Source organism: Canis aureus, chromosome 18 (genome assembly GCF_053574225.1).
Source record: "Canis aureus isolate CA01 chromosome 18, VMU_Caureus_v.1.0, whole genome shotgun sequence".
Lineage (NCBI taxonomy): Eukaryota > Metazoa > Chordata > Mammalia > Carnivora > Canidae > Canis > Canis aureus.
Window position 1 is genome coordinate 45,065,347 of NC_135628.1, and position 60,948 is coordinate 45,126,294.

The 60,948-nt window shown below is 37.3% G+C and overlaps 1 long non-coding RNA gene across 1 annotated transcript; it reads left to right on the forward strand.

Annotated features, from left to right (window-relative positions):
* The first annotated feature begins 11,828 nt into the window (after positions 1–11,828).
* LOC144288358 (uncharacterized) lies at positions 11,829–60,688 on the forward strand. The gene is made up of 4 exons (XR_013356304.1): positions 11,829–12,002; positions 37,313–37,379; positions 51,688–51,779; positions 60,167–60,688. It is a non-coding gene; the product is annotated as an uncharacterized LOC144288358 (long non-coding RNA).
* Positions 60,689–60,948: the final 260 nt, after the last annotated feature.

The following is a 60,948-nucleotide window of genomic DNA, read 5'->3' on the forward strand; positions in this document are numbered from 1 at the left end:
CATGGTCCTTCTGCTAGTTAGACCTATAATGCAGCTCCAGCTTCGCCAAGTAGCTTGAACAGGAATTTGATCATTTTAAATCCAATGCAGTGCCAAGTAGTTCTCAGAACTCCTGACTTTTAAGGAAGGATAAGATACTATCTAGGTTCAGAGATTATGGAAGTTGAGGTGTTGCTTTTAGAAGAGCTTTTATATTAACATTGACATTCAAAGTTTTGCTTTTTTAGTTGCATTTTGGATATATAGAACCATTGTGAATCAAAATTTGTAATGTGTGATACTATATAATGCATGTTAGTTTGATCTTATAATATGTCAAGTAATCTTTGATATGTAATTATGAAGTGTCGGCAGACTTAGGATAACTTCTTGGTTTCTTTCATGTCTGGATCATGCTCTCCATTTGGAGTGCGGAGACTGGTAGGCAGAGACATCTTTGGTGGGTAGTTCTTCATAATATTTCTTTTCTCTGTGTTTGCTTTTTATGTTGCCTATATTACTTATGTTTTGAGTTGATTCTCAAGTATAGAGATGTATACTCTGTTGATTTGAACATTGGGCAAGAACAGAACTAATGGCCATAGATAAATAGAACTTTACAATTCGTTTTTATGGCTATCAAATAGCACCTATCCCCCACCCCCTAGTTTTACAAAGATTAGTAGTCCCAGAGAGACATAAAGTGGCCTGCTCAGAAGCAGCTAGTGTGATTGTTAATTTTATGCGTCACCTGACTGGGTCAAGGGGTGCACAGATATTAGGTTAAACATTATTTCTGGGCATGTCCATGAGGGTGTTTCCAGATGAGATTGGCATTTGAACAAGTAGGCTGAGTGCAAGGAGACTGCTCTCCCAAATGTAGGTGAATATTGTCTGCTGCATTGAAGGCCTGAATAGAATGAAGGCCAGCGGAAGGGATAATTGGCTCTCTTTGCCTGGCTATTGAGCTGGGACATTGGTCTTGTCTTGCCCTTAAACTGGGACTTACGTTATCAGTACCTGTGGTTCTCAGGCTTTCAGACTTGGACTGGAACCATCAGCCTCCTTGGGTCTCCATCTTGCAAATAGCAGATCATAGAACTTCTTAGTCTCTGTAATTGTGTAAGCTGATACCTAATAATAAAAATCTACTTATGTGTATCCTACTGGTTGTGTTTGTCTGAAGGATGCTGATTAATACAACTAGTTAGTGTAGAAATAGGACTAGAACACAGATGTGAGTCAACTGCCATTTATGACAGCATGCCTCTCAAAATGCCTAGCATGGTGCCTAATATGAAATAAATGTTTTTGGATGATGAATAAATAATAGTTTCAGAAAACATTATAACTTTATTTTGCACAAAATAGACAGGACCTGATTGTAGATGCAAATTTTTATTGTCCCATTACTCTGTAAAGAAAGAAAGCTCTTTCCTCCCATTAAAAAAAAAAAAAAACCAAAAAACCAAAAAACCAAAAAACCAAAGGATAACTAAAAGCCAGCATTATCATATGCCTTTCTTTTGCCTTAGGTGTTAATTTACTTATTATCACAGAGATTGTAGGCTCTGATGAGTTTTTTATAGGAACCCGCTGTAGTTATGCTCCTATACGGCCAGTTCTTTGCATAAGTGGTTAGAAAATTTGACAAAGTGGTTAGAAAATTTGACAAACTGACCAAGTTAGTTTTAATGACCACATCCCGACGCAGCCTTTAGGCACAGAGAGTTTATTGACCACATCTGCTAGATCTTTAGGAGTAATAGTTTCAATCTATCTAAGCAACATCTTGTCATGAGTACAAGGAATAGAGCAATGCTTCTAAACTATACTGTGCATACGAATCACCTGGGAATCATGTTAAAATGCAGATATTATGAGTCATAGGTCTGGAGTGGGCTCTGGGACTCTGAATTTCTAACAAGCTCACAGCTGCTGCTGAAGCTTCTGGTTTGGGAAGGAGGAAGAAGCTAGCAACTGGAGAGTCTGATGATGTGACTCTTGTGTCTGCTTCTCTACTTTTATCTCTGGCCTTCCTGGTATTTTGTGGACAATTTTATATGCTAATGATGGAGCTTCACAACTGCAGCATTTAAATAAGGCTAAAGACTTTTTACTACTCTTGAATTACCATTTTCTCCCTTAAGTTATGTAAATATCAGCCTCAGTCTTATTTTGTCTTTGCATATAGAGATCCAGAGTCATGTTCCATCTCATGCTATGAGTAATATTATATTTTAAGGAAACCTTTTAAAAATATAGATAAGCAAGTCTGTTAGGAAGTATCTTTCACTTAAAGATTCATGGTTTAATTTAGAAATAAAAAAGTGTTATTTGATTTAAAATGTTAATTATTGGGAGTATGGGCGGTATCATTGAAAGTTTTTCTGGAGCAGAAGTTTACATTTCTATTGAAATGACATTCACATATACACACACACCTTTGTAGAGACAAAAAGGAAAAACATTTTAGCCACAAGGTGGCAGTAAGATATATGTGAAAAAGAAAGGGATTTCAAATAAATAATGATTTCAGACTATTTCTGAGGAAATGATTGTCAAAATAAACAGCATTTGCTAATGCAGTGGTATGCAGAAATGCCTTATCGAAGCTTCTTATTTATGGCATTCTTGGATAATCATACTCTAAATTGTGAGCTGTGCTAACTGGGCATCCTCTTGGGTCCTCTGTGAACATTGCAGAGGACAATTTCCAGTTAAAAAAACAATTGCATTGTAATATTTTTTTATTTATTTCAGTTTCGTTTCACTTAACCAATAGTTAGTGTCATAAATTACATATAAATATCCCCAGGATGTGAATTCTAGAAGCTCTGACAAGCTATCAATTTCACATGACATACTTAACTTAAACTGCTTCTTTGGTACAAGGAATACATTTATTAAAAGTTTTGAAAATGTTTTACTGTTCCACTCTTTGTGAAATTATATCACTTTTTAAAAATCTTAAATATATGACTCATTTTTTTAAAAAAGACTTTTTGTCTTGTATTGTAACTGTATTGTATACTAGGAATTAAACTGATTGTATTTTGAGTATCCCATCAACAGTTCATTCGAAAGCCAAGATTAAGTTTACATAAGCAGTTCTAATAGAAAGGTGAGATAAATATTACAAAAGCTTCAAAGGTATCCAGATGAATGGGGTACTCTTTTCCCTTTGGAAAAGGATTGCAAGGGTCATGGTAGAGGATGTTAAGAAGGGCTTTGCGAAGGACAAAGAGACAGATTGAATTATTCAATACCTGTTCCAGTTCTTTAAATAACTTTTCATAAGGTGAAGCTTTGCTCACCATATATTTAGAACTTGAAAATCTCCTCAAATACCAGCTACAGGCCAAAACTTGTAGCTGTTTTGGCAGTCAACTGGGAAAAGGAAGAATGTTCTGGCTGGAGTAATGGGTGGAATTTCTTCTACTTCCCTGCCTTTGGCAGGATGCCTGAATGTCAGTTGTGTTGAAGCTGGAAAACATCCAGAGTGAAGCCGGGGCCAAAAAGCCATGGAGTGACACCTGTGCTGGTGTGTCTCTGGCTCTTACTCAGATATCTCTTTTTTTAAAAAATATTTTTTCTTCATTTATTTATGATAATCACACACAGAGAGAGAGAGGCAGAGACACAGGCAGAGGGAGAAGCAGGCTCCATGCACTGGGAGCCCGACGTGGGATTCGATCCCAGGTCTCCAGGATCACACCCTGGGCCAAAGGCAGGCACCAAACCACTGCGCCACCCAGGGATCCCTTACTCAGATATCTCTTATGCAAGGCAATAGGGACTGTACTTTTGTTTGCTTTAGACTCTGCTGAAGGGTTGAGCAGCATTATACAAATCATATATCTAAATATGAGTGAGATTCTATTAAAATCAGTGCTCAGAAATGAAGGAATTGTCTTTTTGGAATTTATGAACACTAAAGACTTCAGGTTTATGAAGTCTGCCATACTAGAGTGCTCTTTCAATTACTCTATTTTGAATAAAAAACCCACTGTTGTTTGCAATAACTCCACAATATCTATCAGTGCTATATTATGGTATTTACAGCCTTTAACTGACAATTAAAAAATAATGAGAGAAAAACAATTTAACAATGACTTTATAAACATTCCAGGGGTTGTAGTATCATACTCAGAAATGATGGTGGAACTTTCTGTTGATGTGAGCTTGAAACCACAGGCAAGGAGGGAGAAGAGCTAAAACCATGGAGTGTTATTGTACAGTGATGCAGTGGTTGATGAGGCAATGAAACCATCATAAGTGAAGCAGCATTTACATACAAATCATAAAGATGTAAGTACAAAACTGAATTTAATATATGAAGGATCATACTTCTGAGTAAAACTATCATTATCATTTCATTTACTATTATTGCTGCAATCAAAAAGGTGAATCTTCTCTGGAAAACAAAAATCTAGCAACAAAATTTTTTTTTTTTTAAAGATTTTATTTATTTATTCATGACAGTCACAGAGAGAGAGAGAGAGGCAGAGACACAGGCAGAGGGAGAAGCAGGCTCCATGCACCGGGAGCCCGATGTGGGATTCGATCCCGGGTCTCCAGCATCGCGCCCTGGGCCAAAGGCAGGCGCCAAACCGCTGCGCCACCCAGGGATCCCCAAAATTTGTTTTGTTATCTTTATGTTAGGTTATAAAATAGTACAAATTTTACTATTTTGTTTTCTTAATTTAGCTGATGAACTTAAACTATTAATTTAAAAAATATGCTTGATTAAGAATCGAAATCATTGTGGCAACAGCCTATATGCCTACTAGGCCATCATCTTTTATGATACCAATGGGGAACACATGCAGCACACAATTGACAAGTGGACTATGTTGGATCTTTACCTCGTAGCCTGAGTAAATCATATATCCTGATCACAATGAACACTAACTTATGATTTGGAGTGATAGCAGATACCACTATTGTTCCTAACCAATCACAAATGCATACTCCACCATCATAACCAGTGACAAAGGGGACTCATGTCATGGCCAAAGACATCCAGGACTGGGCAACAAGACATAGTATCTCCTAGATTTTCCATCCATCTTATAATATTCAGAAAATAGATATCATTTAAATGGTAAATGAAATGTTGAAAGTTCAACTAAAAATTCATATGCCATCGTTATAAAAGCAGGACTATATTTCCAGCTGAAGCCATCATAGAAGTCAACAAATTCAGAGATTTCCAGCAGGGGGATACAGTGGACATAGCAACATGAAACTCCAAGAGAGTGTTTTCTTAATAGTGACTGACACAGTGGGGACATCAATTAGATGTAGCTGTCCTAGATGTGGGCCCAATTCATTCCAATGCTAATTCAGATATAATTTGGTTACCTCCAAAGTTTAAAATGTATTTTTCTCCAGAATTGCTAAGATAGGCTTTGGATTGGCTAAACAGAGCTTGATGATGGTGAGAGTGGTTATTAACCTTGCTTACATGAGGAAGCTACTTCATTACTGCATATATAAGGGGTGAATATCATTAGATTGGAAGTAGATAATTGTTTTGTCCAGCCAATGCTATCACCCAGATTGTGAATTAGGCAAAGCATGGGAAATTCCGTGCTGTGGGTTTAGGGTGAGGGGATCCAGGTCATACTGGTGCCAACATGCAATTGTCTCCCTGATGGGAGCTTGAGAAAGAGGAAGGTTACAGCTGTAAGCCCTGGCAGCAAAGAGTGAATGAAAAAATAGAAGGGAGGCACTTATTGACAATTTGTTGTCAAGAGACAGTGGGAGAATAAGCTTGTTTCCTAGGTCAGGTGGAAAGGAAGAGCCTGCCAGGATTGTCAGTTTCCTTCTAGTAAGCCTCATGCTTCTCTGCCTTTTTTGGGGGCATCATATACATGCTTTATTCCTCAACTTGACAATACTTCCACATTTGGTGCAGAAATGAGGGGCATTCTCATCCTCCCCTATATTCTACACTAATTATGAGCACTCTTATCATCATAATTGTTTTAGTCAGGTAAGCCTCAATTGTATCAAATATGATACCCAATCCTAAAATCTGAGTTTCCCCCAAGCACATATAGCTTATTGCCACAAAAGGAACTCTGTAATGGAGCTAATTTTCAGTACTTAAGGTGTCCGTATATCCAGAGAATTGGCTCTGTCAGATGGGTGTTCTATCTTAGGGCACCATGAATAGTCTCCTGTCAGATTTTCTTTGGGGCTGGACTACTGTAGATCATGCACCCCCAAACCCTGCTAGATAGTCTCTGGAATGGTGCCCATTGGCCTCGTCTCTGACTCTTGCCTATACTTATTTAGGAAAGTAGGAAAGCAAATTGTCTCAATTCTGCTTATTATTTGGCCAGAGAGGCACATTTTGAGCAGTTCTGTTATAAGAAGTTATCCTCTGGTCAACAGAGATCCTGGATACTTTGCCATTGTCCATTTGTTTTTAAGATTATAGGCATACTCCTATTGAGTGCTTGATACAATCTTGAACAAAAAGTGTGTATTGGTTTAGAGAATATTTACTTCCAAATTGGGAAGAAGAAGCATTAGCTGAGATGACTCCCTCTGATGGTAACCCATTTGACTCTCCAGATAAACTATTCTAGGATGGAAATCCTATAGTTAACATCTACCAAGAATTGTATCCTCATGGTCTTTGAGCTCACACAAGCTGCTGCTAACTGAGGTGGGAACACTTTTATCAGTTTGGCTCAAATGGTTATCATTTGTTCATCTAATGGTGAATCTTGACCCAGGGGCTGGTTGGGATGAGCCTCTTGAACCTCCCACTTCCTGTTTTGCCTCATCTCTCAGCCTCTAATACAACAAAACAGTTCTGTTTGGCTCAATCGTCCAAAATATATTCAGATTCTGACTACTTTTCACCAGTTCTGCAGACACCATTTTTTCCCCCTAATCCACCACCATCTCTCCTGATTTTTTGCCAAAACCTCTGCATAAGTTTCCTGGCCTCCTCCCTGGTCTATTTTTCACACAGCTGCAAAAGTCACATCATGCTTTAAATCCTCCAGTGGCTTTTCATCTCATTCACAGTAAACACAGGGCTTCAAGGCCATAGCGGAGAGCATCCATCCTACAATGACAGCCCCGTGTCCTACCAGTGTTTTCCTCTTCATTTCGCTTCAGCTACTCTGATTTCCTTGTAGTTTCTTCAGTTTCTTCTGTGTGCTCATTATGCTTCCACTCTGGGCTCTCTTGTTTCCTGCTTGGAATGGTCTCCCTCCCCACCCTTATATCCATCCGCACAGCTTGCTCTTTTTTCCCTTCTCGGGTGTCTGTTCAAATATTAGTTTATTGGAGCTAACTTCCCTGATGACCTTATTTAGAATAGAAAACTTCAGCTTCGTTCATCTCTAGTCTCTTCACCAATAGTGTTGCCACATTCCATGTTTTTGTTTAGTTGTCCACTTAGTTGTTAGTTTTCTCTCAAACAAGAATGTGAACTACTATATTTAAATAGGTCCTTGTCCATTCTGTTCATGTTTCTGTTTCAGTGCCTGGAGTACTGCCTGGCAAATAGTGGGTCCTCGTTAAGTATTTGTTGAATGAATGAATGAAATGTGGCATGTGCAGTCCAGTTGACCACCAGTTTATATTCCATATAAACTTATGTTAAGCCTATTTTATTATCTGCTTATTACCCTTTTTAGGTATTTGAATTTGTGACTCTCAGCTTATAGCTTAGAAACAAAAGTTAATTTAAGAGCAAATGAGCAAATATTCAGATAATATGCCTTTGAGAAACATAAAAAAATCTATGTTAACACCATCTCCCTGCCACTTTCCATCCCTCCCCCAGGACAGAAAGTCCAGATCTCAAGAATAGAGGCTTTACTTTCTTGGGAAAAGAGAAAAACAGTTCATTTCTTCCCAGAGTCTACAGCAATGACACAGCCTTAAATTAATTCCTCTGAGGGAGAAAATGTGGTAAATAATAAGCTTATTTTTACAATGTAGAATAAATGTTTTTTGAATTAAATGGAATTGTACATAATTCAGATCAGAATGATTTTTATTTGACCATGGCTATTAATACTTTGTGTCTTTGCCTCACCCCTGACTGAGTTGTTAAAGATATATAAAGACTGAGGGAAAGGAAATTGCTATTTTAAAGGATTCTTCTGAGCCCGGAAAGAAACCCATGATTATATGGGCAATTAATCTATGACAAAGGAGGCAAGAATATACGGTGGGAAAAAGATAGTTTCTTCAACAAGTGGTGTTGGGGAAACTGGACAGGTACATGCAAAAGAATGAAACTGGGCCACTTTCACCATATATAAAAATAAGCTCAAAATGGATTAAAGATCTAAATGTGAGACCTAAGATCTAAATGTGAGACCTGAAACCATAAAATTCCTAGAGGAAAACACAGGCAGTAATCTCTTTGACATTAGCTGTAGAAACATTTTTCTAGATATGTCTCCTTTGGCAAGGGAAACAAGAACAAAATGAAACTATTGGGACTACACCAAAATAGAAAACTTTTGCATAGTGAAGGAAGCCATCAACAAAACAAAAATATAATCCACTGAATGGGAGAAGATATTTACAAATAATATATATGATAAGAGGTTAATATAAAAAAAAAAAAACATGAGAAACTTCTAAAACTCAACACCAAATAATCCAATTAAAAAATGAACAGAAGACCTGAATAGCCTTTTTTTTTTTTTTTTTTTTCCTAAAGAAGATATACCGGGCACCTGAATGACTCAATCAGTTAAGTGTTTGCTTTGGGCTAAGGTCATGATCCCAGGGTTCTGGAATCGAGCTTTGCATTGGGCTCCCTGCTCAGTAGGGAGCCTACTTCTTCCTCTCCTGCTCCTCCTGCTACTGCTCTATGTCAAATAAATAAATAAAATCTTAAAAAAAGTAAAGATATACAAATGGCCAACAGACACATGAAAATGTACCCAAAATCATTCATCATCAAGGACATACAAATCAAAACCACAATATCACTTCACAACTGTCAGAATGGCTAAAATCAAAAACATTCAAAACAGCACACATTGGCAAGGATGTGGAGAAAAAGGAACACTGTTGGTGGGGTTGTAAGCTAGGGCAGCCACTGTGGAAGACAGTATAGACATTCGTCAAGAAATTAAAAATAGAATTACCATATGATCCAATAATTCTACTCCTGAGTATTGATCCAGAAAAAATGAAAACACGAATTCAAAAAGATATATGCACTCCTATGTTCATTGCAGCATTATTTATGATAGCCAAAATATGGAGGCAACCCAAGTGTCTATCCACAGATGAATGGATAAAGAAGATGTGGTGTATATATACAATGGAATATTTCTCAGCCATGATAGAAAATGAAATCTTGCCATTTACAACATGGATGGACCTAGAGGGTATAATGCTAAGTGAAATAAGTAAGTCAGAGAAAGACAAATGCCATATGATATCAGTCACATGTAGAATTTAAGAAACAAAAAGAATGAACAAAGAAAAAAAGATAAAAGATCAAACTCTTATCTGATGACTCTTATCATATGAGCACTGTGTAATGTATAGGACTATTGAATCACTATATTGTACACCTGAAACTAGTATAACACTGTAAGTTAATTATACTTGAATTAAAAAATAAACTCTTTTGACAATTTCTTTTTTATTTAATCAAATTATTGAGGTTTAATTTACATATAATAAATGGCACCTGTTTTCATTTTCCAGCATGAATTTTAATAACTGTACACACCTATGTAATCATTTGCATGGCATCAAGATACAGAATGTATCAGAACTCTTCAGAGTTTCCTTGTGTCCCTTGGTAATTTCTTTCCTTCTTACTTCCTTTTCTAAGCAACCACTGATCTGCTTTCTGTTACTCTAGATTAGTTTTACCTATCTTAGAATTTCAGGTAAAATGGATCATACAATATATAGTCTTTTATATTTGACTGCTTTTGTTCAGTATAATGATTTTTGAGAATTATCCATGGTTTACATGTATCAGTAGTTTGTTCAGTAGTGAGAATTATCCATGGTTTACATGTGTCAGTAGTTGTAAAGATATTTATTTATTTATTTATTATTTATTTATTTATTAGAGACAGAGAGAGGCAGAAACACAGGCAGAGGGAGAAGCAGTTTCCCCACGGGGAGTCCAATGCGGGACTAGATCCCAGGACCCCAGGATCACAACCTGAGCCAAAGGCAGACACTCAACCGCTGAGCCACCCAGTCGTCCCATGTGTCAGTAATTTTATTGCTGAGTGATACTGTTTTAACCTACCAGTTTGCTTGTTCATTCACCTTAGAGTTGTCAGAGTCGGTGGCGGAATTTCTAGTTTTTGGCTATAATTAAAACTGCTGTGAACATTTGCTCAGGTGCTCATGTGGGAGTGTTTTAACTCTTGGATAAATACTTAATAGTAGAATTCCTGGGTCATCTGGTGAATATATATGTAATTTTATAACAAAATTCTGGCAATCTTTGTCTTCTTGTAAAGGGAAGCTTTCTTGGTAATTTACCTGCTTTTCATTATGCTCATATTTTTTTAATTAAGTCACTTTTGTGTGTATGGGGGTGGCGAAGACTCAAATATGGCATTTATTGCCAATCATGCCTGTAGAGAAGTTCAGAAATGGCATTCAAATGGAGGAAAAGTTTCCTCTCCCTAAAACTCTGTGGCTGGATGATGTGTCTGTCCCTCATGGGGCTGCTGGGGTGGGGGTGGGGGGAGGTTTCAATGAACTGAGACATAAAATGTCCTTGATATAATGCCCTGCATATAGTTCATGCTCAAGGACATCATGTGCTTATTATCTGTGTTTATTAATAAATTCAGATAGAAGATGTGACTCAAGTGGCATAGAGTGAAACTATTGACTTTGTACTCTATGGTGATTATCTCTCCTGAAAAGCTTACCTCACAAAATCCATGGTAGCTTACTCACTTGCATTAGTGCCTTATAATGTATGTTCATCTCCATTAAATACACGAAAGTAAGTTCAGAGGATCAAAATGTCGAGAAAGGCAGAATCCAATAATGTCTCAAATGGCAAAATGAGAAAAATAAGAGCAGAATCACAGGTGGAAAATTATAATAATTTAAAACTGAATACGTACTTTAGTAGAGACTTTCCAGTTTCCTAAAATGAGATAATTTCATTAAAGCCTGTAACTACTTTTGACTTTTGCTGTGTCAGCTCTGGTGCTTAACCCTTTTCTCTGATGAGAGGATCATGCTGATAGTCTGCGTGTATTTTTAAAAATGTACTAATCTTGAAGACTCTTTAATCTGTGGGTGGCCTTGTTAAATCCAGAGGTTGGAGAGAAGAAAGAATATTCAGGTTTATGTAGAAGCTGCATTTTTAAAACAAAGAGAAACCTTTATGTAATGTATATTTTAATCAGAAGTACAAACCACTTGGTTTTGTTCCTTAGCAAGTAGTAGAGCCTATTACTGACCTCCAGCCTCAAGATGGCCAAGTTACTGTGGGCAAGCTCTGTTCCTAGTCAAAAAGAGTTCTTGGATGCCTCTATATGAGCACAACAGAAAACCTCCTGTGTAATAGTTTTCATTTTTGATGAGAAATTAGTAGGAATTAAACTGCCTTGGTAGAGATAGGTGAATCTCTAGTCTTTCCAAAATAAGATTGAATGAAGATCAAAAGGATTGCAGTGGTTAGCAGTCTCATTAATCAAGTGCTATTTGAAAAAGACTGTGTTCTGTACTGAATGCTACTGAAGATTATCAGCTGGTAAAATGCCTACATTCTCTCTCAGTATTCTCTTGCCATGTAATCTAAGAGTTGAGATAGAGAAGAGAATCACCACTGCTTTGCCCTGTTGGTGGGAGAAGGATTTCTGCTCTAGGATTATAGGGATGGCTGCACACATGACACCCCACGCTGGGCAGATGATATTGACAGCTCTTGGAGTTCATGCTGTGTTAGGAGGGAGCCTGGAGCAGCCTCCATGAAGATGAAAGAACAGAGAGTGAAGTCCAGATGAAAGCCAATGCTAACTGCCAGATAGGTATGTGTACATATCCTCACAGCCTGGTGGAAAAGGACATCACAAGTCCTACAGAGCCTCATGGGGGTTGCACTCCAGAACGGACTGAATAAGCAGGAGTTGTGGGAGGCAGGCTTTGTGGTATCAATAGGGATAGGAGCCTTCTGGTTGCAGGGTGGGGAGTGTTATTGGCTTGATTGAATAATTCCACAGATTAGCAGAGAACTTAGACTCGCTGCTCAAGGATAAATAGGAGCTACACATGGTCCTTTTGATAAGGAGAGTTGTGTAACTGGGGATCTTATGCCCAGGAACAGGGTGGGGAGAACTGGTGGTTAGGCCTTTGAGTACCTCCTGATTTTGCCAGATATCAACGCAACATATAATATTGGATCTTGATTTAAGCCTTATACCATACTATCCAACAACTATTTAATAACAGCTACTAAATGCCAGGCACTGTGCTAGAAGCTGAGAATGTTTCACAAATAATTTATTTCCTATGCACTTGAGGTGTTTAAAGTTTTATAGAAAGAGCAAAACATGCAAATAGGTAAGTGTTAAATGAGCTATAGTAGATATATAAATATAGGACCTGAGGGCATAGAAGAAAAGTAATCAGTCTTACCTAGATAAGAATAAGAATAAGAATAAGAATAAGAATAAGAATAAGAATAAGAATAAGGATAAGAATAAGAATAGTTTCCCCAGCAAAGTATTTGTTTTCTGTCTCCTTTGTGAATAAGGGAAATTGTAGCAGAAGCTCCTCCAGAGGATATTTCCTTTATATATCTATATCTATTTATAGCTATATCTATGTATATCTATCTATCTATCTATCTATCTATCATCTATATATGTATCTACCACTCTATCACCTATTTTTTTTTTTGGTCAAGGTTATATTGTATGGACATATCTGAGTTAGTTCCTGGTTAGAGAAATTTGGTAGCTGATTGATTTAGACAAATTGTTCAGCTGCTGGGGTTGGAAGGTGGGTGATGAAGCACATGGCTGCTCAAAAAAATCAACACAGTTATTCTAATTCTTCCTCTTCGACACCTCTTCTTCTCTTCTTTTTTTCTCCTTCTCCTTATTATTTACCCCCCTCCCAACCTCTCTGCACCCCCCCTCCTTCTTTTTCTTTCAAGATGTGGGCAGATTCATAGTGGGGTAGGCAGTATCAGCTCTTACCTCATCCTCTCATGTCCAACCTATCAATTTGGTTCTGTCAAATCTAGCTCCAACACATTGTTAGAGTCTTTCCACTTCTTTTCATGTCCACTGCCAGCACCTTAGTTGAGGCAAAATGGGGCTCTTTCTCCGGGCCCTGAACTTTGGAGGGCTCTGTGTATCACAATCAACTTATTAAAGTGCATAATAATGCACTTTTCCTTTTTAATTGGCTCTGGAACTCCACAGAGGCACAGCATGATCCTTCACCCTGACCAGCTAACCACATGATCAGCATTGTCCCTTTTCAGGGAAATTCTTCTCCACAACTCTCACCCTGTATTCTGTAAGCCAGCAATGACACATTAGAAAAAGCCATGAAGGCCTGTGATGTGTGCTTTCACCAATGTCACAAATTTAATATATTCCAAGACTTGTACAACCATCATCTCAATTTAAGTTTAGAACATTTTCATCACAACAAAATCCTGCAACCGTTAGTAGTCATTTCCTATTCTCTACCCCTTTCCCCATCCTTTTAAAAAATTTTTTTTTATTGGAGTTCAATTTGCCAATATATAGCATAACACCCAGTGCTCATCCCATCAAGTGCCCCCTCAGTGCCCGTCACCCAGTCACCTAATCCCCTGCCCACCTCCCTTTCCACTACCCCTTCTTCATTTCCCAGAGTTAGGTGTCTCTCATGTTCTGTCACCCTCTCTAATATTTCCTACTCATTTTCTCTCCTTTCCCCTTTATTCCCTTTCACTATTTTTTATATTCCCCAAATGAATGAGACCACATAATGTTTGTCCTTCTCCAATTGACTTATTTCACTCAGCATAATACCCTCCAGGTCCATCCACGTCGAAGCAAAAGGTGGGTATTTGTCGTTTCTAATGGCTGAGTAATATTCCATTGTATACATAGACCACATCTTCATCCATTCATCTTCTGATGGACACTGAGGCTCCTTCCACAGTTTGGCTACTGTGGACATTGCTGCTATAAACATCGGGGTGCAGGTGTCCTGGTGTTTCACTGCATCTGTATCTTTGGGGTAAATCCCCAGCAGTGCAATTGCTGGGTCTAGGGCAGATCTATTTTTAACTCTTTGAGGAACCTCCACACAGTTTTCCAGAGTGGCTGTACCAGTTCACATTCCCACCAACAGTGCAAGAGAGTTCCTCTTTCTTCACATCCCCTCCAACATTTGTGGTTTCCTGTCTTGTTAATTTTCACCATTGTCACTGGTGTGAGGTGGTATCACACTGTGGTTTTGATTTGTATTTCCCTGATGGCCAGTGATGCGGAGCATTTTCTCATGTGCTTGTTGGCCATGTCTATGTCATCCTCTGTGAAATTTCTGTTCATGTCTTTGCCCATTTCCTGATTGAATTGTTTGTTTCTTTGCTGTTGAGTTTCATAAGTTCTTTATAGATCTTGGAAACTAGCCCTTTATCTGATACGTCATTTGCAAATATCTTCTCCCATTCTGTAGGTTGTCTTTTAGTTTTGTTGACTGTTTCTTTTGCTGTGCAGAAGCTTCTTATCCCCATCCTTTCCTAGTGTACTAGGCAATCATGAATTTACTTTATTTCTTTGTATATTTAGTTTTTATGGACCTTTCATGTAAATAGAATCATACAATATGTGGTCTTTTGTAACCAGCTTCTTTCACTGAGTTGTGATGAATTCTGATGCAATGCTATCTATATATTATTCCTCAGTAGGTTTGATTATTCTTTTCTTTACTTAATGAAATAGGAAATTACCCAAACATGGGAAGGATGTTCAAAAGCTATTATGTAGCCCCAGATATGACAAATGTCCATGACACATGGCTAGCTTATTCTTTATGTCTCAGCTTATATGTCACCTTTTAGATACCTGCCCTAGGTAAAGATAGACCATCCTTGGTATTCTATTTCCCAGACCCTTGTTTGTTTTTTTAAAGCACTTAGGATAACGTGAAGTGATTTTAATTGCCACGCTGTGTGTGTGTGTGCGTGTGATCTCTTTCCCTCATCAGAATATAGATTTCATGAGTGAAGGAACCATGTCTATCTTGCTCCCATTGTACCTCTAGCATTATGGTTCAAAATTTAGCACAGTGGTTCCAAGTAGGCACTCAGCTTTAGAATAAATGAATAATTGAATGTTATTGAATGATAAAAGGAATGTAGTGGGAGGCAAATGGTTATGGGAACCATATGGAGATTTCAAGCATGAGAAAGCTGTGGGCATCTGGGTGACCGTGTCTTCTAGGTGGCTGATAGAGTTTATACTCACAATTGTCAAACGAAACAATACAGAACAGCTTTTAAGAAAAGGCAATATTCTCTTGATTTCCTCTACTCTCAGTCTTTCTCTCCAAATATCAACATTTCTAACTGTGCTTAGCTGCTTTAGTGGTTACTCCATTGTCTGCATCTTTAAATCTGACACCTTATTGCTCTTTCCTAATTTATCCACTTCTGAATTATCTATTGCTATGCTTCATGAGTCTATTTAGGTCAAATTTCTTTTTTTTTTAATTTTTATTTATTTATGATAGTCATACAGAGAGAGAGAGAGAGAGGCAGAGACATAGGCAGAGACATCGGCAGAGGGAGAAGCAGGCTCCATGCACTGGGAGCCCGACGTGGGATTCGATCCCGGGTCTCCAGGATCGTGCCCTGGGCCAAAGGCAGGCGCCAAACCGCTGCGCCACCCAGGGATCCCTTAGGTCAAATTTCCATCTTTCTTCCCATCTCCTCCCAAGAGTTATATCTTTAAAACATTTCTGTTGAGTACACTTGTAAACTTAAAGTAGTTGCTTAATCTTCTGCTTTCCCCACTATAAATGGTTCTTCCTGCCCTCCAAAGTTGTAAGATAAAGATGTTTGTGTGTCTGGCCTTCCTTCCATCTCCATTTCCTAGTCTCTAGAAATTGTACTTTTAGTTTTGCATAGTTAAGATAATGACGTTTATATGTTCCTGACATAGGTTCTCTGGCTGCTCAAAGTCATGTCACATTTGAATGAATTGGTTTTGTGTTTGAACCATGTTGACTGTTTCATTTTTATTATCATTCCTGGAGAAACTGATTCCATTTTTTCCTGATGGATGAAAAAACATGTGTTTCTTTACCATATTGCTTATATCTAGCCTCTTACTTATTCTCTATACTTTTTAGAGCCAATTATTTTTTTCCATGAAGGCACTGATTTCCTGTTTTAAGTTGGAGTGGTTGCATAAACTGTGGTTTTATCATGCAATGTTCTGTTTTTCTGGAGGTTTACATTTCCTTCATTTCTTTTTTCTTATGAAGGTAAAAAGTATATATTGATACAAAATTCCCTCAAGGAAATAAAATTTCAGTTAAAAATGGAATAAATTCTATAGGCATGTTGATTATATTATTTTTGGGTAGATTATATTATTGAGCTAAATATTAGACCTCAGAATTTGACTGTAGTGTGTAGTTAACATTTAATTATATAATAAGTTCCATAAATATGGATAACTCTTTACAGCTTACATGCTTCCAGACTAATCAAGAATTGTGTCCTTAATCATAGTGCTTATTATATTATAATCAAAAGAAAAACATGAGCAGAAAATTTTTCTGACAAAATTCCTGCTAGAGTCAAAGCCATAGCTGAGAGAGGGAGGAATGTAGAATTTAATTTGAGTGCTGTTTTCTGCTGAGATATGAGTAGATAAGGTAGGTGATGACCTGATCTTTATCATTTATTAAATATGTGAAAATATTTCGAGATGGAAAAACAGGTAGTTTACATACTTTTAGAAGCAAAGTCTGAATAATTAGATATCCCAGGAGTAAACAAATTTCTCAGAGTCTGTTTCATTTTGGCAGATAGTATTTAATGGTATAAAACCTAAATTTATGGAACACCTACCCCTACACACCTACACTTACACACACACACACACACACACACACACACAGAGGCATGCATATAAAAGACCCGATTGGCACTTGGACCAAACTGACATAAGGCACAGTAATTGTGCCAGCATAACCATCCTTATCACATTAATGTGCCCCATTATGTGATGATTAAAACTTTCCATTTATCTAGCTTGCTATAATGTTTGCATTCCAAGCAGAAATGAGGGATACAAATTATGCTTAGGCAAGGGGAAAAGCTTGAAATAATTATGACAACTTACAGTATACAGTATATAGAAAGTTTGCAAAGTGCTTTTCAGATAGATTTGCTCATCTGCTTTCCATTACAACCCTGAGAAATGCATGTTGCTGTATATTAGCTCCACTTTATTGCTGACAAAACTAAGGGATCAAAAAAGTTATGTTTTTCAGGAAATTGTTGATAAGAAGCAGAGAAGGAGGATTCAAACCTGGGAAATATGGCTCTTAGTCTTTTTACTGCAACACAGAATTATCTGTTTATCACCTGATATGGTCTGTGTAATAAAGGGAAGACACTGGATAATTGTAGGTCTCCAGATTACTCATGCAAGGTATTGTTTACACCTCACCACCTCTTCTAAAGGTCAAAATAGTAAGGACAGATCTGACCTTCAATCCTGGCTATTCTCAGGAAAATATATGATTAAGGAGAACAACACTGTGTATCTAGAATTCTCTATCCCACCCCCATCTCAGATAACTTCTACTGAAAATGAATCCAGAAAACTTTGGGTTGGGAAAACGTCATAAAATTATTAGAGCATATTTCTGCTGCTTTGCCTCAGTGGTGTTCGTGGTTTGATTAGGTGCATTCTTTTATTTCAGCATATACTTTTTGAGCATCTACTATGGGTCAGCACAATTCAGAATGTAAAAAAAAAATGCAACACAACAAAATGATTACAGACTGTGGTCAATCATATAAGGGAAGTAAACAGAGAAAGGCAAAGTGCTTTTATTGTTAATTTATTTGTTGTGTTTAATATACTATTTTTTGTTTTATTTTTATTTATTTATTTTAAAGATTTAATTTATTTGAGAGAAAGAGAGAGAGAGAGAATGCACTCACACTAGCGGGGGGAGGGTGTGGGTAGGGGCAGAGGGAGAGGATGAGAGAAAATCTTAAGCAGCCTGACTTGGGGCTCTATTTCATGATGCTGAGATCATGACCTGAGCTGAAGTTAAGAGTTAAGAGTTAAGAGTCCCACACTTAACTGACTTAGCCACCCTGGTGCCCCTGTTTTATTTTTAAAAATTTTTTATTTATTTTTAAAATTCCACTATAATTAACATACTGTGTTATATTAGTTTCAGGTGCACGATATAGTGATTTAACAGTTCTATACATTACTCAGTGCTCATCATGATAACTATACTTTTAATTCCCTTTCCCTCTACCCACTGCCTTTCTGGGTAGAGGGAAAGGGAATTAAAAGTATAGTTATCATGATGAGCAATTATTCTCTACCAATTATTCTCTATATTTAAGAATTGTTTTTTCATTTGTTTCTTTTAATCTTCCTCAATTTATTTTGTTTTTTAAATTCCATGTATGAAAGAAATAATATGGTATTTGTCTATGTTGTTGCAAATGGCAAAATTTCATCCTTTTTTATGTCTGAGTCATATTGCATTGTATGTATATACCCCAACTTCTTTATCCATTCACTTATCAGTGGACAAAACATAAAGTGCTTTTAAGTGAAGGGGTCAGAAAGGCCTCTGTGGAGAAATGACATTTAAACAAACCCAAAAGATGGGCTGAAGCCAGCAATACGAGAACCTGGGGAAGAACATTCTGTAGAAGACACAAGAAAGAACAAAGACCCTGATATGGGAAGTGATCAAAGAGCCATGACCAGTCTCTGTGGGCAAGGAGAGAGTGAACAAGATATTAAAGTGGAGAGATAGCAGGACCTGATTGGAAATGTAAGGAGATTTCTGGGTTTCCCCTGAATGCAACAGAAAGCCATTGGTGTGGTTGAAGCAGAGATGACGTGATGTAATTTACATGGAAAAAAGTCACTATGCGGATCAGCTGAGATTGGACGGAGGGGTTAAAGCTGAAGCAGAGAGACAGCTGGGATGTTTTCAGCTTGAAGAGACAGTGATGTGGACTATGGTGGAGAGAACTGGAGAGAGAACTGGAGAAAAATGGAAGATAGAATAAGTGAATGGATCCTTTTTTTTTCCTTTGGATGTAAAATAATGAACCTAACTTCTACCCTAGAGGCCAACCCTGTAATAGCTACTGTCAGCACAGAGGCTTCCTCTATTTTTTAATGTCATAGTCCTTAGCCAGTTACCTGGGATCCTTATTCCAAGGACAGATTTCTTTCAAATTATGCAGCGATAGTTTATTTTTTTGGAAATGAATACACAAAATTTACATAAATTCTTTACTGATGAACAACATATCAATAACATGCACAAATCTCAAAGTGTACACATTGATTTTCTCAAAGACAAGGATGTGTAAAAAGCTCCCAGATCAAGAGATGAAAGACATTCTCAGCATCTCAGTAGCTTCCCTCTGTGCCCTCCAAGTCACTCCTAATGAGTTCCCCAACAAACCACTCACTATCATGATTTCCTTCAGTACAGGTTAGCTTTGCCTATTTTTACACTTTTTACAAATTATATGGTATGTGCTGTGTTGTGACTGACTTCTTTCAGTTAGTATGTATGACTCATTCATATTATTGGCAGTTGTAGTTTGTTTATTCTCATTGCTTTATAGTATTCCATTTCCCAACTATACCCGTGGAATAGTCCCATAATTTTCCCATTCTGCTTTGATGGACATTTGTTTGTTTTTCCATGATAATAGGATTGAATCATGCTCTGCTGCACAGCAGAGTCTTTATGATAAATGTCCTTGTTAATATTTAAGGGAGTTTCCTCAGTTAAAATGAAAAGAAAAAGCTAATTATTTGATATGGACCCTATTTACAAATATTAGCACAATTACCAATGTCAGTACAAATTTACAAATATTGGTACACATCTAATGGCAACATTGATGAAAATTTGTAATTTGTCAGGCACTGTGTTGTTTGAACATATCTCACCCAATCCTTATGGGCACTTTATGAGCCTTATTCTATCTCCATTTCCCATATGAAGAAGTTGAGACTCAGATAGTTTGTCTCAGATCAGAGTATCACCACAGAAATAGACCTAATAGGATTTATATGTGTTTATATATATTCATATAGATATAGATGGATGGATGGATAGATAGGTAGATTTGCTGAAAGGAATTGGTTTACATGATTGGGAGGGTTGTCAAGCCAAGTCTGAAATCTCTGTAGGGCCAGCCACAAAGAAGGGCAGGTTGGAGCTTTTGGACATGGATGAACTGTGATCTACAGGCAGAATTTCTTCTTCCTTGGAGAAATCTCAGTTCTGCTGTTAAGGCCTTTCAACTGATTAAATCTGGCTCACCTAGATGGTCTAAGATAATCTTCTTTACTAAAGTAAACTGATTATGGACTTTAATCACATCTATAATATACCTTTTTAGTAACCTTGAGATCAGTGTTTGACTTAATGATCTGACTGTTGACACTTAAAATGATCCTCATACTCATATAACTAGTAAATTGTAGGACTGAGATATAAATCCAAGTTTGTGTGATTTTAAAGTCCAGCTCTAAATTTCTGTGATCTATTAAAAATTGGCTTAGACTATGAGCAGAGAATGTTCTAAGATTCAGTGGTGACAATCTACTAGGGATAATCCAGGAATGAAAAGATGACCTCTGTGCCTGAAGCACACAGATCTGGGGAAGGCAAGAGAAAGATCAGAGTCTGGAAGGCTTCTGATAGGGTCTCTGCTAAATGTTAGCTGCACGATCTAGGGCAAAGTTACATAAACTCTGTTACTCTCCTTTGTAAAATGGGTAATGGAACCTATTTCCTAAGGTTATTGACTAAATTGATACATGTAAGATGCTTGGAATAGTGCCTGGCACAGGTAAGTATGGCATAAATGTTAGCCATTAATATTAGTGGACTTTTGGAAGGGGCAGGTTGGACATGGTAAACTTGCTCTTAAGCAGCCATCCTTGCCCAGTCCTTTATAGGATTTAATATATAAGAAAGGAAGAATCAAGTCAATAAAGGAGGGCTGCATAACTCAGTAAGTAGTGCTGTAACACTGCCCAGATCTTTCAAAAAATTAAATAGACGCATGTTAGGCAGTGTACCATAATAAAACCTGGGGTGGGGGTATTAAAAGTAAAGATAAGACCATGAAAAAAGAAAAACATATAGGCAAATATTAGACAAGGTATGAAATTACAGAAGAAATGAGAATACATCTGACTACATAACAATGAAAAGATTTAAAAATATCTCTGAACCATCTAATCAAAATTCAACAGCAAATGTCAATCCTGCTTGCTATCAAGATGACCAAGTGTGATAGCTTAAAATCCATAGAATAAATCAACACCCCAATATGTAAATGAGTGAGTTATATGAACATTCAAAATGTGAAAAAAATTGGCCGCAATAGGTTTAATTATAGAACTAAAGGAAATTAAAATAAAATTTGAGTGCATTCTTTTTTGCCTATCAAATTAGTAAAAAAAAAAATCATGCAGATGAAAATATAGGAAGATACACATATATATGTTTGCAGTGTAAACTGGTACAGTTCTTCTGGTAAGCATTGTAGCAATAATATATATTAGAAAATTTAAAATATTGCTTACCTAGTAATTTTACTTGGTCTCCAGGGAAGAAATAACCTGTAATTCTGACAAAGTGAGATGTATAAAGTTATTCATCACAGCACTATTTATAGTAAAGAAGCATTGTAAAGATTCTAAACGAATGGTAATAGTGAAATGTTTGTATCTATCTGATTACTACACAGCCATTTACAATTATGTGTATGGAGAGAGTCAGAGAAATGAGATATTAGTCAAAGAGTACAAAATTTCAATTATGCAAATGAGCAAGTTATGGAGATCTAACATACAGTAGGGTGACTATACTTAATAATGCTGTATTGTATACTTGAAAATATTTCTTTTTTTAAAAGATTTTATTTATTTATTCATGGGAGATCCAGAGAGAGAGAGAGGCAGAGACATAGGCAGAGGGAGAAGCAGGCTCCTCACATGGAGCCGGTTGTTGGACTCGATCCCAGGACCCTGAAATCACGCTCTGAGCCAAAGGCAGATGCTCAACCCCTGAGCAACCCAGGCGTCCCAACTTGAAAATATTTCAAGTAGATTAAAAAAAACAAACAAACTATGTGAAGTGATGGATATGTTAAATAACTTGATTGTGATAACCATTTTGCAATTTGATGGTATTTTGGTATATGCATACCATAACATTACTTTGTACACCTTAAATACATATAGTTTTTATCAGTTATATATCAATAAAACTAGAAAAATAAAATTATGTCTGTGAATAAAAGGGAAATGCTTTTGTTAAATGAAATGTAAAAAGTAGAATACGTCACTATTTTATATATGTGTATATAGCTCCATTTATATCCGTAGAAAGTAATTATTTTTGGGTGGTAGAATTATGATTAATGTTTTTCTTTATTTCATTATTTTCTCAATTTCCTACACCTTTAAGTTTAATTGGAACAAAAATTGCACGGAAAAAGGAACTGCTATTTGCCTAAGATGGGACAGGAAGTTTTAGTGCACTCACTCTGTTTGGCTGTACAGAATAACTTCTAGCCAATTCCTGGGTGCTTGGTGCATTCTCTTATCTCAGTTGTTATATTATTCTTTCAACCAGGAAATATTCTCTCGATTGTCTGCTTCCCAAATTCCTCCATCATCCTTCAAGCATTATTTCCTTTTAAAGTATTCTCTGACACTTCTCCTTTTTTCCTCTTCAAGAGCTGGGTGGTACATCCTTTCTAGTGTCCCATAGCACTTGGTACATAGATAAGCATGGCCTTAAAGTCTGGAGACACAGGCAATATACACAAATATTTATCAGTAGTACATTCAAATACATATAAAGTAATATCTGTTTCTAGACTGGATGCCCGTGCTTTATATTAAAATTTTACTTCATTCTATTATAATCGTTATCTTGTTCTTTCCATACTTGCAACCCTTTTGAAGGCAGTTCATTTGCCTTTCTTTCCAATTTTAGTATATGTGCTGCCGAAGCGAGCACTCATTTGCCTTTCTTACTCTGTCCTGGATCCTTCCTTTTACTGAAGTGGCCCTTGGTAAATATCCATTGAGCAAATGTATTATTTAATTGGCCTAAAATGTATGTATGTATTTACTTATTTATCTAAAATGTATTTTTTTCTAAAATGTATTTTTTAAATGAAATGCTGTTTATTAGTAGTTTAAAAATAGACTTTGAAACATTCTAATCATTTCTTACCTTTTTAGCTGGAAGATAAATCTCTTTGGTGTTTCCCTTCAGTTTTGACTATGCTGGTTGAACTTCTCATCTCTCTTTGACCTCTTACATCTGTCTGGGCATGAGAACATAAAACAGAATTGAGTGCATTATTCTAGGTTTGGATATGTTGCTCTTCTGTACAAACATTTTGCTTCTGAACCTTTGTAATGATGATCAGCATATGTAAATTAAAGCAGCATTATGCCCTGCTCCATGCATTCCAAGAACATTCCAAATCATATTTACTTACAGTGGTATTTGTGAGGCTAGGTTATGCCTCCTGAATGACACTTTTAAGCTTTTATCTTAAGTTCTCTTTCAAGCTTTGTAGTAGTTGCCATCCATTGCCATGTAGTTTGCAGTTCTGTCTAGACCCTCGTGTAGAATCCTCTAAATAGTTCTGAGGATTGTTTAAAATAGCATCTTATGGATGCCTCGGTGGCTCAGTGGTTGAACACCTGCTTTTGGCTCAGGTCATGATCCCGAGGTCCTGGGATTGAGTCCTGCATCTGGCTCCCTGCAGGGATCCTGCTTCTCCTTCTGCCTGTGTTTCTGCCTCTCTGTGTCTCTCATGAATAAATAGATAAAATCTTAAAAAAATATATATAAAGTAGTATCTTAAAAAAGTAGGGAACACATGGGTGGCTCAGTCAGTTAAGTGTCCCACTCCTGATTTCAGCTCAGGTCATGATCAGGGTTGTGAGATTGAACCCCTCCCACCCCATCAGGCTCTGCACTAGGTGTGGAGTCTGCTTAAGATTCTCTATCACCCTCTTCATTCCACTCACGCTCTCTCTCTCACTCTCAAAATAAAAGTGGGATATTTTCAAGATTTTTTAAATTTAAAATATTCTGAATCTTTAGTAAGTACTTAGTAGGGTGTGCTGTGCTTGAGAGAATGATTATTTATTTGTCTTTGACTTTTTCAGCAAGCAGCTAACAACAGAGTGGTTCAACACAGCTTAATTTGGACACTACATTTTCACCAGAAAAACACTGGATATATATTTAGATTTCATAGAACTTACAGTGAAAAAAATAGGTTCACACTCAAGTTCCAAATATATTTAAAAGTTTTTCTGATAACTGTACTAAGGATAAGTTTTTAAGTTTAAATTAACTACAATTAATTAAACTAAATGTAATTAAAAATTAACTAGAATTAAATGTAACTTCAAGTTAATTAAAATGAAATAAAATTAAATATTCAGTTTCTCAGTTGTGCCTAATCATATTTTAATACCCACGCATGGCTAGTAATTACACTATTGGACAGGACAGTTTTGGATGGATTGCTATAATTTTGAAAAATTCTACCTGTTGTTTTGCTATCAAGCTTTAACTTTTATAGTACATTTTTCAAAACTTATTTGGTATGTAATATTACTTTTTCCTTTCCAGTAATTTCAAGTCAGAATGATCACACTCTGGTTTAAGAGGCATTATGTTCTTTGCCTTTATACTTTCAGGGTCCTTCAAGTTACTGTCTGAAAATGAATTCACTGAACTGGCATATATTATCAATTGCCCATAAAAGTGTACTTCTACTAGGGAATGACATTTTCATCTACTGACTAGATGACCAGTTATGCTCCCAATTTGGGTGCATACATGCTTGCATTGTTTGCTTGTATATTCTGGTGTCAATTGCATACTCAGAATTTGCCAGAAGAATTTAAAAAGCCAATGTTAGATAATTTTTATAGATGGCATTTCTCAAGCCTTCAGGCTCCTTGATATATTTACTTATAATGAATGCACATGTACTGGTGGAGATTAGTGTGGAATTTACTTTATATGTTTATACTGTTATTCTGTGAAATGAGTCCAATCTACCTGTCATGTTGGTTGTTAGCAGAGGGTTTTTGTGTGTATGTGTGTGTGTGTCCAGGGGATTCTAGGTGTCTCTATGATTGAAATCTGTGTGTGGCTTTATTCCAGCAGAATAATTTTAAAGCCTTGTAGGTTGTAAAAATACCAAGTTCAGATTGATTAGCCATTTATTTATTCTTTCATTTATCATATATTTATGGGGTACCAACTATGTTCAGAATAATACAGTATCTAAGGATTCATGACCTCTTTATGCAAGTGACTGATATTTCCACTCACATATTCTGTTTTACTATAGTTTATATGTTAAAATATTAGCCATGGGAGCCATAACACTATGATTGTTGGCCATCTTGGCTGGACGAATCTGCTCTTGTCAGAATATAAAGGATGTGAAAATGAAAGAAAACCAAACAGAATCATTGAGCTTTGTTCACCATTCAATCACTAAATTATTGAATACCTATGGAAAAATCACTTCACCTTTTTGTTTCTCAGTTTACCTATGTACAAGGATCATGGCAAATATCCTATTCACCACCCTAGCCAATTTTAAGAGTCAATTGAAAGGATCAAATGAGCCTTGTCTATGACTGAATGGTTTGTGTCAGGATAAAGGAAACATGGTGCCAGGACTTTTGGGAGATGGAAGATCTACTATAGATGGAGTGATTAAATTTGCAGCAGCTGCAATGGGTTGGCTGAGGGGTAGAAATAGAGGAAAGCACAAGTGATGTGCAGCATTAATTGGAGAGTAATTGAATTTTTGGATCTCCTATACCCCTGTGTTGTCCCCTGGCTTCAGTGAGGTACAAAGAGCATGCTGGCTTCCATTTCCTGGACTCCCCAGAAAGTAGAACTTGAGACATAAGTTTGGGTGCCTTATTGGGGAGCAACTTCCTAGGGAGTAGAAGAAGTACAAGGTTAGCAGAAGCAGGAAGGGGGATGAATTATAAAATTGCCTATGGGTGGCTTTTGCCTCTTCCCATAGGATCATTGGAGAATTTGTATGACCTGTCATAGGACCTTATCTGTCAGCTCTCATCCCCTATTGGTTGAAGGTCCCCCCATTAGGTGTCCAACACCTCTTGCATTTCTGGCTTATTATGGATGGGTGCTGAGCAAGTCCTGGGCTGTCCCTATGTCTCAGTGCAACACAACTCAAAGTGTGATAAGTACAAAAATTGAAAGGAAGTGCTTAGAAACTTTTATAGCATTTTGACTGAATAATTTTATGTCTGTTGAATCTAATAGTAAAACAATTGGGTTTGTCTTTTTGTATACTTTTGGTTTTTTTTTTTTTCAGTTCACTCTTTTAGTGAACTGAAATCTAGTAATTCTTTTGTATTGTATTTTACAAAGTGTCAATCAGCCATGAATTGGGGAAAAAATGATTCTTCACCAAAGATAGCTTGAAAATGACTACCTTAGTTTAAATAGGGAATCCCTGACTAGGAGGCGAGAGGCGCCCTGTGAAGGCAAGGGCACCAGGGGTGACAGCAGGTCTCACCTGGTGAGATAAGTCAGACCCCACACAGAGGTGGTCATTGTAGAGGTGGCTGGAACCAGTGGTTAAAGTCCCCAGAGAAAAGTGAGGCAGGGAGGATTTGAATAGATGCTAAGAAGTATTGATACATTTGTGTGGGTGATTAGAACAGTAGTTCTTACTTTTTTTAGTCTCAAGATGCCTTCATAGTCTTAAAAATTATTGAGGAACTCCATAGACTTTTATTTGTGTGAGTTATTATCTACTAATAGCTACCATATTAGAAATAAAACTGAGACGAGAAGTGCCTGGGTGGCTCAGTCAGTTAAGTGTCTTTGGCTCAGGTCAAGATCCCAGGGTCCTGAGATTGAGTCCCACATAGAAGCAGGGAGCCTGTTTCTCCTTCTTCCTTTGACCCTTCCACTCGCTCATGATCTCTCTCTCAAATAAATAAATGAAATCTTTAAAAAAACCAAAAACACCCCCAAAAACTAAGAAATCTGAAATATATATTTATATATTTACTTAATATAACAAAAATCTATTGTGCTGACATACATAAAACAATTTTTAATGATAGTACTATAATAAAAAATATAATATTTAATTATGTTTTCTAAAACAACAATTATTTAATGAGAAGGGTGGAATTGTTTTATATTTTATCAAATCTCTTTCAGTGTGGCTTAATAGTAGATAGCTGGGTTCTCATATCTGCTTCTGAATTCATGTATTGTTATGATGTATATTTATCTAGATAATTAATTAAACAGTTGCCGTGTGCTAGTAGCTATGTTAAATAACTGATGATACAGGCATGAAAGCCCATTGTCTTCCATTTGGATTTTAAAGTTTAGAGGAGGAAAAAGTAAACTCAAAAAACAAGAAATGACAATAAGGTGTGGAAAGGGTCCTAATCTACACAATGTTCTGAGGGACTAGGTGAAAATGACTCTTTAGACATAGCAGGAACTGGATATAGGGAGTGACAGATTTTGTCATAGTTTATTATAATTGTATTTAAATTTTGAGTAGGATAGAAGCATCACAATTTTGATAGAGAATGAGAAGCATTCATATTTCAGTAGCCTTAGGCTGGTAGAGTGAGTCACAAAGAATTTTGGAAGCAGAAAAGGGCTTAAAAAAAACCCAAACACACTCCCTCCCCTCTTCCCCCCCAGAAAAAAAAACTACTGGAAAAAAATGCTGAGGAAGATCATGGAGTAGAGCATTAAGGTAAAGATTAAAGAAAAGACAACCAGAAAATTATTACATAAAGGAAGTACCAGAAGTGCCCTAGACTTGGGTATGAGGACATTAAAAAGACTTTTAAGAGGCTACAGGGATTTTAAAAACTAGGACAAGACAGATGTCATGTATAATTTATTACCTAGAAAACTGTTAGTTAGAGTGGATATAAAATTGCAGGGTAGGAGAATCAGGTGTGGAAAAAAGGTGCCCCGGCAAAAGTTAATGTGCTAAAGCAATATGCTTTCAAAGTCAGTTCGTCAAGATTATTGAGAATAATGGGAGGTACAGTGGACAACTGTAGTTAGAATTTATGGGGTTGTAATAAAAAAGAAGAGAAAAAGGAAAGCTAGAATTTTTTGTTATAGCAATAATGTTGAAACTTATAAATGTTTGAAGGAACAGAGAGGTGTTCTAGCCTGCAGGATAAAACACATTTTTAGGAAAGAAGAAAGGAAATAAGGTAAAAAGAAACAATGACCATTGAGACTCTTCACCTTGAAATTTATTTTTAATTAAAAAATTAGATTGCTATAAGAAACTCCCAAAAAGATTAATCTTAAATGTTTTCATTATGAAGTAATACATTCTCATTATTATACATTTAGAGCATGTAGGAAAATCAGCCTTAGTTTCGCCATTTAATTTTAACATTTAATATTTTTTTCTTGTGGGTTTTTTTTTTTTTTTTCAGTTTATGCTTGTCTTTGTTTTGACTTTGGTAAGATGTTGATAAAACCATCTAATTGGGTTTAATTTGATCCCAGAACAAAATCATATACACAAATACTTTGAAAATCTTTTTATAAACAAAAGTTATGAGAGTCAAATGGGATTATGTAGGAGTTGCTTTGCATACATCACCATATTTGTGCAAAGCTTTATAGAATCTATTTCAGGTGCTCAATCTTGAACAAGTTTAGCTTATGCTAGCATGCAAGGAGGAATTTTCTAGTGAGCTGTGGTGGTGTTGTAGTCTTTTTTGGGATGCTATAACAAAATACTAAAGACTGGGTAGTTTAAAAAAAAAAAAAGACTGGGTAGTTTAGAAACAATGTACATTTCTCGCATTTCTGGAGACTAGAAAGTTCAAGATCAGGGTGCCAGCATGGTCAATTGAGGGCCCTCTTACTGGTTAATAGCCTTATTGTGTGTCTTCATGATGTGGTGGAAGGGGGCTATCTGAGGCTGCCTTGGTAAAGATACTGATCTCAGTCAGGAGGGTGTCACCCTCAGGACCTAATCACCTCCCAAAGGCCCCACCTCCTAATACCATCACATTGGACATTAGGATTTAAACATGTGGATTTTTTCATTAATTAACTTATTTTAGACAGAGGGAGAGAGAATGAGAGAGCAAGTGTGCGTGTGAGGAAGGAGGGCCAGCAGACGAGGCAGAGGGAGAGAATTTCAAGCAGATGCTGTGCTAAGCATGGAGCCCAATGCAGGGCTCGATCTCACGACTCTGAGATATGACCTGAGCTAAAATCAAGAGTTGGACACTTAAACAACTGAGTTACCCACGTACTCCTCAACATATGAATTTTGAGAGACATAAACACTCAAACCATAGCAGGTGGTACGTATGGAGTAGGTTTACTATCTGGAATTTCTTTCAGCAGAGTTCATGGGTATTTATGGAAAATCAACAGTGTTTTATATACTATCCTTTTATCTTGTCTGTTTGATAACAGCTTTTAGATCTCTGCTTCCAGAGAAAGAAAGGACAGATCAAAAGTTCATCAATTCTCTGATTGTAGTAGAAAGAAGCGATTCTGGTTGGGACAGGAATCAAATCTAAGCTCTGATCTCTTATTTCAAGAGATCTTTTTATTTTATAATCATCACCTCTACTTCATCCACCCTCCACACCCCTCTTTTCCCTGGAGAGAACTAGATTCACTTAATCATATCCTATATACACTTTTTAGTGTTTTTCTTACCTTAGGGTAATTCCACTTCAGGAGAAGTGTACTTTTTTTTTTAATTTTCATTTTAATTTTCAGTGATATGCATACCCTAAGATCTGAATTCAGTGTGAAAGGAGTTATAATGTGTAATGATACTAGACTTACTTTTAAAATTTTCTATGCATTTTATTTTGAATCCACTATATTTAGCACAGTGTGTGGATGGGCAGGAACACAATAAAATATTTATTGAATGGGTAAGAGTTTTAGTTTCCCTTGTGAAAAATACTGTTCCCAATAAATTTTGTAGAACTTTTTCCATTGAGCTTGGTTTCTGGACTTTGGGTCTGACCTTGCTCTAGTCTAAATTTCTTTCTTTTTGTTTTTTTACATTTTTATTTATTTATGATAGTCACACACAAAGAGAGAGAGGCAGAGACATAGGCAGAGGGAGAAGCAGGCTCCACGCACCGGGAGCCTGACGTGGGATTTGATCCTGGGTCTCCAGGATCACACCCTGGGCCAAAGGCAGGCGCTAAACCACCGCACCACCCAGGGATCCCTCAGTCTAGGTTTCTAACAGGGTTTCTCAAACCCTAGTGTGCATTAACATCACCTGGAGAACTTGTTGAATATGCAGACTCTTGCATAGATATTCACTGGGTGGGTCTAGCCATCTGCCTTTTTAACAAGTACTTAGAATGTTTATATAGAAGGTTGTCATAGGACTATACTTTGGAAAACATTGTTAGATAGGAGACTCAGGCAGATCCAACTTAGATCTGTGTTTTCCTTAATTTGGGTACATTCTATTTCAGGTAGATATTCTAGATGGCTACTTTTAGGAAATGCTCTTATGGTAGTCTTTAGATCTTTAGAAGAGTTCTAAAAGACTGTCTTGTCTTAGTTGCACATGCAGAAATTAACAGCTTGTCATATATTTTCTTTCCACTAGTAAATCTTCATGACATCAGATCTTACCTGATTAAGCAGCTGACCATTGATTTACCAATGAAATATCGTAGCAACATTTCATTATCATGCCCTCATAGAGGAAGGACTAGTCAATTCCTTAAAAGAAACTGCCTTTGGCTGGCTGAGAAAAGATTGATAAACCTTTGACAATTCAACGTTCCTTCTTTAAGAATTTGTGATCTGCACCTGTGGTTAGTCCTAGAGTTACCCTTGACACTTCAAGTGGGAGTGTCATGGTTGCATTTGCTTCCTGTGCTCTCTGAGTCTTACTGGAACTCTGATCTGAGTTCCTAGATGCTCCCTGTCCTCAGCAGCTGTCAAACCAGCTTCTTTTCTATGGCACCATGCTATTAGTGTCAAAGAGTGTGTGGCTGAAAGGGGAATGAGGGAAATAGTTTGGCCTCTGAGTTGCCGCTTGTAGCATATATCAAACACTTCACCACCGAGTGATTAAAATCCCCTCTGTGACTTCTGCATTAAGCCAGAAAAGAGTACAGAGCATCTGAAAGAACATTAATGTTATTTGGGATCTGGTAAATAAATCTATTTTTTTAAAAGATTCTATTTATTTATTCATGAAAGACACACAGAGAGAGGCAGAGACATAGGCAGAGGGAGAAGCAAGCTTCCTGAGGGGAGCCCGATGTGGGACTCAATTCCAGGACCCCAGGATCATGCCCTGAGCCAAAGGCAGAAGCCCAACCACTGAGTCACCCATGCTCCCTTAAATCTATTCTTTTACATACCACTACAATAAGAATAAAATTTTGAACTTCAACTCCCAGACAACCAACCAAGCCGACTACCCAATCTCCAAACTTTCAAGTTGAATGATATTTATAAGCCTGCAGAAAAATTATTACTGTATACATGAGTTTTAACTTATTATTTGACTTATTATTGTTATCTAGAGACCTACATATGTTAATAAGCCTCACTGTACTGTCTTTAACTGACTGTCAAATTCTATGACTCCATTGGTGGAGTAGAGGGGGGCCATTAGCATCTCCTCTAGCCTGTCTCCATATCTCCATTCTCACACTCCTTCTTGTGGAGTGACATCTTTTTTGGAGAATGCTGAAGCAGGAATTGAACATAGACGTCTCAGACTCTTCCTTTTTTTCTTCTTTCACCAGAGCCAGCTGCTGGTGAAAACTAAATATTCTGGTCAGTATCTCTAGGTTTTAAGTTTTCAGTGGTGGCATCTCTATAAATGAGGTCTGTGATTGCTTAACACTGCCCATGGTGGGATGTGACAGTGCTGGGTGTCATACTGAAAGACCTACTGTTGCTGAATGTTAGCCATATTCTCCAACTTGATCTGTGGTGGACCTGAATATGTGCTCCGCAGGGGCCCTTTAAGGAAGCACTTGCTGTCCAGCTAGAAGAAGGTGGTGGGCACAATACCTCCAACTGCCTGTTCTTTTCAGGTCTGTCTTGGCAGCAAAGAGCTGTCTGGCTTGCTCAGTCATTCCTTTCCCAGGGCAGCCCACACCAAATGAGCTAGGAGAGCGATCAGAGGCTCAGACATTTCAGCTCACTATGAGATGACTCTCATGGGCAATACCTACTCCAAAACTTCCTGCCCGGGTGGACCAGGTCTGCTTCACCTGTGACTTTTTCCTCTGCTCAGTCTTGCTTCTTCCTCTTCCTTTGATTCTTTATGTACGTCTTGAACTCAAACTCTGTTTCAGTGTCTCTGCTTGGAGAACCCAACCTGTGATGTGGTTTCTTTCGGTTGTATAGATTTTAATATATTTCTTTCTTAATTTTTGGTTTTCTTGGCTGGTTCAGAACTCAAGCAGGGAAACTGTGGTGCCATTTCTGGGCTCCCTTAGCATCCAACAGTGGAAATAACTCAGTTGAGATGAGGAAAACTTTTATTCTAATCTCTATGTAGCTTAGAAAAGCAGAAAATATGGATGACATCAGGTGGCTGAGTGGAGTTCCATATGAGTAACTGGAATTGTGAATATACCATCAGAGCTTAATATATTTTCTTACTTACCCTTATTTTTTTTCTCGATCTTATAAATAAAAACATGACTTCCTGTCTTGACATATGTAAAACAGTGAAAGAGCCTTATTTCCAGGGAGAAGTAAAATATGGTTTATGATTACATGGGCTTCTTAAGAGAGCAAACAGATATTCCAGATTACCAAAGAAGAGTTAAATAACTCCAGTTTCTATTGAATACACATATACATTCTTGGCTTAGAGCATAAATGATTGCCAATATTCTGATTTCCTATAGAATATAGCATTAGGTAAATACCAAAATAGTGTCAAAAGCCTTTCTGTAAAGAATACCCACCTTCATGTGCAGTGCCATACCAAGGCAGCTCTGAGCTAGTAATTGTGAAAAATTAACAGTGGCTTCTGTTGAGAACAGAATGAATAGAAATATGACTTGCTGCTGCTGAACTACTGTTTTAATGGTAATGATATTCAAAAGGAGCTATTTCACATAAGATTTTTCTTTAGAATGTAGCATGTATTCTCTGGCAAATTAAACTTGGGATCATAATGGGATATTCTATCGCAGGAATGGGAACAAAGAGTTTTATCTGGGAAAGTCCATCTTTGGGAAGGTTTCCCTTGAAAAAATTGAGGAGAAATCAAATACATACTCAATAAACCAGATCAGCTCATTTTAACCCTGGAACTCAAAATGACAGATGTCACAGTCAGTATTCACAGTTTTTTTGGGTTTGTTTAAATCCGTGGCTCTCAACCTTATGAGAAGATGAAAATAAATCCTATTAAATAAACAGAGAAAAAGAAAACTGGCCTTATTTAAAAACCGGCCTACATGGGATGCCTGGGTGGCTCAGCAGTTAAGCGTCTGCCTTTGGCTCAGGGCGTGATCCTGGATTCCTGGGTTTAAGTCCCACATCAGGCTCTTTGTGTGGAAACTGCTTCTCCCTCTGCCCTTGTCTCTGCCTCTCTTTCTGTGTCTCTCATGGATAAATAAAAATAAAATCTTTTAAAAAAATAAAAACCAGCCTACAATGTTTCCCAAGAAACATAGATACGCAACGTTTAGAACAGGTCAAAGACTAGGCCACACTTTAACCACAAAAATGGTTAACACTCAGTTCTCATTTTTAACAACCTTGCCTTCTGAGTGATTTTGGTTTCCCAATCTTCCTGCCTCTTGGATGAAGATAATTGAGGTATTCACTCACTGACTCTTCCCATTTCTTGACATCATCTAATCCAGAACTGTCCCCGGCTTTCCAAGCTTTTCAAAAAATCACCCAATATGAAGCTCTCCTAACCTCCCATGTATTGAAAAGCCCCCAGGATTCTCCTAGGGTCTCCCATGCTACAGCAAACGAAGTAAACCTAACTTTTCTTGGCAACAAGTTTTGTCTTGGTCGTCTTTAATGGGCTTATACGCTTGGCTGCACATTAAAATCACCTGGAGAGCTTTTAAAACTCTTGATCCTCAGGCTGTACTCTAGACCAATTAAATTAGAATTCTTGGGGTTTAGGGCTGGGCAGAAGAATTTTGAAAAGCTTCTCAAATGATTTCAATGTGCAGCCAAAGTTGAGAATCACGGGTTTAAGTGATTCTATAGGAGGTGGAAAATGTGCAACGTAGTAGCTGAAAGTTACTTGCAGCCGTGGGATTTCAACCCTGATACAGTTTTACATTGGCTCTGGTTGTTGATGCTTGTGAATTTGTCTTAATCTATTGAAGACAGCTTGATGAGCTGGAAGAAATGCCTTCTTGATGATATTCGTGATTAGCCTGGAAGAAGGTAAAGAAAGATATTGACAAAATTCATATTGGGTCCTTGGAGTGAAAACAAATGAGGTTATTTAAAAGGCTCTTTCAGCACAACTGAAATAGCAAGAGGTATACATTCTCTTCTCACATTACCTTGTGGATCATCTAGATAATGTTTTTGACTTAACTATTGTTTCCTTTAACCTGTTCTTTTAGAACTGATGGTTAAACATTTAAATATGTTTGTTTCTAAGTATTTCTGTTAACAATGTAAATTAATTTCTCCTGCAGGGCAATAGTAATTATGCCATAGAGGTTTAAGGAGGAGCATCTGAAACGTTTACATTAATACTCTGTAAGGTAATGCTTAATTAACTCGTGTTTGCCATGTGTGGGATTTAATGTAGTGGAGAAGAATTGGTGACGGAAGCAGAAAAACAAAACAATCAGTTCTATAGAATATGCCTCAAGCTAGAACACTAAGATAAAACCAGACACATTTCCTTTTTAGTCCTATTTAAGGCTTATGGAACATGCTTGTTTCTGGTGTATTGGACCATTTTCCACACAGAGCTGAGTTGAGTAACTTCATAGATGTGGCCTTTCTTGATTAGGTAGTTCAGATTTTGAATTTATAATGCCAAATATTTGATATTTGCCCAAAGACAATTCTGCCTGTGTAAGGAGGCTGACTGAAATGTGGGACTACAGCTCTCCGAGCTATGTTTATGCTTCCCTTGGAACTGGGAATGACCTGCAGGCTCAAGGTCAAAACAGAATCATCAGTTTTCCTAACATGGTTGCAATAGTCAAGCAAGAGGTGCAAGGGGGTGAGGAGATCATCATTGTTTATGATTTTTTTCAACAAAATTTATCCTTCCTCCTCTGAGCTTCAAAATAACCTGGCTTTAGCTTTGCTCCTTGAGGACTGGGTTGGAACTGAGGATGAGCCGATGCATGTAGGTGTACCTTTGGATTGCTAACAGTTGTTGTTGTGATATGGTAAAACTGGACTCTCAACGATGTAAACCTTTGTTTCATATAACATTTTCTATCTAGGGGTACCTGGGTGGCTCATTGGTTGAGTGTCTGCTTTTGGCTCAGGTCATGATTCTGGGAATTGAGTCCAGTATCAGACTTCCTGTGGGGAGCCTGCTTCTCCCTCTGCCTATGTCTCTGCCTCTCTCTCTGTGTCTCTCATGATTAAATGAATAAAAGCTTTAAAAAATGTTTCTATGTTTCTCTCTACTGTCATCATGTCTGAGAATCTAAACCATATTATCTCTCATTTTATGAGCCCATGAACAGATGACCATGGCTTTATAGAAGTGGTTGGGTGATGTCATGAAACCAACCCATAAACAAATTGACACATACTATTGCAAACTTGGTTAGCTGTGTAAGCAAATGCCGAAAAGTAATACTACTTTTATGTAGCCAGATGGAGTGTTCTTTTTCTTTTTTTTCCTTTTGTTCTTATGGATCTACAGAAAGCATCATTGATAATGCATATACCTGAGACCATATGCTTTAATGTTCACTGTCTTTCCTCTCTTATTTATTCATTTCCACGAGTCTAGGCTCTCAGAATTAGGTTCTTGATGTGTAGGGTATCAAAGGGCCAAGGAGAGCCTCTGGGAAGTGAGTCTGGGACTGCTAACATGGTAGCCTAAGCCCCTTTAAGGGAGTGAGGATGAAAAACCATTTCAGTGGTTCTCAGCCCTGACCATATATTAGAATCTCTTGGGCACTTTTAAACATTACTAGTACACTGGATGTCCACAGAGAGTCCGAATAAATAAGTCAGGGATAGGGCTGTGGCTGAAGGGTTACAGAGGTTCTCTGCTCAGGTTTGGCAGCTCCTGGATTTAGAATGAGGAGAAGCTGGTACCTCTCGTCTACAGTAGACACAAACTCCTGAGTGAGTTTGCATGCTAAAGTGGGAAGGTTGTTGGTCAGGAATCTTGGAAACCTGATTCTTACACCAGCATCACCAGTACTAAGCACTGCTACTCCAGGCTATTCCAAATCTCTGACTTTTAGTTTCTTTGTATATAAAGTTAAGAAGTTTGACTATGGCCTCTTTTAGAGTTGAGTCTCATTAAAAAAAAAACAAAAACAAAACTTCACATATTTTTAGCATGTATACTAGCTCCCCCCGACCCCTCAAATAAATTAGTATACTTGAACAGAAGTGTTATCAGTGCTAAATTAATCTAGAAGTTTTAAAATAATTTAATTTTAATTTATAATCAATATTTAAATAAGTTCTAACTTTGGTAGAATTAGCTATCTAGAAGTGAGGTTCTGAATGTATGAATTCTTGAATTTTGTCTATTCCAAAAATAGTGGGAGTTAAAATAAATGATCACATAATCCAAATGACTGTTGCATGGGGTAGAGGATATTACAGTGACAGTTTCTGCAATTATAGATATTCAATTATAGATGATTTTTAAAGCTGGTTTCTTCAGCATCTGAATGTACTTTATTTTAAGAGATTTTAGATCTTTTGGTCTTCATTGTAGAGAAGAAGAGGGAGGATGGTGTTATTTAGGCCATTATATTAGCACTTATTACACGTTTGTATCAGATTTAATTTTTTTTTTTTTTTTTTTTTTTAGCAATGTCTTCAAGAACAGAGAAGAAGCAATTTGACCTTTATTTTGGAGAAGGACAGTGGTGGGGGTGGTGAGTATAGTTCTGCTTTTCCTTGTCAAACAGAAGAAAAAAAAACTTTAAAAATAACCCACCAATTTTCAACCATTATATTTTAAGCCACAGGAGCTTGTGAGTTTTCTTTCATCCTGGTTCTGTCACATAACCAGAGAAATTACACAGCATCTCCCCCAAAAGAGGTCTAGCTGGGAAGCAATTCAAACAAAAAATATATTATAGAAATGAGATTGTTCAGTGTATCATTATAACAGTTACTCATCTTTGCCCCTCAATCTATAGTTTTCTCAGTCCTCTCTTTTCTTCATCTTTTATGTGTCTTTGCTTTTTCCATAAATATGTGTGGCAGAAAGAGTGGTCATAAGACAATGACCCCTGGGGAAGAATGTTCAAGGAATTTATTGGACTTAAATGTCACTGAGTAGTGTCCATGACACCTCTGCAGAGAGAAGGTACTTCTTTTATTCTTCTCCCTCCCCTTTTGATTTGCATCCCTGGGAGGAGAGCTAACTGTGTTCAGGATTAAAAGGACTTTATTTTAATACTGGACCAATAATAACAATTTATCATTAGAAGGTGAGCAGTGTTCATTCAGGTCATTCATCATTAGAGCACACATTTTAGTCCTTGCTTTCCTATAGGTCCCTATTTCCAATGAAAAATATGACCTTTATTTGGCATATCATATAATAATATGACAGAGTATTTAAAATCTGGATTTTATTGGGAGATTAGGAAATATGGTGCTTTAATGTAGCAGTTATTATTACTGTGTAAGAAGCCACCCAAAACAATAATCATTTTTTCCCCCCTTGTGGGTAAATAATTTGGGCTGGACTCAGCTGTATGCTCCTTTTGCTGACCTCTCTGGGTTTCACTCATGTGGCTACAGTCTGCCTTTCTACAGGACTGGATAGCATAAGAGGGCCTCACTGACATGTCTGATAGTTGACATTGACATTGGTTATTGGTGATTGTCCAGGGGTCTTAGTTGGGACAACTCCTCTCTGCCTCATGTTGTCTCTTAACTTCTAATTGATGATACTGGGCTTCTTTATGGTGATCTTAGGGTAGCATTTCAAGAGGGCAAGAAGTAAAGCTGCAAAATTTCTTGTTGTGTAGGATGATGATGTGCATATAAGGATTAGGAGTATTATCATGGCTTTCTTTGTAAACAATCTACCATAAACACTTAAAGAGGCATTTAGATTCTTAACTAAAATTCTACAGAATATCCCACCCTTTTTGATAACTGTGGAGAGAAGATGTTGTAAACATGAAAAAGGGAATATTCTATTTCTGTGGAAGATGAAATATGGAGATATGTGATTCTAGATAGAATAAAGACTGGGCTAGAAATAAATATGTATCTTACTGTCCATTTTTCAACATAGAATATTCATGAAAAATGTCTTTTTCCAGAAAGCTAAGATTTTCCATTTCTTCTCTGAGTACATACCTGTAAAATAGAGCTCCTGATTTTCCTCTTTATCTTCTTTCTTCTTAATAGCTTAACAAAATACTGTTCTACCTTTTCTCTTCATCTCTTGGTCTAGTTTTTCATGAAGCTAAACAAGCTTCTTTTACAGTTTCAGGATAAGCTTAAGATTTACTTTGTTCTTTTTTAAGTTAAAATTTTAATTTTAATTCCAGTGTAGCTAACATTTGGTGTTATATTAGTTTCAGGCATACAGTATAGCAATTCAGTAATTCTATACATTGCTTGGTGCTCATCATGATAAATCTACTCTTTAATCTCTATTTCTCTTTAATTACCTATTGACCCATTGTCCCTCCATCTCCTGTTACTATTTACTGTGAATAATTAAACATCAAAAACACTTCCATGAGACTTTGAAATAAAGAGGTGGCTTTTTGCCACTAATTATGTGATTTATTTTTTTAGTCACTCTTGGAAAATACCAATTGACATTTATTTATTGAGGTTCCATGGGGTAATTCATTTACTGTTTAATGATAACACCATGTTTTCATACTGAGAGGAAAAAATAAAACACCATTGAGAAAATCTTTTTGTTTTGGGTATGCTACACACTGACATGCCCTGTTCAGTGTGAACAAAAGGCTGTTTTTAAAACAGTGGTTTCAAGGAGACTTGATTGGAGATAAGGAGAGCTTGCAAACAAAGTAGAGTTTTATGCGGGTGAATTGAGGAATAAAGAAAGGAGGGAGAAGTAATGTTGAAAACTGTGGTAACAGGAAGTGGGAAGGATTCTGAATATGCTTTGATTGTAATTTCATTGAAATGGTGAGAGGCAGAGGTTGGGGGTGGGGATAAGTACATTTTATGTATCCTCTGCAACAAAATACATGCTTTAAAAATGCTTTTAGTTTTGAAGATGATTAAAGTAATTACTGTCCAAGTAAATACCTAATGTTGGTTTACAGATCTTGTCTCTTAGTCTCCGTACTGAAAAGCAATAGAAAAGTTGGCATCAGAAAGCTAGCATTCTGTGTTTGAGATGAGAAACTGAGAAGCCAGCTAGCTCCTTTCTTTACTTGGAATATATGAAACACTGAATCCTTCATTTTATTACCTTGTAGTTTTTAAGAAAAGTATTTAAGAAAGATTAGAAACTGGAAAACTTGATAAAATTTAACTTTCTGGCACAAGCAGCATTAAGTCATTGTTGCAGTCTTAGAAATGGCTTATTTGGAATCATTTATTATGTTTGATGAACTCAATGAAAATCATGACAGGAGCACCCTTTTTATTTCCTTGCTGTTCCTTAATGATATTTACTGTTTGCACAGTGATCATTCAATTTCCAGAGATGCTCACCACCTTCTCCTGCTGATTAAATTCCTGTTTGGTTTCACTGCCAAGTCTGTTGGATTAAATTAATAAGTTCTGTTTGCTTTAGTGGGAATGACCTGCACCAACCTTCAGCTTGTACAAAATAATAATCTCTTCAATGATATATTGATTCAGTGCTCTTTATCTTCTTTTAAAGAAATGTGCAGTGAAAATGTTATCTTCAGCTTGCTGGAATTTGCAGGCCTGCGTTGCTTATTATAGTATATTGGAGACCTTGATCTTCCACATCTAATAACTCCTTTCTTTGGCTGTTTTTAATGATTCTTGTTCTTCTAAAGGATCACCAAATCTTGATTACTCTGAGGAAGAACTTTAACATGATCTTTTAGTCTATAAAATGTCCCACTCTTGAAAATTATCTATATCAAAGGGCCAATTAAGGAAGATTAAAACCTTTCCTTTTTAAAAGTAAATCCAATTTTTATTGAATTGCTTTCTTCCATCCCTCTTTTATTTGCTTTATAGCTAGCAGCTAAGAAGTATTGAGAAGTTTTTGAAGAAAATGAATTAAAATTTTTGATATAAAAAGATTTGAAAGTATAACAAGATTTTATAAATTTTACATGGAGCCTAAGCCATTGCAAGCATTACAGCAAGCAGTAGAAAATTAAAATGACATTCTCTGAATTTCAATTAAAAAAGAATGGCAAGGGAAGAATAAGGAATAGGGGCAAAGGAAAGAAGAGAGTAGTGTGGGGAAAACAACCCACAGTTACCATTTATTTTAGGAATTAGGCTCTGGCACACTGTTTGTGTATATATGTATTTTAAAGATTTTATTTATTTATTCATGAGAGACACAAAGAGAGAGAGAGGCAGAGACATAGACAGAGGGAGAAGCAGGCCCCATGCAGGAAGCCCGATGTGGGACTCTATCCTGGGACTGCAGGATCATGTCCTGGGCTGAAGGCAGACGCTCAACTGCTGAGCCACCCAGGCGTCCCAGTTTGTGTATATTTTTGAATTTATTAACGATCTGCCCCCTCCCTCACATTATTTCCTTTTCACAGATAAGGTAAGTGAGGAGCAAAGAGATTCAGTAATTTGCACATAGTGCACAAACTGGGATCTACCATTTTACCTAACATTAATTTCACTCAAAAGCTTATTCCCTTCTTAACAAAACATACTCTACCTTTCAGAAGTAATCACTTCCAAATTCTCAGCTCTGTTTTCTACTTTCTACCCAAAAACTTACCCCATGATTCTGCCTACCAACATGATAAACAAGTAAAAACATGGGCTATCAAATGAAACCTTGTTCCCACAGAGGTTCTTGCTTACCATATTCATTTTTTAATCTGTTTTATTCTTTTCATGTAGTTCAGTGAGATTCAACTCTCTGTTGTTGGTGAAAAGTGGAAAAAACCACTCAGGGAGCCTCCCTTAGCACTAAGGACCTCAAGGAAGCCAGCCTGGGAGGGAACCTGGCGTGGGAGCCATGCCCCTACTGCTCTGTCATCCAGTTTCAGCTCCCAAGTGTGAGCATCTAGTTGAGGCGAGTGTGCTTCTGAGGGGTGCTTTTTTGTACAGCATCACTCCTTACCACAAGCCAGGGGTCTTAGTGGGAGAATCTGTGCCAATGTAGGAAGAAACCTGGCTGATTTGGATTTACTGAGAGATTACATTTGTAGGCTGTACCTAATGGGCAACTAAAGGCATTGTAAAGGATAGCTGTGACCACATTAGCTTCTCACCTTGTGTGTGATGGAGGACCTGTTATCCTCATCTACCCTGGCCTTTCCACCCACTTCTCCACTGCTTCAGTGTCACCCTTGGAGCACATTTTTGGATAAGGCAACTTCCCTCACAGCCTTTAACAATTGGCCTGTCTTTCTGAGGTTCTGCTACATGTTTAGTGACCAGTGAACAAGTTTTCCATCTCTGTTGGCATCCATAGACTTCTTTTTCTCCCCCTGTTTGGAGGACTGTTTTTGTTAGTTCCAGAGAAAGTTCTTTTTTTTTTTTTAAGATTTTATTCATCTATTCATGAGAGACACAGAGAGAGAGAGAGGCAGAGACATAGGCAGAGGGAGAAAGAGACTTCCTGTGGAGAGCCCGATGTAGGACTCGATTCCAGGACCCCGAGATCACAATCTGAGCCAAAGGCAGATGCTCAACCACTAAGCCATCCAGGCATCTCCAGTTTCAGAGACACTTCTACCCCTTCCTTCAAATTTCTCTTGGCTTTGTTGGTCCTACTTTCTTTAAAGAATCCATGGTACATATCTTCCCTAAGGCAAGGAAGCACAGTCTCTTTGAGATGGGGAAGAGAAAGGAGAAAAAAAAATGAAGGAACAAACTTCAGATTTCAAAAAGTTGCCTGCTATAGTATTAGGGTCAATTGCAATGTTTCCTCATCCTCACTGGAGTGTCCTGGGCTCAATATTGCTGTTTCTTGTTTGGCATCACACAGAATGAATAAAAACCCAAGAGAGATGGTGTTCTTCCCTGGTATCAGTTTTCAGGAAGCTTCTGTATAAAATTTAGTTGAGTCAAAATCAGTTCCCAGGGGATAAAACTGATGGCAAGTTGTGGCATAGGTTTTAGTAGGAGGCAAGCAAGGGATTTTGAGAAAGTGGTAATTAGGCCATGGGATATCCTTTTTTTCTGTCCCTCTGACATGGCTCTAGAACTTTTGTGATATCTTCTTAATCAATTTGTGGTGATTGTCTGGAATGGATTTGAAGACCTGGATTTACCTTTGATTTGTTAAATTTCTATTATTGCCTATTCCTGGCTATATTATTAATGACCTCTCAGTCCTTTCATTTTCCTTTTTAAAAATAAGAGCTTCATACTCATGCATAGTGAGAGAGTGCTGTGGTTATTAGGCTAACATTTTTCTAAGGCCCGTTTTATTAGTATTCTTCTACTATCCCTCAGGTTATCTACAAAAGAATTTTCAGTCGTTCAGCCTTTCTATTGTACTTGAACATAGGTCTTGAGAGTATTTCTTTTTTTTTCCTACAAGTAAGTAGTATTTTTCACTGCCATTTTCAGTGACACCGCGTCAATATCAAAGAAATGATTTCCAAGTAGTTGTGCATAAGTTGAAGTTTCCAATTGATCTTTGCAGTTCTTTTCTTGCAAGTTGAGGCTGAGAAGCAAACGAACAGAAGAGTTGTAATTGAAACGGAAGCCAAGTGAAGTGGAAGGCAAAAGGGGGCTTGTAACTGGGGCTGTATTCTAACCGATTGATCTGGGACTGACACTGACGAAGGACAACATTCTGCAGGAAAGAGTGATGAGGTAACTAGCTATTACTCAGATAGCAGTGTTTTTGTACTTTATCGCTGTCTGTGAGCAGTGATAAGAGTTGGGGCGACCTTCCAAACGATGCCATAGCATTTGTAGTGATTGCTAGGCCTTGAACAAGCTTTATTATGGGGTGGCTATTCATCTCTTCAGAGAGAACTAAAATATAGCTGGACGATGTCCTATGATTAACTTTTGGTGAGGGGCTTCCACATTAAAGCAAAGCAGAAAAGGAAAGAAAAGAAAAAAAATGGCCCAATGTATGCAATTATCGAAAGGAGCTATAATGTGTTTTGTTTTTCTTTCTTAAGAGGAGAGATTGAGTATCAGAATTTGGAGATGATGTAATAGACTGTAATGGTTTAGATTTCTATACAAATGATTATTTCTTACCTGTTTTGGGACACGAGCTTTCCACTGGTACTTTGGTATAAGGTCAATGGCAAATGCCAAAAAAGCTATTAAAACTTCTATTCTGGCGATGCTAGCCGGGATGGGCAGATGGATTCATTAACATTAGACCCTTTTTCTCTTTATTATTCCTAGCTGCCTTTGCTAGAACATTTTAGTCTCAGCTATTTCTCTCCTTTTCTTGCTGTAATAATTTTTCTCCCTTTTTCCCTGGTTGTTTGACATGTTCATTTGTCTTGGGAATTATGTTGCTTATTTCTGCTCAACTATGAATTTTACTATTTCTACCATACAGTAAGTTTCATATACTTTACCTTATATTTTAAGCAAGAAACTAGTGACTACTTAATATAGATGCACTATGTTCCTCATATTGAATATATTTTAGATACTTCAGATATGTGATTTAGTGAAAGGTAGACAGGGAATATTTTTTAGTGAAACTGAGCACAAATATATTTCCCATGTATTTCATGAATTTGTCGATAGATATGAATTATAATTCTGTCTCCTCATTTTTAAGTCTGTATGTATTTGGGTTTATGTGACACTTCACAGGAAGCAGAGTGTGAAGTGAATAAACAATAATATCTTTAGGGACTCCATGCCTGGAAAGGTGGCAGAAGATGGTATGGTGCTACATGGAGGTATCCACACAGTGGAAGCTACTACTCTAACCAGATGTAACTTTCTTCACAAAAATAAGTTTACAATCTCCATTCTATCTTGTTAGTGCTAGAAAAACGTTGTAGAAAGGATATCATGATTATAAAGCATAGATACCTTTGGAGCCTTCAATCTACAGAGGCAGAGAGTTTTAGCGGCATGCAGTCTACAGAGCGTTAATGAGCATGGAAGGATGTAAGTTATGGATAAGTTCCTTGAATTTCTCCTTCATGCTTACAAAGCCTTCTGGCTTGACCTGCTCTATCTCCTCCCCTTTTAGGCTTTTCACAGTGGGTTATGTTGACAGGTCAGTATTTGATATTTTGTGATAGAGAATTGGGGGGAAAAAGGGAAAGGGAAAAAAGCTTTGTTTTAGGGCAAGAGTAGGTTGGGAGCATAATTATTACATGAGAGCAGAAGTGGAAGAGGAAAATGGTGATAAAACAAGGTGTTGCTAAGACTATCTTTTTTTTTCCACCACATTTGAGAAATACAAATAAAATATCTGCGATGCCTGGGTAGCTCAGCGGTTAAGCGGTTGGGCTCAGGGCGTGATCCCGGAGTCCTGGGATCAAGCCCCACATTGGGCTCCCTGCATGGAGCCTGCTTCTCTCTCTGCCTGTTTCTCTGCCTCTCTCTCTCTCTCTCTCTCTCTCTCTGTCTCTGTGAATAAATAAAAAAATCTTTTAAAAATCTGTTATTTTCATTTGAAATCACTTGTGTTTACATGAGTTGTGTTCTGTAAAGATGAGCCCTGTGTTCTGCACTATGTGGGTCAAAGCATAAGCATGTGTGTGTTACAGTTATGATGGTATGAACATTCAAGACGAAGAAGACCTGGACCAGACAGCTGCATGGCTTAAACCATAATAGTTCATTATTTTCACCATTTAGAGGGCGGAAGCTTGAGGCCAGTATTGGTAAGTTAATATCTGTCTACCTTGTGCCACAGGCAATTGACATGACAGTGCTGGCAATCCTAAATAATCCTGCAAGAAAACAGAAAACTGATTCAACAGTGCAAAGTTTAAAAAATTAATTGCAAAAGTAAAATGCTCAGTATAAAAACCTAGCCAATGTCAAACACAGAGTAAAGATTTCCTTTACTTTACTCTAACTTTTCAGAATCATTGCTGCAGTTACCTGCTTCATGTGCAGAACAAAGTATACGGTATAATTCCATTTTCATGTAGCCAAACCCTAAAACTATGCTTACTTGTACCGTATAGGCAAAAGTGATCTAAAGGAAAGTAGTCTTTTATGTATGTAATTTGTGCTTGAGATAGCTTTTGATTGTGAATAATCTAGTTGGAATGTGAAATAGGTTTTACTTGAGTGCTTCTTCCTAAAATTTAAAAATCATGAGTCAAGAAACCAGAAACCACACTGGGTATTTCAACAAAGGGAATTCAATCTAGGGAACTGGTTAAATAAAACTGAAAGAGTAAAATGGGGAAGCTCAGTAATAATACAATGTAGAAAGTAGCTACATTCCTAAGGCTAGGGGGACAAAAAAAGAAGATAGGATTTTCAGAAGCTATGAGTACATACTCTGTAAACTGGGCCTCAGATTACTGAAGAGAAGTCATCACCTGGCTACTGCAGGTTTTCTGTGAAGTGTACAATGAAGCCAGTTCTAGGAATGCCAATGGCAGCTGAAGGGCCAGTGCTAGACAACAAAAATAGGAACAGAAAGGAATAATTTCCTCTCCTCTTCTCCTGCACCCCAGTCTCCTCCCAAAGTGTACTACTGGATGCACCTGACAGGGAGCAAGCTGACAAAGGACAAAGTTAGTTTTCAGCATCTTGGCCTTATAATCACCAGACTATAGAATGATAGATTTGGAGCTGGGCCATAAGAGCTTCATAACCAGAACAATACTTATGATTATTTAAAGGTATTTCTGAATTTTGAGTTTTTGACCTTGGGTCATAGCTGAGATCTGAGACTAGTCCTTATTGGTAGTCAAAACAGAATACCACAGACTGGGAGGATGAGACAACAGAAATGTATTTCATCACAGTTCTGGAGGTGAGAAGTCTAAGATCATGGTGCCAGCATAAGTTATTTCTGATGCAGGCTCTCTTCCTGGCTTATAGATGGCTGCCTTCTCACTGATCCTCATATGGCCTCCCCTTTGTGATATGAGAAGAAACAGAGTTCCTGGTGTCTCTCCTCATAAGGACACAGATCCTATCTGATCAGCTTTTCCCTATCCCCACCTCACCACTCCATGACCTCATTTAACCTTAATTACTTCCTTAATGTTGCCATCTCCAAATACAGCTATGCTGGGGGTTAGGGTTTCAACATATGAGGCTTAGGAAGACATAAACATTTAGTCCACAACATGGATGAATTTTGCTTCTTTGATATTCTCAGCGTATGTTCTAGTTACCTCAGTTCCTTCATTTGTAAAGGTCAAGAGAAACACTAAAGAGTACCTGAGAGCTAATGATAAAGGTTATATCCCCTGCAATTAATTTCTTTACTGATAACTGCAGTGCTTGATCTTAATTTTTCTCGAGAGTAGTCTAATCTTACTTTGATTTTTATAACTGAATTTAAGTAAAACTTAAAGGTAAATACATCTTTAGCTATATACCATTCTCTTAGCATGTGGTGTAATTTTACAGAAAACATTTTAGCTTAGTATTTTAAAAAGCATTGCAAGTTTTGTTGTATCTTACTTTTCCCTCTCACTGAGTCTCCAGGGGACAAATAGGTATTTGCATGGAGTACAAAGGAATATTATATTTCTCCAGGCATTTTTTTTTTTCTTTTAAGTATTTGACTTGATGGTTTAGAATCATAGGACTAACACCTGCACTATATTGTAAAAGTAGATCAGCCCCATTCCAGAGATGTGAAGAGGTAGTTGACGTTCTTCTTTAGCCATCACACTCTAATAAGAAATTATTGTGAGTGGAGCAAAAACTATATTCTGAATTTTATTTGAACATTGCTTTGATACTTAGTCTATATTAGAGTATAAATTCAAATTGCTTGCTGTGTTTTAACTTGTGAGGCTTATAAGTATGCCCAGGGGTTATTTAACACAATGCATAAATGAACTATGATTTAAATAAGTGCGCTAAAATGCTTGGTTTTCTATTCTCTACTGGGGAGAGTAAATTGATCACTGGAGAGTACAGTGAGTAGAATATCTACTAGAACCAAGGAATTCTCAAATTCACATTTTAATTGAATAATATCCGAAGATAGTATTCTTCTAAGAAAAGGAGAATTGACTGAAATCTCAATAGTCATGCTGTGAGCATGACTATTTTCCAACTTGATATTCTCTGAACCTACTGAAAGAGGAGATTGAAACTGAAATTTTTTCTTATCAAAGTTACTATTTTTGTACACGAAAGTGCTACTTAATAATAATAATTGGCAAAATAAAGTGTGCCTGGCATAGTACATGTCAGAGACTATGCTGAGAAGTGGGATTTTAAGAAGAAGAATGAAATAATAATCAGGGGTTTGTAATATATGAACTATATACATATATCCTCAGATATGCTTAGAGTAGGATGGTGGGACTACTGAGATAATAGGAGGATATGCTTGTTCAAGAACAGAGGTGATACAGTGGAGGGAATGATTAACTAAGACTCTTTGGGGGTAGAAAGTCCAGAAAAGAGCTTAACAGAAGATATGATGCCCAAGATCATCTGTCGACACTCAGTACCTATTTTCTCCTCTTCAAAGACCCTATATCTTTACAGGAGTTTGAAGGCTAAAAACTATCATGAGGTACTCTAGAGCAAAATTTGCAAAGCAGGGCGGAATAGAGTCATTTTTCCTTCAGCAGTGATGGCAGCTGAGGTAGAAGGATCCTGCAAACATTCTTTTTTCTTACAGTGACAGACTCCTTATTTCACTGTCAAGTCATCAACCTTGGCTGTGGGGGCAGCTGTGTCATTGGCAGTACTTGTAGCTTTCTGACCTCTGACTGTCAGCAGCAGCTTCCAAGTTCTGGATTATGCCTGCCATGTTGTGACCTGAAAGCTTATTGGTGGCCCCTGACTTGTGTTCCTCTAGTCCTTTCAACAGTCAGTTGTTGGTATTTCATTCCCTGCATTAAGTGCCTTCCTGTCTGACATATCCAGAGTGGCTTCTACTTCCCACAGTGAACCCTGCCTGATACAAAGGATTTGGAAGGTGAATGGGAGCTCACCAAGTGAACAAAGGAAGAAAGGCCCATCCTACTCTAAGCAAACAGGATGCCGAAAATAATGGAGGAGGGAAGCATGAACAGTATGGTATGTGAATATGAATCAAAGTAAGTCATTACTGCTGGAGTGTGAGGAGGTAGGAGAGATAGAGTTGAGGTTGGTGCATTGAAAAGGAAATAAAAAAAAGTAAAAAGGAAAGAGGTTATGTAATGAGTTGTATGGTTTTCTAAAGCTGGCATTGGGGAGCTGTTGAACTAATTTAACTAGGGAGTGGTTCTGTGAAGGTTATATTTTTAGGTAGCCCATTCTTATGACTCTATGGAGGATGACCGGGAGGAAAGTGGTTCAAAAAGTAGAGAAGACCCAGGGAAGCGTACAGAGTAAGAGATTATCAAAGAGAAAATTCTATTCGGGTTTAGATCTTTGAGTTAAATTGCTATTGTTTTTTAATGGAAAATATTCTTAAGAAAATGCATTGTGCTAGTTTTCCATTTTAGAAAGAATTAAATTTCAAAAAAAGAGAAAGAATTAAGGCTTCAGAGAATCATTTTTCTTTTTCATGCTCAGGGTATGTATCCTTCCTTTCTTTGTATCCACAAGAATCTTCAGCCTTATATATTTTAGATTTTTTGGGAGAATATGTCAAGAGGAGAAAGAACTACTGATCTGTGTAGGAAGGGGATATTTTTGTCTTCCCTTGACGTTTGCATCAATTTAAATGGAAATTTCTTTTTAAAGCATAAATACATTTATCCCCAACTTCCTTCTTGTGAGTTATTGTAGCACAGGGTGGGAAGAAGCAAGACAATAACAAAAGAAGTGGGGACGCTGGGAAAGGAGGCATTTGGCAGGAAGAATCCAGGTTGGCACAGTTAGTCCCAGGCACACAAAGCTACTGCTAAGCTGTTGGGGGAAACTGTGAAGGCTGCTTCCTTTGCTCACTCCACATCTTCTCTTCAGTTTTTCCACACAGTAGTCTTGGAAGTGAGCCTCTGATTTCTTCAACCTAGCCCAAGAGAAGCTGAACGAACAACACAGAACACCAGGACACCTAATGTTTGCAAAAAAAGATGTGAAAACTATGGATGTCTTTAAGCAGGCAAACAAAGCGAGGAAACATTTTTCTTTTTATAGAATTAGACTCTGATGTGATTCAAACTTCCAAAAAGGAGGCAGTAGAAACTAGTTTATTTTTGTACGTGCCTTAGTCCACAGTAGCTGCTATAACAAAATTCCAAAGACTAGGTGACTTGTAAACAACAGAAATGTATTTCTCACAATTGTTGAGAATGGAAGTCTGAGATCAGGGTGACAGCATGGTCGAGTTCTGGTGAGAGCTCTCTTCCAGGCTGCAGACTGCCAACTTTACATTGTATCCTCACATGTACAGAGCAGAGATTAGAAGCTAGTTCTCTTCTGACTCTGCTGAGGGTTTCCCATTCACCGGGGCTTCTTCTTCATCACCTCATCTAATCATAATTACCTCCCCAAAGCCCTGCCTCCTAATAACATCACATGGTAGGCAGGGTTTCAACATAAGAATTTTGGAGGGGACACAAATATTCCATCTATAGTAATAGGTCTCTGATGTACCTTTGCCAGAGATGGGGCTTGAAGAAAGGAGAATATTTTTTCTTCTTTATGGGCATGACCTATCCGGCCTTTTGCTCTCTAACAGAATTATTTGCCAATGGACATTTGCCTATAAATGGGCAACTCTACATATAAACTAAAATATCATACTGATGTATTTTCTAGATAAACTTCATTTATGAATAATCCATGGTTTGTCAATTAAAGACCCCCCCAAAGAATCATTTAAAAAATAAGTGTATTTATGCTATGGAATAAAAATCATTCATAGTTTTCTCCACTACCAACTTAAGCATAAAGGAATATTTAAGAACAATTATTGGATTGTGGGGTTCTGGTCTTAATTTTTTAGTCCCTTCTAACTAAGGCTGGGGAACTCCTTGGCTATATTGGCTCCTTCTGTTATTATTATTTAGCTTTCCTGGCCACCCTTTGTGAGCCCTGTTGGTCTTTGAAAGAATGCTTATTTATGAGATCTTTGGAAATTAGGATCAGAGTTTTTGTTCTCATTCATAAAGTTGAAGGAGGCTCTGTATTTACTTGATGTAGCCTTATTTGACCTGTTTTTGCTGACAACTTCACAATCAATGCATTTTTGGGACTGGAAGTTCTCTGTCTCTTTAATCATGCTTTTTGAGAAATGTCAACTCCTGGAGGAATTATTTCCTTTTTCACACTGGAGCTTGTTGGAAATGTGCTTTTTCCCTCTCTGTTCTGTGACCTCTCAGATCTTCAATGTCCCTGTATTGCTCTTTCATTATCGACAATGGCAAGAGAGATGTAGCTCTTGGGTTTTTAGCTTTATAATTCATATGTCAGATTATCAATAAGTGCTGAGCTATACCAACCTAGGAGGTTCTGTTTAACCACTTTATGGTTACTTTTGTGCAAGCCATAATCCTTTATGCAGACAACTCACTATTTCTAAATCATTGCACTTTACTTCCTCCCTGCTTGATCATACAGTTCCTTCTGCCTAAAATGCCTTTGAACTTCCTTTCTTACTTGTCACACTGCTACCCATCCTTTGAAATCAAGTTAAAAGGGCTCTTTCTCTGTGAGGCCTTTTCCAGTAACTCCAGATTTAAGTGATCCCATCCTCCTTTGAAAACCAGATCTCTTAATTTTCATGTGTTGATGATATTCTAAACTATAATTTTCAATTGCTTGCCTTACGCTGTTATCTCATATAAATATATCTGATTTTGTCTCTAAAAAGATTTGAAGTAGTTACATCTCTTATCCTGTAGACAAGATTCTTATATAAAATTGTGTCAATTATCATAACAGATGAATCCCGACATCAAAACAGTTGAATATAACTGATTTTTTTTCTCACTCTTGATAACACTTCAGTGTGGTCCCTGACAGGTATCCTTCTATATGGTGATGGAGCAGCCAGACTCTTTCCATCTTGGGGTACTGCCGTCTTCAGCATGTGGCTTCCGAGGATGCCATCTAAGGTAAGAGAGCATAGAGAGGCCATATATGCTTCTTAACTAGGTTGGCACAGAAGAGTTCACTTCTCTTCTGTTTACATTCTATAGTCACCTGGCCATAGTTAGATGCTAAGAAATACCAGGAAATAAAACATCTAGCTAGAAGACATTTCCCTAGACCCTATGGGGTAGGAACACAGATCCTTGGTGAACAAGTAGCTCTGCCACAACGTCTTAGGTCTCTACAGCTCCCTTACCCATGGGAGGTGCTTGATATATGTTTGCAAGAAAGAAAGAAATAAAGAAAGAGAGAGAGAGAGAGAGAAAAGAAAGAAAGAAGGAAGAAGAAAGAAGAAAGAAAGAAAGAAAGAAAGAAAGAAAGAAAGAAAGAAAGAAACTCAAAAAGGAAGGAAGGGAGGGAATATTGTGTCCCAAGACAAGGGTAAAGACAATTAGAAAATGTGAGCCAGAAGTTACCATGTGTTTTATGGCTACTGGTTGTAATAGTTCACAAACTTAAGGTGGGTAGGAGAGTAGCTGTTTGCCCTAAGGGAAGAATCATCAGTTTGGGATTTATCTATGTTCTTTAATCAGGTCTTGTTCCAAAGGTCACAGATTATTCTACAGAAATAGTGATGAATATTTATGAAAATATATGTTCTTCTTTTTTTTCCTAAGTATATTTTATCATTTCAGTGCTTTAAAAATTATTTATTTGCCCCAAGAACATTCTCGAAGGTGTATTTCTATTTTAGAAAATAATTGTTCTTACTGTTGGACAAACATCCATTTGTTCTAATGATTAAAGAAGTGTTCTATTACCTTGGGAATGACTCCGATTTTTAAGACCCAGGGATAGAATCACATGATTTCTAAGACAATGAAGTGTGTTGGTTTTTTTCCCCCATAGGAAAGATTCATTGGTACTGCTTTTGCTATTTTTTTCCTATCAAGAGACAATAGATAGGGTATCTATTCAAAAGCATATAATGTTATAAAGTGACAAGATGTCAAATGCACAGGCCAAGGGAGACTATCTCTTAATGCAACACATTTTTTTGGGAAAATGCTAGCATCTATTAAATTGTACAAGTGAACAAAATTGATAGCTGTTAAAAAAATTAAAGCACCAGCCATGGTCTGTTTAGAGTCAATGGGGAAGACAAAACACTTTAGATCTGAACTTCCACTTCATTTTATATGTGTGTTTACTCAGGAATTGTTATGCCTTATCACTTTTATTGTTCTTTTATCACAGCTGTGTGAAAAATTACAGTTGGAGCAGTGTTCATGTTTTTACGAAAATACATTTTATTTCATGCTACAAAGCAGATCACTACCGTTTGGACTTTTATTATTAGGACTGCACAACTCCCTCCACTTTTGCTGTATTGGTATTTCTATGAAAAAAAATCTCGTTTTATTTATGTGTTTGTTTTTATTCTGTGATTGCTTTAGCTAAGCAGAGGTGCATCTCAGAAGAACTTGCGCTAAGTTAAAAAATTGGACAAATAAAACCTTAGTACCCAACACTGACTATAAATTCCATGCCACAAACATTGCACCGAAAATGAAGGTAAAGTTCAAAGAGGATTATTTCCACAGAGGTTGATAAGAAGGGACCTTTACATGGTGACTTAACCACTCACATTCTTGAAACTGAGAGTGATATTATGATATTATTTCATTTTTCTGGAGATCAGGTGAACTGTTAGAAAGCATGATCTCAGTGAAAACCTGGCGGAACAGAGCTTCTCCTGGAACCTTGTATAAACTTGAAGGGATGGGGCTTCTAGCTGTGTCAAAAATACAGCTATAGGTCTATATTATTAATATATATCTCTCTCTTGGAGAGAGAACAGAGTTGGCTTCCTCACCCCTGTAGTTGCAGAGGTGTTTGCTCATGCAGGTTAGTTAGCTGGACTGAGGACCACCATCAGTGTGTGGGAATATCACTGTAGCTCGTTTACCCCATTCGGCATGGAGAGGGCTGCTGCTGTTTTCCTTTACCAAGTCCTCCTGCTTGCCACCGTGCTGGGAAAACAACTGTAATACAACATGTAAACACTTTACAGTTTCATATTTGAAGTTAATTTCTCTTTGCCTTGTGGTAATCCACCAATCTGCAAACATGAACAGGCATGTGCCAGGGGAAAGTGAAAAACCGTGTGTGAGGTACTGAACTGGAAGCTTGCAAGTGTGAACATCACCAGGGAACATGCCCGGGCTGCTTTGCAAAAATGTTAGTTCCTGCCTTACTCTTCAACCAAGTTCCCTAGTGTTTGGAGGCACAGGAACATGGATAAACATATGGAATGGGCAAGGCTTTTTCTGCCACCCCAGTTGTTTAACTTTCTTTGGACTGTCTGAGCGTCAAGTCAGGAATGAGAATGGGAAAAAGGCAGAGCACCGGACCTGGGATTGGGGCTTTCTTGGAATCTGTGATCCCAAGTCACAAAGACTCTAGGTACTGTTGCCCTCACCTAGCACTCCAGATGCCCACCATCAAATCATCAATTTTTTGATACCTCTTTCCTGTCTTAGCTAAGTCTACGAGCACCACATCTGATAAATTTCTTGACAGTAGGGGATACTGTCCTGCTACCCTGACTCAGTTAGAAAATGGAGTCAAATTCTAAACCAGAGCTCCTTGGGATTTCCTAGAAGCACTAACTCCAAAGCCAAGGCAGGCACTTAACTCTAAACCATTAGAGATTTTTAAGTTCTCTGCCATATTTATAGGGCATCTATTTCATTATCAAGCATTTCTTGGGCACCAAAACAAATAAGACTGGTCAGTAAGAATATATACCACATATAAGGAATTTTGAGACTCTGTGGTTATTTATAACTATTGTAGTTCCAAGTCCAAAACCATAAACATTTCAGAGCATTCAGGCATAGTCTAATGACTGTGATCAAACAGAACAGTCAGGCTGGGACACTTGCAACACAAATTTGATTGTTCTCTAAGGCCAGAGGAAGTAATACAGCCTAAGGCCATTTAGGAAATCATAGTAGCAGATATAGATAGATAACTGAGGAAATCATCCTAAAGCATGAAATGCCTTGATTTACATAGGAAGAAGGGGAAAAACAAATTCTGCTTGCATTTCCAGCCCAGCTCTCTGGGACTTCCTTGCATCTATGCAGAAAACACATTGCATCTGAGATTTGCTCTGCAGATTAGGGAGGGAAATTATGTACTCTGCCTCGAGGCTGCAAGCTGAACATTACAAATGGATGCATCTGGGCTGTGTTGGAAGAAGATACACTCAAAACTGTCCAAGGAGACAGAGAGAAGCCCATCTGTGTATAAAAGCCAGAATTGGGCGGCTTTTGCTTTTGTTGTAAAAATCCATTCTGTTCAAATCCCAGCTAATGAAAATGTGCATCTGTAAATAAAAAATAAATCAGGGGACTGTATTAATCCTGCAGCTGCTGTCCACTTAACTTTACTTAGAAAAAACAACTCAATTTTCTTGTCTGACTGTTCTTACTATTTAGTAGTGTGATGACAATTTGAGGGGGACAAAATAAGTATTGAAATCTCTTTATGCCTAACAACCTTGGAAATGAAAGAGCTAGGCAGTAGTTGTATGGTCATTCAATTTTGTAACTGCGTGGGTACTTGAGGTCTAGAGTCTGACACTACAAATCCCTTACCTGGCTGGTTAAACTTCTGTTTTATTTGCCCATGTTATTAATTAAATTGTTTCTCTAACCTAGGCCTGGCACTGTGCATGGGTCAGCTGGGCAAAATTCCATGTTTTTTAACTGGAGAAGAATTTAGAAAGAATAAAAATTAACCCAAATTTTTCTCATACTTGCATTCCATGGTGACGAGAATGTTTGACTTTTAAATTGTTAGACTCTTCTTTTCTCTAGGAAGGATCATATACATTAGCTGGAATTATATAAACGTTAATTTACCTCATTGATCACAATCCACTGACTGGAAATGAGGCAAGACCACAATGAAAAAGATAAAATATTTCAGTTCTGATGAAGCAAGAGAAATGGTGCTTTCTTTAAAAGATCATCTCTCCTAGAGGTTTAGAAATTTTAAAGATCCTGGCATATAGGCCATTACAAGTATCACCATGGGATGAGGGCAGAGATAGATACAGCTTAGGATGTACAGATAGGATGTGTGGCTAGAGCACAGTAAAAGTGACGTTGAAGGTTTGTTCTTTGTATTTATATGTCTCATTCTGCTTTTTGTTTGTTTGTTTATGCATTTGTTTTGTTTTTTAGATTCCATATGAGTGAAATCATATGATATTTATATTTCTCAGTCTGACTTATTTCACTTAGCATAATACCTTCTAGGTCCATCGATGTTGTCACAACTAGAAAAAAAAATCATCCTTTTTATGGCTGCATAATATTCCATTGGATGCATGTATGCATGTGTGTGACACACATGTATATACATGTATATATAAATATGAATATATATATCTCACATCTTCTTTATCCATTTATCTATTGATGTACACTTGGATTACTTCCATATCTTGGTCATTATAAAGACTGCTACAGTAAACTTAGGGTATATATATATATATATATATATATATATATTTTTTTTTTTTAAGATTTTATTTATTTACTCCTGAGAGACACAGAGAGAGAGAGAGAGGCAGAGGGAGAAGCAGGCTCCATGCAGGGAGCCCGACGTGGGATTTGATCCCAGGATTCCAGGATCACGCCCTGGACTGAAGGCGGTGCTAAACCGCTGAGCCACCTGGGCTGCCCAGGGTATACGTTTTTTTTTTTTTCAAATTATTGTTTTCATCTTCTTGGGTAAATACCCAGTAGTGGAATTATCAAATCATATGGTATTCATATTTTTAACTTTTTGAGGAAACTTCATGCTTATTTCTACCTTGGCTTCCCCAGTTTACATTCCCACCAACAGTGGATAAGGAAGGGTTCCTTTTTAACCACATCTTTGTCAACTCTTGCTTTTTCTTATCTTTTTGATTAGGTGACAGATGGTGGCTACCCTTGTGGTGAGCATAGCATAATATACAGAGAAGAAAAATTGAATCACTTTGTTGTATACCTGAAACTAATGTAACATTATATGTCAACTACACTTAAATTTAAAAAAGTGACATTGGGATGCCTAGGTGGCTCAACGGTTGAGAGTCTGCCTTCAGCTTAGGGTGTGATCCCGGTCTAGGGATCGAGTCCCACATTGAGCTCCCTGCAGGGCGCCTGCTTCTCCCTCTGCCCATGTGTCTGCCTCTCTCTGTGTATCTCTCATGAATAAATAAATGAAATCTTAAAAATGTAACATTGTAAGAACAGTTTTAAAATTTTTTATTTATTTATTTATTTATGAAAGTCACACAGAGAGAGAGAGAGAGAGAGAGAGAGAGAGAGGCAGAGACACAGGCAGAGGGAGAAGCAGGCTCCACGCACCGGGAGCCTGATGTGGGATTCGATCCTGGGTCTCCAGGATCGCGCCCTGGGCCAAAGGCAGGCGCCAAACCGCTGCGCCACCCAGGGATCCCCGTAGGAACAGTTTTATAGATAATTTCTCCAATCAAGAACAGAGTGTCTAATATAGAGCTAAAGAGATTATATCTTTGAAATACAGCAAAAATAAATGAAATTGTAGAGTTACTGAGCAACTTTTTGTTTGTTTGGACTTTGGCAATTTACTTATATATTAGTCTTACCATGTATTAATAATACTGTCTCTCTTAATAGGGAGGATTCTACTTGTTAACTTTTAGAGGCAGATCCCAGTGGTAAATATTGACTATATCTTCTAATTTTTCAAGAGATAGACTTATTTATCCACATTTGGTTTTGATTGATACTTGCCAAATGCATCAAAGTGGAAGACTTTAAGCTCAATAAACAGTTCATGGCACTGAGGCAATATTTTCATTTACTTGTCTTTTAACATTTTCAAAATAGTCTCTTGTTGTAATGGCTCTTAAGGCACCTGGGTGGCTCTGTTGATTGAGCATCTGACTCTTTGATTTCAGCTCAGGTCATAATCTCATCATGAGATGAAGCCCAATTTGGGCTCTGTGCTCAGCAGGGAGTCTGCTTGAAATTTTCTCCCTCTCTCCCTCTGCCCCTTCCCTCTCTCTTCTTTCTGTGTTCTCTCTCTCTCTCTCTTTCAAATAAATAAACAAATCTTTAAAAAATGGCTCTTACAAGTGGCAATCCTCCCGGTTTGTAATCACTATGACTTGATGAGTTTGTTCTGGTGAAATTTTATGGTGGCTGGAGAAAAATCAGGTTTCTTTTAGTATCTCTTCTCTTAATTTCTTTACTTAGAATTTTCAATTTCCCTAGAGATTTTTTAGAAAGAAAGTACATTCCCTTCCCTGTGCAAAATTGCTGTCTTGTTCCTTGATATCTCATTTTTCATGGAGACCACAGCTGAAATATTTTTTCTTCTTTGTTAAACCTGGTTGTCTCCACTGTGCCCATTGCTTTGTGAAACAATGAGATTGATGGCAGCATTTTGCATTCACCTGACTGTTCCTACCAATCTCTACCAATCCATTTTCATTTTAATGCTTTTCATGAAAGGCAAGCAGAGGAAATCAAATAAACTTGCATAATTCTGTTTTGAAATTCAGCTTATTATTCTCAGTTTGAAGGGTGGCAGCTAGACAACACAGAGGCAGCTGGATGAGGTCCAGGGTTTGCTGGGCGCTGGTGAATTTTAAGGTATGGTTAATACTTTTCGATGGTCTCTTCCTAGATTTTATTTGATAATGACAATTAAATTAAATTTTAGCTAAGTACCTTGGATGATTGGCTTTGTTATTTTTCCTCATAAGAAAAAAAAAACAAATGGTGTAGAATGGACTTGTGATTAATTGTATTATTTTCTCTTCAAAGATGGGAAAATAGTCTCATGTAAACATTCTTTTCCTCGCCATACTACATTACTAAAATGCTGATGTTGGGCATTTGTAGTTGACTTAGGTATTGAGCACAAAAATTGTGCTGGGTTCTTTATGAATAAGCAGCATGATCCCTGTTGATCATCTAAGTGTTTATCTTTCCTACTAATTAGAAGGCTCATTTTATACCCACTTTTATACACTAAATTGGGAGCTCTCAACACAGGACTGTTTTCAGAATCCTTGGAAAATAGCGCCTGCAGTGAAGCTTAGGTGCTAATGCTTTATTGGTCCAATCCAGGGCAATGGAGTGACAGAAAAGAGAAGTTAGGTGAAGAAGGAGGAAAACAAATAAAGGTGATGCATTAGTGAGCTATCCTTTGTTTTACAGAAAGCCACAGGTAGTCTTAGAGCCACACAAGAGGCCTCCTGTCAGGATGTTCAGAAGTACTTTACCCTCAAAAGGTCCACTATAGTAAAGCTAATTGTAGCAAAGCAAATTTATCTACTGGCTTTCACCCATCTCTTTTCTTTCCCTGGTTAAAGTAAACTCTATGGGGTGTTGACAGAGCTATATTTTTGGGTTTGTCACTAGATTGTGCAGCTAAGGAATCCAAATCCTATGTCCTGTAACTGGATACTTCATCTGAGTCAAAAGTGATTTGAAGGGACAGAGGTTACAGGCTTTGCCAGCTGCTGACAGCTGAATCACACAGCTCTGGGTCTTTGAATTGGTGTACAAGGTGATGATGGTACAACAGGCTGAAGACCCAGGAGGTGGGTGACATGGAGAGAACCTGAGGATATGTATGTGATATATTTAATATGAGTATACTACATCATGAACTAGAGGGTATTATGCTAAGTGAAATAAGTCAGTCAGAGAAAGACAATTATCATATGATCTCACTCATATGTGGAATTTAAGATAAAAGAGAGGATCATAGAGGAGGAGAGGAAAAAATAAAACAAGAAGAAATCAGAGAGGGAGACAAATCATAAGGGGCTCTTAATCATTGGAAATAAACTGAGGGTCTCTGGAGGGGAGGAGTAGGAGGGTGAAGTGACTGGGTGATGGACATTAAGGAGGGCTCGTGATGTAATGAGCACTGGCTGTTATATAAGACTGATGAATCACTGACCTCTACCTCTGAATCCAATAGTACATTATATATTAATTGAATTTAAATAAAAAATTAAAAAAATATTGTGGGAAATAAACTAGATAGAGAAACATATAATGTAAAACATGTATTTACATTCAACAAATTCCTAAAAGATAAAAACTGCTATTTTGGTGGAAAAAAAAGAAAAAAAATAAGTGTGTTCCATCTTATGTGTGATTCTTTGCTATATGCCCTGAAGAGAAGTTATTACTGCCTTCTACTACTGCTTACTTTGTATATTCATGTCTCCCTCAGCTTTCTTATTTACTTATTTATTTTTAATTTTTTTGTGTATTTTAGTTTTTCTGGGGTGGGCTAATACGTCCTTTTCTTCTTCTGTTTTTTTTCTTTTTCTTTTCAGAAACAGAGAGTGCACTATGCCATAGCATGAAGAAAGTAATTGCTTGATTGAAAAAGTACCAAGTTGAGAGATACTATTCAATAATGTACAATGTCGTTTTCAACAATTCAGTGAAGATATAGATGATTGTGTTACATTGATTTGTAATCTGGCATTGAGTATAAGTGTTAATAATTTGATCATTCACAATTAATAAATGTGCTTTGAGATGGTCTAAACAAAAGAGTTAGAAAAATGATGAGCAATAATATGGGAATTTAGTCATTAGTGATATACCAAGACCCAAATTCTTGTAAAGGAAAAGATAAGATGATTTAGATGACTTGCTCCTGATACCATGACTGTATTGAATACTGAGGTCTGAACTGACCATGGAGTAAGATTTTGACTAATCTTACTAAATTACATATTCTGGGTACAAAGCCCAGTTCTACTTTCTAGTTTTGTGACTTTGAGGAGTTATTCATCCTCTTCAAACTTTAGTTTCCTCATATGTAAAATGGCAATAATATTAGCATTTCACTGTGCTCCATAAAACCAATAGGTTTTTTTTTCTTTTTTTCCTATTGTTATTATATAAAGGAAATAAATGTAGTGACTTGGGCACATAATATCTTAGTATAGACTTTTCAATATTTGAGATGTAAGTGGCTCTCAGACTCTTTCCCTATGAAACCCTGAAGGTACCACAATGCCTTTTTCCTATTCCATCTTTTCCACTCTACTAAGAATTGCAATTTGCAAATAATAGTGTTCAAATCACTCTTTGAACTGTATCTCAC